The following is a 68575-nucleotide window of genomic DNA, read 5'->3' on the forward strand; positions in this document are numbered from 1 at the left end:
ACATGTGCTATCATGGTGCTATCTCTACCCAGCAGCCACCACGGTAGCGTCATGCTTGACATGTGCTATCATGGTGCTATCTCTACCCAGCAGCCACCACGGTAGCGTCATGCTTGACATGTGCTATCATGGTGCTATCTCTACCCAGCAGCCACCACGGTAGCGTCATGCTTGACATGTGCTATCATGGTGCTATCTCTACCCAGCAGCCACCACGGTAGCGTCATGCTTGACATGTGCTATCATGGTGCTATCTCTACCCAGCAGCCACCACGGTAGCGTCATGCTTGACATGTGCTATCATGGTGCTATCTCTACCCAGCAGCCACCACGGTAGCGTCATGCTTGACATGTGCTATCATGGTGCTATCTCTACCCAGCAGCCACCACGGTAGCGTCATGCTTGACATGTGCTATCATGGTGCTATCTCTACCCAGCAGCCACCACGGTAGCGTCATGCTTGACATGTGCTATCATGGTGCTATCTCTACCCAGCAGCCACCACGGTAGCGTCATGCTTGACATGTGCTATCATGGTGCTATCTCTACCCAGCAGCCACCACGGTAGCGTCATGCTTGACATGTGCTATCATGGTGCTATCTCCACCCAGCAGCCACCACGGTAGCGTCATGCTTGACATGTGCTATCATGGTGCTATCTCTACCCAGCAGCCACCACTGTAGCGTCATTCTGGACATGTATTATCATAGTGCTATCTCCACTCAGCAGCACCACTGTAGCGTCATTCTGGACATGTATTATCATAGTGCTATCTCCACTCAGCAGCACCACTGTAGCGTCATCCCGGACATGTGCTGTCTCCACCAAGGAGCACCACGGTTTCTGTCGCTTTATACATGAAATACAACCTTTAAAACCCTCATGAAGTCTACAGGCTTCAAACCTCACAGAGCAACGCACCCAGCTGCAGTGTTGTGTGTACACACCAGGGACGGTAATAATAATAATAATCTTTATTTCTACAAATATTACATGATACAACTTATACAAACCTAGGTGACATCAGTGGCATACTATATAGAAAGCCCCTGGTTATGCAGAGCATTTCGGGCAACTTAAGTTAATCTTGTCCCCCAGAATGCGACCCACACAAGTCGACTAACACCCAGGTACCTACTTGCTGCTAGGTGAACAGGGACAGCAGATTTAAGGAAATGCCCAATATTTTTACCAGTACCGGGGATTGAACCACGGACACTCAATGTGTGGGTTGAGTGCGCTACCAACAGAGCAATAGCTCACCTTCACTCGTAAAAGAATAAACCAGTGACCATTCTCATGGTTGAACCAGATGACACTGGAGAGACGACACAACAGCACATCATTATCATGCAAGCACGTTGCACAGTGGCTTCTTCAGTCCAATGCAGAAAAAGATGGAAAATGAGGAGTTTGAAGTAATCAGTCCCTCAGTCTGGCGTCGATATATTCAGTCCATCAGTCTTGTCAAGACTGATGGACTGAATACATCGACTCCAGGCTGAGGGACTGATTACCTCAAACTCTTCCTCACCTGACACCTTTTTCTACATTGACCTGAAGAGGCCACTGTGTGGCGAAACGTTTCCGGAATAAAGATACCCAAATGTTGTACAAGTATCTCAATTATCAACTTGTCGGTATTTGACTTTCAGTTCAACAGCCTACAAAGACCCCCAGTGGAAATAAGTCATTTCGTGTACCTGTACCTAAATAAACTTCCAGCCTAGTTTTGACTGGCTGTTTCCTGGGTCGCTCCTAGCCGACTGATCGCTTCATACATGATGAGAGTAAGACACATGTGCAACATCTGGGTATCTTTATTGTAGACGTTTCGCCATCCAGTGGCTTTATCAATACAAATTCCAGGACATAACTTGAAGACAGTAGAACTATGTACAGAAGATGAGGTAATCAGTCCCTCAACCTAGGAGTAGGTGCGAACAGCACCATAGTCGTGGAGATTCTGAAGCAGAAGAAAGAATCCTGGCGCTTATATAGTAAAGTCAGGTGAAGCAGACGAGGGCAAATTCACTGGAGGGCGGGATTCCCCAGTGGAAGTAGGTCCTTCCCAAAGAGATGGGTAGTTGTAGTAGTACTACTACTACAACTACCTCATCTTCTGTACATAGTTCTACTGTCTTCAAGTTATGTCCTGGAATTTGTATTGATAAAGCCACTGGATGGCGAAACGTCTACAATAAAGATACCCAGATGTTGCACATGTGTCTTACTCTCATCTTGTCGGTATTATATACCATTCGTACACGCTTCATACATGTCGACTCTATGATTTTTTTACAAGCTTTACCGGGCAGACCCGAGTGTAGGCGGTCATCATAGCGTGGTTTTTTTGCGCACGTCCTACAACTCCCGCCGCGTATCTAGGTTCCCATTCTCTATTTCTGACCAATCACAGACCTTCCCTGAGTCGCCCAGGCTGAGCGGTGATGGCGGCTGCTCGCTTCCCATTGGTCGAGACAGCAGAATGTAAACACTTCTACCTTGCCGGCGCCAAAACTCGTGTTTCTCGGTATAGTGCTCCTTATATACTGAAGCATTTCACCCAATACAATGTCGGTAAGTACTGATTTGTGTGTCTAGTGTGTAAATGAATAGTTTAGCCATATTTTGATATATATATGAAGGCGTTGTGAAGCATATTACGAGTGCACCATGCAAATGAAAAAAGTGCAACAAAATAGGACCAAGGACGGCCGTTCCTGCCCTTTTAGGTGCAGTTTTCAAGTTTCGGTATATAAATATTTCCATAAAATTTGGTAGTGTATATATGAATTCAGTAATGGTCTGGGTGTGTACAGAACGTTTTTATTGTCCTTCCAGATCAATAAGAAATTGTTCTACGGTGAGTCCTCCAAGGATAAGTCGAGATTTGTCTGTGTTTGGGATGACAGTGACTCAGATCAAGATCCAGATGACCTGGAAGTGGTGGAAACTGATGATGAATACTTGCCACAAGATGCAGAGGTGCCAACAGATGAGAAGGAAGCTATGCCACCATCCAAAAAGAAGAAATTGAACAAGAAGAAGATACTTGCTTACATGCAAGTATTGCAGCAACAAGAATAATCATGTCGCATCTTCATTTTCCTGTGCCACATGCAAAGTAAATCTATCCATCAAGAAGGATAGAAATTGTTTCATAAAGTTTCATTGCAGAAATTAGTGATGTAAAAGGATTGTTCTTTCTCAGGGAACTCAAGAATATTTCATTTGTAAGTTGTATCTCATTGCAATGTGTCATTGTTGATAAGTAGTTCCTACTTCTATTTTTTTACTGCTTATAAATTGTTCAGAAACAAGTTCCATTTATGTTTTTTATATTGTCTACTTTTATAATAAATTTAAAAAATATTTATTTCGTTTTTTTTCAACAATTGCAACCTTGCAACATTCTAAATTGTTATACCCCAAACGGGCAGGACCGCATATACTCGGTGTTCGAATATCTGCAATTGCCCGAGATGTTACTTTCACAACTCTGTTTGGATGGTCTCAGTGACCTTACATCGAGTGGCTCTATCTCCTCATACGAAATCACTTTCAAAATCTGCATTTTAGTCTGCCTTGCCCTCTGAAGGGTTAAGAAGCAGTGGTTTTTCGTTTCATTCAATCCAGAAAGATCGCACCCTAACTATAGCAATCATTACCACTCATAAAGTCCTAGATCTCAAACAACCAATCACAGAAGTCCTAGCACTCAACCAATCACATAGTCCTAGCACTCATCCAACCACAGAAGATCCTAGCACTCAAACAACCAATCACAGAAGACCCTAGCTTGCAAACAACCAATCACAGAAGATCCTAGCTTGCAAACAACCAATCACAAAGATCCTAGCTTGCAAACAACCAATCACAAAAGATCCTAGCTTGCAAACAACCAATCACAAAAGATCCTAGCACTCAAACCACGCACAAATGTCCGTGATCTCCAAATAGGAGACCTTGGTGTGACAAGTCCACTTCTCGCCAGAGTAGCTACAATTGTCACCTCCCGCACCGCCTATGTACCACCACACTACATTGTACCTTAACAAAAGCCTATTAGATTCATTACAGAACAATTATAGAGCTCACTACGCTCTTTTTATTCGCCATAATTGACCAGAATTGGTCCAATTTGGAGAAAACCAGCACGACACTACCTTGTACCTTAACTAAAACCTATTAAATTCATTACAGAGCTCAATACACTCATTTTCCCCTACCATTACTGACTACAATCGTCAAATAAGAAAAAAATGAATACAATCCTACAGTTAATAACGTTTCAGACGTGGTATGCATATGTATAATCACTATTTTGTTTAGTCAGGTGAGTTGCGTAATAGGTGTGTGTGTGTAGACAAGGTCGACAACTTCTGCAAATGCAGAATGCAAGGACAATGTTGATTATTTATGCCAACACCGTGCCAAATGCGGCCTACGCAGCAGTATTCCGCCAAGTTAGTCATCATCATCCCACCTTCTGCTGTAATTAGTCACAGAAGAAATGTTGCGAATGAAGCCACATACATAGTGAAGGCTCATATACAGTGAAAAATCATACACAGTGAAGTTATATACACAGTGAAGTTATATACACAGTGAAGCATCACACACAGTGAAACCATATACATGTACACAGTGAAGCATCATGCATAGTGAAGTCTCATACACTGAAGCAACATACACAGTGAATCCTCATATATAGTAAGCAACATATACAGTGCAGCATCACACACAATGAAGCCTCATACACAATGAAGTCATTCACAGTGAAGCATCATACACAGTTAAGCATCATACACAGTGAAGCATCATACATAGTGAAGCCTCATACATTGAAGCAACATACACAGCGAAGCCTCATATACAGTAAGCAACATATACAGTGCAGCATCACACACAGTGAAGCATCATACACAGTGAAGCATCACACACAGTGAAGCATCATACACAGTGAAGCATCATACACAGTGAAGCATCATACACAGTGAAGCATCATACACAGTGAAGCATCACACACAGTGAAGCATCATACACAGTGAAGCATCATACAAAGTGAAGCATCACACACAGTGAAGCATCATACACAGTGAAGCATCACACACAGTGAAGCATCATACACAGTGAAGCATCACGCACAGTGCAGCATCACACACAGTGAAGCATCACACACAGTGAAGCATCATACACAGTGAAGCATCATACAGTGAAGCATCACACACAGTGAAGCATAACACACAGTGAAGCATCACACACAGTGAAGCATCACACACAGTGAAGCATCATACAGTGAAGCATCACACACAGTGAAGCATCACACACAGTGAAGCATCATACACAGTGAAGCATCACACACAGTGAAGCATCACACACAGTGAAGCATCACACACAGTGAAGCATCACACACAGTGAAGCATCACACACAGTGAAGCATCATACACAGTGAAGCATCATACACAGTGAAGCATCATACACAGTGAAGCATCATACACAGTGAAGCATCACACACAGTGAAGCATCATACACAGTGAAGCATCATACACAGTGAAGCATCATACACAGTGAAGCATCACACACAGTGAAGCATCATACACAGTGAAGCATCACATACAGTGAAGCATCATACACAGTGAAGCATCACACACAGTGAAGCATCATACACAGTGAAGCATCACACACAGTGCAGCATCATACACAGTGAAGCATCACACACAGTGAAGCATCATACACAGTGAAGCATCACACACAGTGAAGCATCATACACAGTGAAGCATCATACACAGTGAAGCATCACACACAGTGAAGCATCATACACAGTGAACCATCATACACAGTGAAGCATCATACACAGTGAAGCATCATACACAGTGAAGCATCACACACAGTGAAGCATCATACACAGTGAAGCATCATACACAGTGAAGCATCATACACAGTGAAGCATCATACACAGTGAAGCATCATACACAGTGAAGCATCACACACAGTGAAGCATCATACACAGTGAAGCATCATACACAGTGAAGCATCATACACAGTGAAGCATCACACACAGTGAAGCATCATACACAGTGAAGCATCATACACAGTGAAGCATCATACACAGTGAAGCATCATACACAGTGAAGCATCATACACAGCGAAGCATCATACACAGTGAAGCATCATACACAGTGAAGCATCACACACAGTGAAGCATCATACACAGTGAAGCATCATACACAGTGAAGCATCATACACAGTGAAGCATCATACACAGTGAAGCATCATACACAGTGAAGCATCATACACAGTGAAGCATCACACACAGTGAAGCATCACACACAGTGAAGTCATACACAGTGAAGCATCACACACACAGTGAAGCATCATACACAGTGAAGCATCATACACAGTGAAGCATCATACACAGTGAAGCATCACACACAGTGAAGCATCACACACAGTGAAGTCATACACAGTGAAGCATCATACACAGTGAAGCATCACACACAGTGAAGTCATACACAGTGAAGCATCATACACAGTGAAGCATCACACACAGTGAAGTCATACACAGTGAAGCATCACACACACAGTGAAGCATCATACACAGTGAAGCATCATACACAGTGAAGCATCATACACAGTGAAGCATCATACACAGTGAAGCATCATACATAGTGAAGCATCATACACAGTGAAGCATCACACACAGTGAAGCATCACACACAGTGAAGTCATACACAGTGAAGCATCACACACACAGTGAAGCATCATACACAGTGAAGCATCATACACAGTGAAGCATCATACACAGTGAAGCATCACACACAGTGAAGCATCACACACAGTGAAGCATCATACACAGTGAAGCATCACACACAGTGAAGCATCATACACAGTGAAGCATCACACACAGTGAAGCATCATACACAGTGAAGCATCACACACAGTGAAGCATCATACACAGTGAAGCATCACACACAGTGAAGCATCATACACAGTGAAGCATCACACACAGTGAAGTCATACACAGTGAAGCATCATACACAGTGAAGCATCATACACAGTGAAGCATCACACACACAGTGAAGCATCATACACAGTGAAGCATCATACACAGTGAAGCATCATACACAGTGAAGCATCATACACAGTGAAGCATCACACACAGTGAAGTCATACACAGTGAAGCATCACACACACAGTGAAGCATCATACACAGTGAAGCATCATACACAGTGAAGCATCACACACAGTGAAGCATCACACACAGTGAAGCATCACACACAGTGAAGCATCACACACACAGTGAAGCATCATACACAGTGAAGCATCATACACAGTGAAGCATCACACACAGTGAAGCATCACACACAGTGAAGCATCACACACACAGTGAAGCATCACACACAGTGAAGCATCATACACAGTGAAGCATCACACACACAGTGAAGCATCACACACAGTGAAGCATCATACACAGTGAAGCATCACACACACAGTGAAGCAAAAAAATAAAAAAAAAACTCTCCAGTAGCCCCACTGAGGCAAGAACTTTGGATAACTATAAATATAGGTTTTACAGATACGGGAGTGGATGTAAGTTAGACTTATCCAACATGGGCTAATAGGCCTGCTATAGTGTTCATTCTTGTTGCTATTGTGTTGTTGTTTACAACTTCGTGTGAGGGAGGACAACCGGTGTGGTGAGTACACAGCCTCACTCATGTTAATCTCTGATGGTATCTTAAGCAGTGACGAAAATATATGTTTGGTATATACACAGAAATTCTATTTAATTCACAGTCCCCTCAAGGAAGGTTCCTTGATGTTGGTGAGGGGCTCTTGATTTAGGGAATTGGATCCGTGCTCCAGTTCCCCGAATTAAGCCTGAATGCCTTCCACATCCCCCCCCCCCCAGGCGCTGTATAATCCTCCGGGTTTAGCGCTTCCCCCTTGATTATAATAATAATAATTTAATTCACAGTTCGGGGAGGATTATCAGGCAATAAAATATTCCTGGCGCTGATGAGGCTTGATACGAGGCGCTGGATGCTTATGTTTACACACATTACATAGCCGAGAAAAACATAAAGTTAATCTATTGAAAAATATATTTGGAAAGATAGATAGTTGCCTTCATATCACGAGGTGTCTGTTTTTGTTTATTTTTTTTTAATATCGAAAAACCTGAAGCATGTGTTTTTTTCTCCCACATAACTACAGATAAATTATGTTTCTAGTTCCTCTGCAATTTGGTTTACAGATAAGATGGTTGACGACATGGAGATTAAGAGGTCAGAGGTCAGAGGTCAGAGGTCAGAGGTCAGAGGTCAGAGGTCAGAGGTGCCTCTATCCGTAAACTTCAGCGCAGGGTTAATGCTTTAAGTAAATTATACGAAGCCAGTAAATAATAACTGCGGAATAAATCACAAATCCAACAAAGACTATGATAGCAGCTCCTGACCCCCCTCCCCCCTTCCCCCCCGCCATACAAACCTGCTATCCCAAATAAGAACGTAACTACATCACTAAATCTTATATTCCAGAAATTCATTTTAAGTTGTACGAATGTATCTTTCAGCAGAACTAATGTGGACTAATTTTAAAATATAAAAATGATAAAATGTTCCTCATATTTAATATCACGAGACCTGGTGATGGACCGGGCCCCGGGGGCGTTGACCCTCGGAGCTCCCTCCAGGTATGCAAGGCATACATGCATATATATATATATATATATATATATATATATATATATATATATATATATATATATATATATATATATATATATATATATATATATATCTTCTTTCTTTCAACATACCAGCCGTATCCCACCGAAGCAGGGTGACCCAAAAGGAAAAACGAAAGTTTCTCCTTTCAAATTTAGTAATATATACAGGAGAAGGGGTTACTCGCCCCTTGCTCCCGGTATTTTAATCGCCTCTTACAACACGCATGGCTTACGGAGGAAGAATTCTGTTCCACTTCCCCATGGATATAAGAACAAGAACTAGAAAGAAAATAGAAGAAAACCCAGAGGTGTGTGTATATATATGCTTGTACATGTAAGTGTAGTGTGACCTAAGTGTAAGTAGAAGTAGCAAGATGTACCTGAAATCTTGCATGTTTATGAGACAGACAAAAGACACCAGCAATCCTACCATCATGTAAAACAATTACAGGTTTCCGTTTTACACTCACTTGGCAGGACGGTAGTACCTCCCTGGGCGGTTGCTGTCTACCAATATATATATATATATATATATATATATATATATATATATATATATATATATATATATATATATATATATATATATATATATATATATATATATATATATATATATATATATATATGTTGTGCCGAATAGGCAGAACTTGCCATCTTGGCTTAAATAGCAACGTTCATCTTGCCATATAAGACAAGTGAAAATTTGTGTATGCAATAATTTCACCCTTAACCTAACAAAAAAAAATATATTTCACTGTGTTTGTTTAGTATTAAATTATTGTAAACAAATCTAAAATATATTCAGTTGGGTTAGGCTAAAATAAATTGCGCTTGTTATAATAAGGTTAGGTAAGTTTTCTAATATTCTTTTGGTGCAAAATTAAAAATTTTTACATTAACATTAATGAAAAAAAATATATCTTTAAACGTATAAGAGAAAATTTCAGAAAGGACTAAATTTTAAATGAGTTCTTGCTAATTGACCAGTTTCACATATTCGGCACGACATATATATATATTCACCCACCTGGCAGTGTTTCTACCTTCATCTACACCTGATAACAACGACAATAATAATGATAATAATAATAAAATAATAATAATAATAATAATAATAATAATAATAATAATAATAATAATAATAATAATAATTCACAGTATATCACACACTGTATGTCTATAGTAATCATTTCAGACATTGGACAAAATGACAACCTACAATTTTTTTTAAATGGCTAATTTTTACCAGACGCCATATTGAGAGTAATTTAATCGGCTGATGACTCTTTAAGCGACGCACAGTGAAGGTGCTCGACTCATAACCCAAGGACCCGGGTTCAATCCTGGGCGGGGCGTGACGCGCGTGCAAGTCTACCCAGCACCTGCTGCCCCTGTACACCTAGCAGTAAGTAGGTACCTGGGCGTTAGGTTAATTGTGGGTGGCACTTGAGGAACCTAACAGAAATAAGCCACACTGGTTTTATACGTAGGTTTATCCTGGGTTATTGAACCTCCCGTTTTTTAAACCTCTGGGTTTATTAAACCTCCGGGTTAGTAAGGGGAATAAATTTTTCTGCTGACTGCTGGAGGTATTTGCTTGATTATATATCTAATCACTCCCGATAATGATAAGGAGAATGATTATACTAATGTCGATGGCAGAACTAATGATAATATTATTGGTTTTGATAATAATAATAATAATAATAATAATAATAATAATAATAATAATAATAATAATAATAATAATAATAGTTATTATTATTATTGTTATTATTATTATTATTATTATTATTATTATTATTATTATTATTATTATTATTATTATTATTATTATTATGACAACACGGAGGAGTAAAAATATATCCCAGATGCGCTGTATTTGAACGTGGAATTCAGAATAATTTATGCAAGTTTGAGACATAAAAACTGTGTTTTATATAATACAGTTCTAGGTACCTATTGGTATCTGCAGGTACTCTACTGGCATGAAATACATCCACTAGTTAGCTCCACTCATCTGTGACGCCACCCCCAGCTGCTGCACCTTACCTGTCTGATGTATGTCTTCATCCTAGCGCTTCTATTCCTCACAGAATAAAGCAGTGCAGACATAAAAAATGGTTAATTATGGTCATAATGACCATAATTTTTAAAGGAGTGGACCGGTAAGCCAGTGGAAGGTCTCTGTTAGAGGACCAAAAGCTCCAGCTGAGGGTCATCATTTGACTGAGACCCGCGTCAGGAAACACTTGTTCTGTTTCCTGATGAACCTTACCAACCAGCCACAGCAGACCTGAATCACCCAGGCGATCTGTGTCTGCCGACCAGGTTTCGGGTGATGTCTCCAATGGAGCCTAGTTTTTGGGAACTGAAAGGTCTTTAAACATTCGAGTTGTAACTGTTGGTGCCGCACCAGCATCTCTGCTGCTGCACCAGCATCTCTGCTGCTGCATCAGCATCTCTGCTGCTGCATCAGCATCTCTGCTGCTGCACCAGCATCTCTGTTGCTGCATCAGCATATCTGCTGCTGCATCAGCATCTCTGCTGCTGCACCAGCATCTCTGCTGCTGTATCAGCATCTCTGCTGCTGCACCAGCATCTCTGCTGCTGCATCAGCATCTCTGCTGCTGCATCAGCATCTCTGCTGCTGCACCAGCATCTCTGCTGCTGCATCAGCATCTCTGCTGCTGCACCAGCATCTCTGCTGCTGTATCAGCATCTCTGCTGCTGCATCAGCATCTCTGCTGCTTCCTGCTAGCTCCGTGTGAGTAGGAAAGGTAGTAGACGAGTTGGAGATGACTCACACCATCGTGCACATGGGCCTAAGCAGGGCCGGATTAAGGCATGGTCTTCAGGGGCCTCCGGCAGCTGGAGAGCCTCCAGAGATTTTCTCAAAAACTTACAATTTATTGATGTTGTGGAGAAATTGTTTCCGAGAAATTAATTGTGGTTAGCCTCGTAAAAATAAATTTAATATTTAATTTTGTTTCCTTTTGAAAATATCACTGGGGCCCTCACTGTACCTGTAGCCCAGGGACCTACAAAATCCTAATCCGGCTCTGGACTGAAGACGCCATTTGAATCCAAAAAGATGTTCTGTGCCTCTATTACAGGGCGTCTGTGACAACTTTGCTACACTACTGGAATCCAAGACTCACCGGGTTCACTAGAATCGAAGACTGACCCCACTGGAAATAAATCAACTTGTCTGACTTCTTTTAGGTTATCCTAGGTAATTTACACTTGTCACTGGGAACTCAAATTAAGTTTTAATAAACAGCTGCCAATGGATAAGCAGAAAGGTGGACGGGGCGCGAATCGCGGCCCGTAAAATGACAGTCAGATGTTCTACCGTCTGGACTATCCAGGCCTCCAACAAGAAAGATTCGGAGGTAATACTTATTACCTCCGAATCCTTCCTGTTAGACACCTGGGTAACAGAGACTAGAGCGTCGGACTCAATTTTTGGGCGGCGGTTCGCGTCCACCCTTCCGTTCTGTCCATATGTTACTACCTGGAGTCTACCTGGAGGGCATTCCGGGAATCAACGCCCCCGCGGCCCGGTCCACGACCAGGCCTCCCGGTGGATCAGGCCTGATCAACAAGGCTGTTACTGCTGGCCGCACGCAATCCAACGTACGAACCACAGCCCGGCTGATCCGGCACCGTCCTTAGGTATCTGTCCAGCTCCCTCTTGAAGACAACCAGGGGTCTTCCTGTAATGCCCCTTATTGCTGGTGGGAGGCTGTTGAGCAGTCTTGGGCCCCGGACACTTATTGCGTTTCCTCTTAGTATACCAGTGACGCCCCTACTTTTCACTGGGGGTATGTTGCATCGCCTGCCAAGTCTTTGGCTTTCGTATGGAGTGATTGCTGTGTGCACATTAGGGACCAGTCCCTCCAGAATCTTCCAAGTGTAGATTATGATACATCTCTCTCACCTGCACTCTACTATATATATAATAATTGTACTTATGTGTACATGTACGTAAATAAACTTATTAACCAAAGAAGAGTCACTGGGCCTTCGCCATTGGTCTGCTCCCACCATAGGGCTGCCACCAACATAGGTCTGCCCCCACCATAGGGCTGCCACCACCGTAGGTCTGCCCCCACCATAGGGCTGCCACCACCGTAGGTCTGCCCCACCATAGGGCTGCCCCCACCATAGGTCTGCCCCACTATAGGTCTGCCACCACCATAGGTTTGCCCCCACCATAGTGCTGTAACAGTACCTTACTTCAACCGAGAAATACTCACTAGGCTATTGCCCCGTCGAATATATTATCATGCTTCTACCTCTCTTCTACATAGTTTACTTGAACAAGCACAGGATACAACTGATATACACCTAGCTAACGTCATTAGCATATTATTATAAAAAACCTGGTTAGGCAGAGCATATCGGGCAACTTAGGTTAGGGGACTGACTAGGTGACTGATCACCTGTCAAGGCTAGGGGACTGACTACCTGTCAAGGCCACGGGTCTGTCCACCTGTCGAGGCTAGGGGTCTGTCCACCTGTCAAGGCTAGGGGAGTGACTACCTGTCAAGGCTAGGGGTTTGTCCACCTGTCAAGGCTAGGGGACTGACTACCTGTCAAGGCTAGGTGTCTGTCCACCTGCCGAGGCTAGGGGACTGACTGCCTGTCAAGGCTAGGGGTCTGTCCACCTGTCAAGGCTAGGGTACTGACCACCTGTCAAGGCTAGTGGTCTGTCCACCTGTCGAGGCTAGGGAACTGGGTACCTGTCAAGGCTAGGGGTCTGTCCACCTGTCAAGGCTAGGGGACTGACCACCTGTCAAGGCTAGGGGTCTGTCCCCCTGTCGAGGCTAGGGGACTGACTACCTGTCAAGGCTAGGGGTCTGTCCACCTGTCAAGGCTAGGGAACTGACTACCTGTCAAGGCTAGGGGTCCGTCCACCTGTCGAGGCTAGGGGACTGATTACCTGTCAAAGCTAGGGGTCTGTCTACCTGTCAAGGCTAGGGGTCTGTCCACCTGTCAAGGCTAGGGGACTGACTGCCTGTCAAGGCTAGGGGTCTGTTTACCTGTCAAGGCTAGGGGACTGACCACTTGTTGAGGCTAGGGGACTGACCACCTGTCGAGGCTAGGGGACTGACCACCTGTCGAGGCTAGGGACTGTCCACATGTCGAGGCTAGGGACTGTCCACCTGTCGAGGCTAGGGGACTGACCACCTGTCGAGACTAGGGGACTGTCCATCTGTCGAGGCTAGGGGACTGTCCACTTGTTGAGGCTAGGGGCTGGCCACCTATCGAGGCTAGGGGACTGTCCACCTATCGAGGCTAGGGGACTGTCCACCTATCGAGGCTAGGGACTGTCCACCTGTCGAGGCTAGGGGACTGACCACCTGTCGAGAATAGGGGACTGTCCATCTGTCGAGGCTAGGGGACTGTCCACCTGTCGAGGCTAGGGGACTGACCACCTGTCGAGAATAGGGGACTGTCCATCTGTCGAGGCTAGGGGACTGTCCACCTATCGAGGCTAGGGGACTGTCCACCTATCGAGGCTAGGGGACTGACCACATGTTGAGACTAGGGGACTGTCCACCTGTCGAGGCTAGGGGACTGTCCACATGTTGAGGCTAGGGGACTGATCACCTGTCGAGGCTAGGGGACTGACCACATGATGAGGCTAGGGGACTGTCCACCTATCGAGGCTAGGGAACTGACCACATGTTGAGGCTAGGGGACTATCCACCTATCGAGGCTAAGGGACTGTCCACCTGTCGATGCTAGGGGACTGATCACCTGTCGAGGCTAGGGGACTGACCACCTGTCGAGGCTAGGGGACTGATCACCTGTCGAGGCTAGGGGACTGACCACCTGTCGAGGCTAGGTGGCCCGGTGGTCTGGTGGCTAAAGCTCCCGCTTCACACACGGAGGGCCCGGGTTCGATTCCCGGCGGGTGGAAATTCCGACACGTTTCCTTACACCTATTGTCCTGTTCACCTAGCAGCAAATAGGTACCTGGGTGTTAGTCGACTGGTGTGGGTCGCATCCTGGGGGGACAAGATTAAGGACCCCAATGGAAATAAGTTAGACAGTCCTCGATGACGCACTGACTTTCTTGGGTTATCCTGGGTGGCTAACCCTCCGGGGTTAAAAATCCGAACGAAATCTTATCTTAGGGGACTGATCACCTGTCGAGGCTAGGGGACTGACCACCTGTCGAGGCTAGGGGACTGACCACATCGACCTCTTCACATCTTCCACCGTTGTCTGCTATAATGGATTAATAAAGAAAACTGGTTGACAAAACGTTCCCAAATTAAAAATACCCATAAGTTGCTTATGTCTCTTTCATCTTGTCGATTTTGTAAGCCAATAATGCAATAATAACTGATAAAGTCAGTGTGACTTATTTCCCTATACATGTATACACTACAGACGGTTTGTTATTTATATGTTTTTCTGCTATTTTATTGTTTCTTGTATTTTAATCGAATATACAATAGATTTAGAAAAAAAAGACCTGTCAATAGCTTTTTATTAATAGCAAATAGTAGAAATAAATTACAGTGTTTGACTTTATTAAATTATCCTAAATTAAATTCTAAATTTATTACTGTAGACAACTATTGTAAAAGTTGCAAGTTATATATGAGGCTTAAGTAAAAATGTTCATTATAATTTAGCCCCGCAGCTCTGTTCTATTGTAGAACATTGACTTCATATAATATACATGACAATAACAAAGAAACGAGAATTATATATATTTAAATATAAACATTTTTTGTATTTTTATTTATAGTGTATAATTTGCTAATGATATATAAGAAATGTTAGAAAAATAAATAATCAAGTCGAGGGAATAGAGCGGCAGGTAAACAGTAGACCGTCACTGATCAGGATGGCGCGGGGTACCAGTGCCGGATTTGATCGTCATATTACTATATTTTCTCCCGAGGGAAGACTTTACCAAGTTGGTGAGTTAACAAGTGACTGCTGTGTTATACATCTCATTGTTCCTTGACCTTAATGGGTCTATTTTTTTTGTAGTGGTTGAAGGTGTTCTTGGTTAAGTTCTTCAACCCCAGTTTCCAAGTTGGTGTTGGTTCGTGTTCCTGAATGTTGGTTTTAATAGTTTTTCTTCAGTTTTTCTGGCGTAATAGTTTCTTCTTCCCGATTCTTAAAGTTTCTAGTTTCTTATTGGAAATTTCTGCTCATATATTATGTGATCTCAATGAAGTTAATTTCAGTGTTATTAATTGCCCCCCTTCCCCGGGGAATTTCACCCCCTACTGTAGAAATTACTGTAATTACTGTAGAAATTTAAAAAATGATTGGTTAAGAAGAGTAAATTAAACCTGGATGAAGCTTGTGGTTCATAATGGAGGCCTTGTACCTCAGCGGTAGTGCTTTCTCACACCTGAAGGACCTGGGTTCAATCCCGAGATGAGTAAGTTTATTTAGGCACAGGTATACATATGTACAGTTATCATACATAGTGTAAATTACCTAGGATAACCCAAAAAGTCAGAGATTTATTTCCATTGGGGTCCTGGTAATATTTTATTTAAACCTTAAAAGTTAAGACAGTTAAAAGTGTTAAAATGTTGGGCATTTGATTCCCTAACACTTCTTCCACCTATTCTCCTTGTAGTAAGGTACCCGAGTGTTAGCATCCTTGGTAGAACAGAAGAACCCTAATGGAAATACATCACACTGAGTATCCCAAAGGGTTAGTAACCCCAGAAAACCCCAAAAAAACTAATCAGTGGGGTTTATTTCTGTTAGAGTATCATGATCATCTTCCACAGAATGTTACCCACAAATCAGCTGCCAGATAAATGGGCAACAAGTGTAAAGAAACATGCCACTCATCCTGGGTTAAAAAACTTTGGTTCTTTATTCCCTGGTCAAAGGTACTACCACTTGATCCAGGAGCCCAAGAAGGCCAAGCAATGTAACTTTCTTCTGTTGTTGTTCTGTTCTCTTTCACAGGATGTTACCCACAATAGCTAACTTGCATATATATATTTACTGTTCAAGAACAGGGGCAGCTGGTATAAGGAAATTTGCTTATATATTCCTGCTGCCTAGGGATTTATCAAAACTGAAGATTAACACCTACAAGTATGTGAGAAAAGTGTGTGTGAGAGTATTAATACATCTATTTAGGATATGTTTCTCCCAACAGGAGCCCCTTCAGTATTTGCATACTTGACTTTCTAACATACCCAGGGATTGATCATCAGTACTTTCAGTTTTGAGCTGAACAAACTACTATTGAGCTACAAATTGTCTGACCTAACTTTATTCGTCCAGAAAACAGGCACAGCACTTGGATTCGTTCATGGATGCTTTATAGTTGAATTCAGCTCTGTTACGTATACAGCATCAATAAGGTTACTCCTGCCAGTACCATAGAAATTGCAAGAGATGCCACCTTCATGGTTTTTATAGAAATGGTCACTCCAAATTTGTATTTAGGTCTGAGACTTGTGGGTGCAGTAGTCCCTGGAACAGTTACCAGATGAACCTTTATATACTGGTATATACTGCATAATTTATATTTTATTTGTGTAAGTCATTTTATCTGTTTTAACTATAGTGTGTGTAATACTGCTCTAGTTAAGCTAAATTTGCAGCTTTTTTGAAAATTGAACATTAAACTTCCTACAGTGACTGCATTAAGCTCATTATTACAGGCATACAATGAAATACAGTACTACAGACCTTGAGGACCTCAGTTGAAATAAACATACAAACAGGCATTGTTAGGTTCTCTTTAGTTAAGAACATTAGTCTGCTGTTTACCTGGAGAGAGTTCTGGGGGTCAGTGCCCCCGCGGCCCGGTCTGTGACCAGGCCGCCTGGTGGATCAGAGCCTGATCAACCAGGCTGTTACTGCTGGCTGCACACAAACCAACGTACGAGCCACAGCCTGGCTGGTCAGGTACCGACTTTAGGTGCTTGTCCAGTGCCAGCTTGAAGACTGCCAGGGGTCTATTACCAGGGGTAATCCCCCTTATGTATGCTGGGAGGCAGTTAAACAGTCTCGGGCCCCTGACACTTATTGTATGGTCTCTTAACGTGCTAGTGACACCCCTGCTTTTCATTGGGGGGGGATGTTACATCGTCTGCCAAGTCTTTTGCTTTCATAGTGGTTATACTGTTTGTATAAGGGGGAATTTGATATATGTACATAAATTATTTATATGAAACATTTTTATTGATTAATATTTAACCCTTTCAGGGTTTCAGCCGTACTAGTATGGCTTACGCACCAGAGTTTTTGACGTACTAGTACGCCTAAATTCTAACGCCCTCAAATCTAGTGAGAGAAAGCTGATAGGCCTACATTTGAAAGAATGGGTCTGTGGTCAGTATGCGCAGTATAAAAAAATCCTGCAGCACACAGTGCATAATGAGAAAAGAAAAACTTTGACCGTGTTTTTGGATTAACCCCTTCAGGGTCCAAGGCCCAAATCTGAAGTGGTGCCCCAGTGTCCAAGAATTTTCAAAAAAAAAATTTGTTATTTTTTCTTATGAAATGGTAGAGAATCTTTTTGTGAAGGTAATAAAACAAAAAGTAAGAAATCTGATGGAAAATTGACGAAATTATGCTCTTGCGAATTTTGATGTGTCAGCGATATTTACGAATCGGCGATTTTGCCGACTTTGACTCCAATTTTAGGCCAATTACATTATTCCAGTCAACCAAATTCTTAGCTATTTCACTAGTATTACTTCTATTCTATCGACTGAGCACAAGAAATAGCCAAGTCAACTGTGTCAACTACAAATTAAAGTGATTGGAAATTGTTAATTTGGCCAATTTAACACAAAGTTCAAAATATTCCAATTTCAAAATAGGGTCCAGAATAAACAATGTAGGTATTCCTGGAACTAAACTAACATTTCCTCTGTTCATTAGTTACGTTTTGAGGCTTTACAAATAAATTCCATTTTGATTTTTTATTCACATAATGAATTTTTATTCACACCAAAAAATTGAAGATTTACTGTTATGCAATACTGTAATAATTGTATAAATATTGCCACCATATTTGTGAATACATATTAGACCCACCAGTTGGCGTGTATTAGACATGTGAGGTCGTTTGTTTACTCTTGAATATCGGCAAAAATTTAACATTTCTGCTACTTTGAGCTCAGTTTCAAGCCATTTCCAGTGCTAAAACCAATCAAAATCATCTCTATTTCTGTAATATGTCTTCCATTCTATCAAATGAGACCAAGAAATCGCAAATACAACAATAAAAAACATACGAAAAAACACTGCAAAGTCGCTGTTTTAATCGAAAAATCATGATTTCAGTTTTTTTTCTCTCATTATACACAGTGTGCTGCAGGATCAGTTTTATGTGGTGCACACATACCACATAGATGTATTCTCTCATATCTAGGCCCAAATGTACCACTCACAGTTTATCAGAGTGAGCTGAGCTCATGACGTAGATCTATGGTTTGGACCCTGAACATAAAGCTGTAGATCTACGGGACGGACCCTGAAAGGGTTAAAACAGCGACTTTGCACTGTATTTTCGTATGGTATTTATTGTTGTATTCTAGCTTTCCTGGTCTTATTTTATAGAATGGAAGACATATTACAGAAATTGAGATGATTTTGACTGGTTTTACAATGAAAAGTACTGTACCTTGAAATTGAGCTCAAAGTAGCAGAAATGTTCGATTTTTACCAAAGTTCAAAAGTAAACAAATCATGCTAAGCGTCCAATACACGTCAACTGGCGAGTCTAATATTCTTTCACAAGTGAGCCAATATTATTTATACCATTTCTACACCAATGCAGTAGGCTGCATAACAGTAAATCTTCTATTTTTTGTGAGAATAAAAATTCAAAGTGGAAAGCAAAAGAATGTAAGAGGGGCATGGGGACGTGACTAATGAACAGAGGAAATGTTATTTTAGTGCTAGGAATGTCTTTCTTGTTTATTCTGGACCCTGTTTGGAAATTGGCATCTTTTGAAATTTGTGTGAAATTGGCAAAATTGCTAAATTCTGACCACTTTATTGGATAGTTGAAATCGGTAAATGGGTGGTTTCTTGTACTCATTCGATAGAAAAAATGGAGTTCTAGCGAAATAGTTATGATTTTTGTCGACTAGTACACTGGAATTGGCCAAAAATAGGGCTCAAAGTGGGCAAAATCGCAGATGTGTAAACATCGTCGAGAGCGCTAACTTCACGAGAGCATAATTCCGTAAGTTTTCCATCAAATTTTATACTTTTGGTGTTATTATGATCGGGAAAAGATTCTCTATAAGAAAAAATATTTTTTTTTTTTTAAAATTTGGGTGACCCTGAGAACATGTCTGGGAGAGGACCTGGGGACCCTGAAAGGGTTAAATAAATATCTAATGATATTTTTGCAAGAAATTATACCTTACCATACTATAATAGATCAATTTATATTTATCTGGTACAGGTATCAGTTGTTGATGAATGTGAAATAACTGTATAACTTCTTGTTTATACAATTACATTTCAGAGCAGATAACATTCAAGATTATATCACTAACTAAAATATGCCAAAATACTTTTTCTTAGAGGTTTGATTCTACTTGTGGATTAAAAATATGTTGATTTATGAAATGCACATTACTTTCAGAGTATGCATTTAAGGCAATCAACCAGGGAGGATTAACGTCGGTGTCTTGCAAGGGCGAAGACACAGCAGTATGCGTTACACAAAGGAAAGTCCCTGTAAGTACTCAAAGTTGATACTTTCAACCTTGAATATATTGAGTACCTAGTACTGTACTTGAATAAATAATTGTCATAGGAGTAAAATACAGCATTGTGTCAATAACAGTTTATATAAGGCTGAAAATGTGTGTCAATAACAGTTTATATAAGGCCAAAAATATTTGACTGGCCCTAATTCCCAACACATTAACAGACATTGAAAAATGTTGCCAGATATGTCATTTTTGTTTGTTTTCAGCTTCCTTATTTGTGGTTAAATATACATTTTTCTAAGGTAATAAGGTTGATATACCCTAACATAACTTATACACTGAGAGCTACTTGATTACCTTGTAAGTAGCCTTACAAACTGTTCCTTACCTCAGGGCCAACCTAATAGCTCCCTCTTATACGTACTTGGGAGCATTATAAAAAATATGCAAAAAAAAAAAAAAAAAATTTTCCCCTTTCCTTAGGACAAATTGCTGGATCCAAGCACAGTTACACATATGCACCAGCTCACCCAGAATGTTGGCTGCGTAATGACTGGCATGCAGTGTGAGTCTTTAATATTGTACTCGAAAGTTCTTGGCTGTTAATATATCCCTTTAAAACTCGTCAGTTTTTTGTTTTTTGAAATAATATACATGAAATTTTATTTATTTGTAATTTGTTTACATTGGGAGAGAGACTGAAAACTATATGGTTTTACTTGTTGCTGCTAAGTCATTTAGTATTGTCAAAGATAAAAATGGACCATGTTGAAGTGATTTTTTTTTTTTCAGCTGACAGCAGGTACCAGGTAATGGTTGCTCAAAGTGAAGCCAATAACTTTAAATACCGGTATGGATATGATATGCCCATTAATGTTTTGTGTCGGCGCATAGCAGACATCAACCAAGTGTACACACAGAATGCTGAAATGCGCCCCTTGGGATGCAGTAAGTTATAACTTGTTAATATTGTACTCTTGTGTTCTGATCTGATTTGTTTTTTATTTACCACTAGTGATGTGCTCTGGCTAAGTGCTCTGACTGTTTCAAGTCATCACCTCAGCTCCAGGTTCTTTGCCAGGTCAATCTGTGCTGCTGACCCATGGTTGTTTAAAAGTAGCCTCAGTAGTAAAATTAAACATTATTATTTCATAGTTATATAAAATTTTAAGAATGCAGTGATAAGTCTACTTATGTAATTTTTACATTTGTATGCTTTGATACCATACCGAGAGGAATCAAATTAAGTTGTAGAGATGACTAAATTGTGAAAAAAAAAAAAGTCACTATACAGAGTTAATGAGTGAGAAAGTTGGTAAGGAAAAAAGAATGTATGTATTGAGCCAAAATGTGTAGAAAACTCACTAAGTAAGTTTATTTAAGTACAGATACACATAAGTACAGTTACACAAATTTAGGTGATTACAGTTATCATACATAGTAATGTGTACATTACCTAGGACATCATTGACAGTGAGGTAACATACAGTATGAAAAAGCACATGTACTCGGCTATTGCAAGTTTACCTCTAAAGTTTAGGAACCTATGATTTCTAGAACAGTTTATTATTGTACACCATGTATGTGTCAATTTAATTATACTAGTGAATTTCAGGTATGATCTTGATTGGGTATGATGATGAGCTTGGTCCGTGTGTGTACAAGACTGATCCAGCAGGATATTACTGTGGTAATCGTGCATGCTCAGCTGGTGTCAAACAGACTGAAGCAAACAGTTTCTTGGAGAAAAAGTAAGCTTTATAGATTTATTTTGCTTGGTCTTAGCAGTAATTTTTCCTTTTAAGAGAGTTTAGTGCTTCACATGAAGTGCAGTTCTTTATTGTATCAAATTCATGGTTTACTTGATGTGTACTTTTATTAGAAAAGAATACACTTTAATTCTCTCTTGAAAGTGCTTTGAGTCTTTAGTTTATTAGTTAGATATATACTATCTATATAACACACTGACTGTTTCTCACTGAGGCAGGGTGATCTGAAAAATAAGAAACACTTTCATCATCTCTCACTGTATCTGTCAATATAGAAAGCAGTTGATGAATGTGTTCTTTTAAAATAGGGCCCTAATTATGTTTTCTCTGCCTATTATATTTATACTGCTTAGATAACAAAATAAATATCTTCAAATCCATTTCCTACAGATACCGGAAGAAGACAAATTACAACCACGATGAAACCATACAACTGGCTATCACTTGCCTTATGACAGTCCTCTCGGCAGACTTTAAACCTTCAGAGATTGAAGTAGGAGTTGTATCTAAGGATGAACCCAAGTTTAGGTGAGGATTTATGGCAAATAATTTTTTCATAGTTAAACAATTAACAATTTTAAAATAGTACATATGGAAATAGTACATATTCTTTTAAAATTAACAATTGATGGTAAGCTTTAGTGCTTTCTCTCCCATGAAGGCATATATAATGTTATTGTTTGAATAGTCACATATTCATCTATTACTACAATAAAATTTTATGTTCAAGTTTATACAGGTATTCATATTTAATTTTATTTCTAATGAAATTATTCCTCATATATTTGTTATATTTTTCATTTAAAGTATTATACAGTATTTATAAGAATAAGTGTGTTCATGGTATACTTTTTTTTTTTTTTTTTTTTTTTTTTACAGGACTTTGACAGAACAAGAAATTGACTTCCATCTTAGTGCCATTGCAGAGAGGGACTAGTAAGCTTTTTTTTTTTTTATCACACTCATTTAAGAAACAAGCCTCTGACTTGAAATTGTCAAATAATGAGCCTTTTCTTAATAAATAAAATTTCACGGCTTTATTACGTCTTTGAAGGACTGATATGTCACTTTAATTTGTATCTGAGCTTCACCTAATAAAATGTTTGATAGGGAAATAATGGTTTTACTTCACAAAATTCTGTCACCCTTGTTTATTTAATTTTCCTGGTACAGTATTGTACTGTATCTTCAGCCTTACTTAATCTAACCCATTTTTCTGATTGCAAGTACCAGTAGTCTGCATCTGTTTTTGTTGATAAAAACTTAGTGATCAGTAACCTGCTTTGAATGAAAAATAAGGAACACATTGGTAGACAGATCATTACACTAGGACACTTGTAAAAGTAGGCCTTAGACAAGGATGTGTGATGTCACCGTGGTTGTTTAATATATTTATAGATGGGGTTGTAAGAGAAGTAAATGCGAGGGTCTTGGCAAGAGGCGTGGAGTTAAAAGATAAAGAATCACACACAAAGTGGGAGTTGTCACAGCTGCTCTTTGCTGATGACACTGTGCTCTTGGGAGATTCTGAAGAGAAGTTGCAGAGATTGGTGGATGAATTTGGTAGGGTGTGCAAAAGAAGAAAATTAAAGGTGAATACAGGAAAGAGTAAGGTTATGAGGATAACAAAAAGATTAGGTGATGAAAGATTGGATATCAGATTGGAGGGAGAGAGTATGGAGGAGGTGAATGTATTTAGATATTTGGGAGTGGACGTGTCAGCAGATGGGTCTATGAAAGATGAGGTGAATCATAGAATTGATGAGGGGAAAAGAGTGAGTGGTGCACTTAGGAGTCTGTGGAGACAAAGAACTTTGTCCTTGGAGGCAAAGAGGGGAATGTATGAGAGTATAGTTTTACCAATGCTCTTATATGGGTGTGAAGCATGGGTGATGAATGTTGCAGCGAGGAGAAGGCTGGAGGCAGTGGAGATGTCATGTCTGAGAGCAATGTGTGGTGTGAATATAATGCAGAGAATTCGTAGTTTGGAAGTTAGGAGGAGGTGCGGGATTACCAAAACTGTTGTCCAGAGGGCTGAGGAAGGGTTGTTGAGGTGGTTCGGACATGTAGAGAGAATGGAGTGAAACAGAATGACTTCAAGAGTGTATCAGTCTGTAGTGGAAGGAAGGCGGGGTAGGGGTCGGCCTAGGAAAGGTTGGAGAGAGGGGGTAAAGGAGGTTTTGTGTGCGAGGGGCTTGGACTTCCAGCAGGCATGCGTGAGCGTGTTTGATAGGAGTGAATGGAGACAAATGGTTTTTAATACTTGACGTGCTGTTGGAGTGTGAGCAAAGTAACATTTATGAAGGGGTTCAGGGAAACCGGCAGGCCGGACTTGAGTCTTGGAGATGGGAAGTACAGTGCCTGCACTCTGAAGGAGGGGTGTTAATGTTGCAGTTTAAAAACTGTAGTGTAAAGCACCCTTCTGGCAAGACAGTGATGGAGTGAATGATGGTGAAAGTTTTTCTTTTTCGGGCCACCCTGCCTTGGTGGGAATCGGCCAGTGTGATAATAAAAAAAAAAAAACTTGAGTGCAGTATTAATAAAATTAACATAAATTTATAGAACTTGTCACTTTTATTTTCAACTGCTGTAATTGTAGGGGACTCTCATTCTTTTATTTTAATGAGGATAAGATAACAGATGAAATCTTTAATATTTAAGCAGCTTTCATGCCACTGAGAATATTATGAATAGATGCCATAATTGCTTATTACAAAGTATGAAAGTGTGTTTCTAGAGTCTTCAGGAGTTCCTTAGAGTCAACATGTCCAGGAAAAAGTGCGAGCGCCTTTTGAACTATAATGTAGCTTGTCTGCAGGTCTCCAACCTGAAATTAAAAATTCAAGTTCAAAAATGTTAAAATAATTGAATACTGTAGCAATGAATTATAGTGCTGCAGTTATCATAATACATTCGTCAAAATAAAATTTCTGAATGACATTCGATGCAGGTAAATTTCTACAGTCAAATAATTAGTGAAACTTGACACTGCTAAACAATCAAAATACTGAGTTAATCTAATAATAATATAGACTGGACAGTTATTATCTATTTGTGTATTCTTAAATTTAACCTCTTATACTATGAATTTATTTGCTTCAAGTAGAGAGAGGGGGTTGCAGTGATGCTAGCAAAGTGATCATTAGAACTTATCTCTTCCATGAATCAAACATCATTAACTCCCTAATCCCAGGTGCTGTATGGGATTAACTACTGTCTATAAATTAATATTTTTGTGACTGTTTTACATGCTAATAGCTGCTCTCTAACCACTGCTCATTTTAAAGCTTGGCCATACCTGTTATATATTATTCAAGAATGTGGCTTGCAATTAAACCCAGGTATCTATTGACATTTAATATATTTCTGAACTTTTATGAGAGGTGCCTTGATGCTGGTGAAAAACTTTTGATCCAAGAAATTGGAGCCATTGTTCCCTTTGGATCAAACCTAATTGTCCTTCATTTCCCAGGTGCTCTATGACCCCTATGGGCTTAGTGCTTCCTCATAAGTATAACAAAAATAAGTCACTTAACCCTTTCAGGGTTGACAGGCCCTCTCAGAGACTTGTTCTCAGGGTCGGCCAAATTTCAAAAAAAAAAAAAAAATTATTTTTCTTATGAAAAGATAGAGAATCTTTTCCCGATCATAATGACATCAAAAGTATGAAATTTGATGGAAAACTTATGGAATTATGCTCTCACGAAGTTAGCAGTCTCGACAATGTTTACACATCGGCGACTTTGCCCACTTTGAGCCCTATTTTTGGCCAATTCCAGTGTGCTTGTTGACAAAAATCATAACTATTTCGTTAGAACTCCATTTTTTCTATCGAATGAGTACAAGAAACCACCCATTTACTGATTTCAACTATCCAATACAGTGGTCAAAATTTAGCAATTTTGCCAATTTCACACAAATTTCAAAAGATGCCAATTTCCGAATAGGGTCCAGAATAAACAAGAAGGACATTCCTGGCACTAAAATAACATTTCCTCTGTTCATTAGTCATGTCCCCATGCCCCTCTTACATTCTTTTGCTTTCCACTTTGAATTTTTATTCTCGCAAAAAATAGATTCTGTTATGCAGACTACTGCATTGGTGTAGAAATGGTATAAATATTATCAGCGCACTTGTGAAAGAATATTAGACTCGCCAGTTGACGTGTATTGGACGCATAGCATGATTTGTTTACTTTTGAACTTTGGCAAAAATTGAACATTTCTGCTAATTTGAGCGTAATTTCAAGGTAGTTTTCTTTGTAAAACCAGTCAAAATCATCTCAATTTCTGCAATATGTTTTCCATTCTATAAAATGAGACCAGGAAAACTAGAATACAACAATAAATACCATACGAAAATACAGTGCAAAGTCGCTGTTTTAATCCAAAAACACGGTCAAAGTTTTTTTTTTTCTCATTACGCACTGTGTGCTGCAGGATTTTTTTTATACCACGCACACTGACCACATAGACCCATTCTTTCATATGTAGGCCTACTAGCTTTCTCTCACTAGATTTGAGGGCGCCAGAATTTAGGAGTACTAATACGTCAAAAACCCTGGGTCGTAAGCCGTACTAGTACAGCCGAAACCCTGAAAGGGTTAATTCTCATAATGCCTCACCTTATGAGCAAGTTTAGCATGGTTAAAATGTGGCTGGAACATGTGTGGGGCTAAACTGGCTGCTGTCATGAAGAAGGCACGAGCTGTATCTAGGTTTCCTCGGCGATACTCCAGCACTCCTAAGTTGTTGTAAGACTCCCCATGATCATTGTTAGCAACAAGAGCCAAACGATAGCACTGGTAAGCCAGGTTTATATCTCCAATACCCTGTATAGGAGAATATTAATTAAAAGTAGGCCTCTTTATAAAACACACATGGCTGTATGACCCCTTCTGGGTTACTGTCTAATTTGATTATATTATAAAACACACACAGCTTTTATTCTGGATATATCTTTTAGACTTTCATTACATTATAGTACAATATATGGCTACTTACCAAGGCTATATGCCCTAAGTTGTACCATACATCAGCTACACTGTGATCTGTTGCGAGGCTGAGTGCTCTTTCAAAACAAGTGAGCGTCATATCATATTGCTGGGCATAAAAACAACACAAACCCAAGTTGTTGAATATCTCACAGTTGTAAATGCCCATCTGCAGTAAGCGTCTGAAAGAAAATTTTTGCTTCTTGAATTTCTTTTAGAATAATGAGTATTTGCATTACAGTATAACATTAAAAGCCCTTGGGAGGAGTTTTAAAAATACAATAAAAATATAAACTTGAATATGTACAGCATTACAACACCTGTGCTACATAGCTCTCTATAGGGTTAGTATTTTTTGTGAATATATTAGATGAGCACTTTCCAAGAATAATAATAATTTTGAATACAGTAGAATTCCTGTATTCGTGTATTCAGTTTCCGTGGTTTACCATGGCCTGAAAATAACCCTTAATTTTGTTTAATAATGGCCCCAAAGTGCAAAAGTAGTGATGCTGGCAGGTCTTCACAGCTTAAGAGAAGCTGTAAAGTGCTTTCCATCAGTGAAAAAAATGCTAATTCTTAACTTATTGTGTATAATTTATCAATTAAACTTTTTGCTACTATCCATGGTAGGTCTTAGAGGTTTACATTCAGTCCTAACGACCAATTTATTTCCTAAAATACTATTTCCTACTACCAAATTACATTTATTTACCTTAAAGACAATTTTCTTTGTCAAACTACCAAATTATCTTAACTATACTAAGCTGCAGTATCTACTTTTACAAGCAACAATTCGTAAACATAAGGATGGTAAGTTATTCTTCAACAATTTTAGAAGTACAGCCTCTCTTCACTTAACGACGGAGTTCTGTTCCTAAGACCGTGTTGGTAAACGAATTTGTCGCTAAACGAGGAGCATACTATAATGGTAGTGGGTTTGTGTCAACCATCTTTGATATTGCTTTAGTATCACTTCTGCACCATTTATATGTACAGTGGACCCTCAGTTATCAGCCATAATCCGTTCCAGAAGCTTGGCCTAAAATCAAAATGGCCAAAAACCGAAATAATATTTCCCATAAGAATTAATGTAAATACAATTAATCCGTTCCAGACAAAAATATTCACAAAAAAAAAAATTTAACAGTTAAATCAGTATTACATACCTTTATTGAAGACTAATGCTGGCTTCTGGGATGCCTGTACACTCCTTGCATGCCTACTACACTCCCTGCATGCCTGCTACACTCCCTGCATGCCTGCTACACTCCCTGCATGCCTGTTACACTCCCTGCATGCCTGCTACACTTCTTGCATGCCTGTTACACACACTGCATACCTGCTACACTTCCTGCATACCTGCTACACTCCCTGCATGCCTGCTACATTTCCTGTGTGACTGCTACACTCCCTGCATGCCTGCTACACTTCACGCTTAAATTAAGATAAGATAAAATAAGATTTCGTTCAGATTTTTAACCCTGGAGGGTTAGCCACCTAGGATTAAAGAAAGTCAGTGCATCATCGAGGACTGTCTAACTTATTTCTGTTGGGGTCCTCAATCTTGTCCCCCAGGATGTGACCCACACCAGTCAATTTACACCCAGGTACCTATTTGCTGCTAGGTGAATAGGACAACAGGTGTAAGGAAACGTGTCGAAATGTTTCCACCCGCCGGCCCTCCGTGCGTGAAGCGGGAGCTTCAGCCACCAAAATTCCATGGTGTTTCTCACTTTCTTTACCACAGGAACTTTACTAGAAACTTTCTTTGGAGCCATGGTAAGTTATTTCGCAGTTGCTCTGCAAAAAAAAACACAAAAAAACAATGGAAAACAAGCGAAATGTTTGGATGTATGAGCAGAAGCTTCCTCATGCACCGAGACACACAGTCAAACTGATGTGCAAGCGGCCCCAGCCGGCGGATGGACGCATCCGAAATGGCTGATCACTGAAATAACAGCTGATCACCAGAGCAAAAAAAAACAGCCAATCACTGAATTGGTCGATAACAGGAACGGCCGATAACCGAGGGTCCATTGTATAACATTCTTAGTATATTTTTAAATGTTTATACAGTGGTGTACTGTATTTTTGTTTTTCAACACATTGGCCATCTCCCACCAAGGCAGGGTGTACTGTATGTTGTAATAAAAAGAATAGAGGAAATCAGCTCTAATATACATTATTTAGATGTGCATACTGGTCAGAGAGCCCGTCGTAAGTTCAACGAGTACGTTGCTAAGTGAGGAGAGGCTGCATTCTGATTAGACTACCTGTAAAAGCGTAGAGCCACCTCTGGCTGGTCAGTGTAGAAGTGATGGGTGCCAATACATGCTATTGCTTCAACGTGGGTTGCATCATGATGCAAGATATCCTTGTAAAACTTCACTGCTTTTGTCAGATCATGAAGACCCTCATAAATCCTATTAAACAAACACAAATGTACTGTACATACTTGAAATGATGTCTAGGTTGAAGCATATTTTGTCTACCTCTCTTTTACAGGTCCTCAACCCTTTATCCGAAATTCTGAAATTGGAAAAGTTCTGAAAACTTAAGGTTTTTCGTGGAATGTGGAGTGTCGGTCTTCTCGGTGCTGGGTCACGCCGCCACGTGGTGGCGTTGAGAATCATTCTGAACTTCAAAAAATTCTGAAATTTGAAACTATACTGGCCCCAAGGGTTTCGAATAAAGGGATGTGGACCTGTATTTTATTTTTTTGTCTTGGCACAACTCTTAACTGAAAACCAACCATAGGATTTCATTCAGAATATGTTCAAAATACATGCATGCAAATTTATATCATATACAACAAATTAAAACTAGAAATAGGGTTAGTGAATAAAAGTGAGGGGAAACCTGTACTGTATATATTTCTTCATATTTATATTACTCAACTAATTATACAAGAATCTGTTATTCTCTTTTGCCATATTACCTTGGGGTTTATATCATGTTAGTGCTCCCGTTAAATCTGACGTGCATTATTTCTTTTATATTTCTTGTGTGTACCAAAACTACCTGGAAATGTAAAATGTCGTAAGTGTTCTTTGGTTTTTAATCCCACATACCTTGCTATTGCAGTAAGCAAAGTAACTTCTCCAGGGTATTTGTCAAGTCCCTCCTTGTACACCTCTAGGGCACCGATTGGTTGATCTAAACGAATGTAAACACGGCCCAGGAGGAGATAAGTATTGATGTGATCTTGTTGCTTCAGTGCTGACTGTAAAATATGATTAAAGTACTGACCCTTACAATGCTCTGATCGCTTGTTAACAGCACAATGTAAACTGGGTAGTCATCAATTCACAGTTTCACCTTTCAAGAAATCTTGAATTACCAGAGTTTTTTTGTGATCATCATCTTTTGTGGCAAAGCTGAATGACCCATATGGGTTTACTGCCTTTTTTTGAGACTATAATAATAATAATAATAATAATAATAATTATTTGCCTGCTATGGGTGTCGCATGAAGATAAGCTGTGCATTACTCTGTCTATTAACACTGTGACAGCAAACAGTTAACTGCTATATTCTTCAACTGATGATAAGTACTATGTACTTTTCATTTTCACCCTGTGATCTGCCAAAACATCTTCAATTCGTAAGTCAATTGCAGTATTTCCCTATTAATATACTCTTCCAAATTATAGTACATATAAAGTTAATCTTAAAGGAAATAACACACCAAAAATTAATGATTTTTTTTTTTTTTACAATGAGTATACTTACAGTATTACTAAGAATTTTATGAGCTTATCCTCATGCTTAAACCTAACTAATACATTTAATCTTTACACAATATCTTTTACTTTTATTTTTCCAGAAAAGTTATGATGTTTATACTGTAATTAAGAAAACCTATAAAATGAATAAAGGAGAAAGTTTAAGAATAAAATAAAAGTGTTTTTTCATAGTGTAATGTGAAGGATTCCTGGTGTCAATGAATGACATGGGAAAATGAGTTTAAGAGGGCGCTGGTGACTGAGATGGGAAGAGGGATGTTTTATGTATTTTGAGGAATTTTCATACTGGATGAATCTGATGACAAAGCAAAGTGTACAGTGTATTGGTTTAGAAAGACAAGTGTGTTTGAATACCTCATTCATTATGTAATCTCTTTCACAGAAAATTATTTATATTAATATTTTTTAGATTTAAAGAATGAAAAGGCACAATACCCTGACTGGAAAAATATGCAAATAACCCACAAATAAGAGACTGAAACTTGTGATGACATTTCGGTCCGACTTGGACCGGATATATACAAGAGAAGGGTGAGGATGGGAGTAGTGTAACAAGATGGAGGAATAGTTAATGGGTCAAGTCAGATTGAAAAAATGTCCAGGTTATTTGTCTTTAGAGTTACTGACTGTACATGAAACTTTTCACTGTAAACTTTGAGAATTTTAGAGAACTTTGAAGCTTTTGAAAACATGATCTGAGAAAAGGTCAAGAAGGGTGTGTCTGTTCAAAGGAGGTTCCTTAGTGATGGGGAAGTGCTTTTTATTCAAGGAATTTGACTTTTTCTTCTCTTTCTTGTATCAAACCTGACAGCCTCCCTTTCCCTAGGTGCTGTATGAACCCTACATGGTTTAGTGAGTCTCCCCATAGAATCCCCTCAAGGAAGGTTCCTTGACACTGGTGAGGGGCTCATGATCTAGGGAATTGGATCTGTGCTCCAGTTCCCTGAATTAACCCTGAATACCTTCCACAACCCTCCTCCCCAGGCACTGTATAATCCTACAGGTTTAGCACTTCCCCCTGGATTATAATAATAATCCCCATATAATAACAATACAGTCTCTCCTCACTTATCGACATACTCGTTTCCCAATGCCTCAGATTTATGACAGGCTCTCTGACCAGTATTCATACCTAAATAATGTACAGTGGAACCTCAAAAATTGAACTTTCTTCGGTCCAGAAGTCTGTTCGAGTGCCTTTACCGAATGAATTTATTCCCATCAGGAATAATGTAAATTAGATTAGTCCATTTCAGACCCTTAAAAATACACTTATAAAAGCACTTACAAAAATACACTTACATAATTGGTTGTGTTGGGAGCAGTTCGATTTTTGAGGTTCCACTGTATATTAGAGCTGATTTCCTCTATTCTGTTTATTTCAATATACAGTACACTACTGTATAAACATTTGCTGTATAGTCCTTGTGGCTTAGCGCTTCTTTTTGATTATAATAATAATGTATAAACATTTAAAAATATACTAGAAATGTTATAAATGGTGCAAAGGTGACATTAAAACAATATCAAAGATGGCTGACACAAACCCACTACAGTACCATTATAGTATGCTCCTCACTTAGCGACGAATTTGTTTAACAACGTGGTCTTAGGAACGGAACTCTGTCGTTAATTAAGTGAGGAGAGGCTGTAATAATAAATACTGTAATAATAATGATGTACAGTAGTACGTTTCCTGCATCTACCATTGTTATAGTTTTGTCAGGGTACTTGTGATGGTTTTTCATAGCAACCCACTCATATGTATTTTCTAAAGGGAACAAGAAGTAAATGATGGTAAAATACTGTGTAAAAAATGACAAGCAATATTACTCTGATAATTTTTTGGATTGAGGATCTGTAATATTTATGCCCTTACCTTGAACTGCTTTTCAGCATCCCTAAACAATCCAAGTCTGTAGTAACATCGTCCAAGCTGCACTTTCCACCACCAATCTTTGAACTCCTGCGCTTGTGTGGCTTGTGCTGCCAGGTCTAATGCCTGGAAGGTGGTTGGTAAATGCCTAATATCTGTTTGCAGTAATGACAAATGCAGTAGTACAAATTTAGTAATATATCAACTAAATAGAATAGGTAAATATATTTATCTTGTGAGATTTCCTACAAAATATTGCAAAAACTATTTAAGTGACAGTACATTTAATCACCGTACACTGAAACAATGTCCAGCTTGTACAAAGGGAAATAAGCGGTATTGCATCTTTAGGCATTTTATAATTATTCTCATTCATCCAAACTAGCTTCATTCTTATTACTCTGCTCCTCTATTCTTTATGAACTTCTACCCAATTTTTACTTTTGTGACAACACTGTATAACCTTATCATTCAAAATGCTGCTACAAAATTTTAATGCACATTTATTTTGCAATGTAAAAAAAACCCATGTAGCTAAAGAACATTTTTTATTAATTTGACTTTTATACAAATCTTAAGATATCTTAGATGAAATAATATTTTGTAATGTAAACTTTGTATGTGCACTGTCTTCCCTGTTTTCTTATATTATTAATCTGTAAATATCTGTCTTTTAACATTATGCACTGCATACATAATTGCTACCAATTAACCTTTCAATATGTATGTAGAGTATGTATGTAGTATGTGTATACCTCATGAATTGCCAAGATTTCTATGTATAGTACAGTACAATATTTCCCAAATATGTAATAAATAAAAATGTTTAAGGAATTTATTTTATAAACTCTCCTACCTAATTTTTGCATATGTAGTATATGTAATGAAACACTGATTTAATTAATGAACTAATAGGTGGGAGAGGATTCAGCTGATGCCATTTGTCTGCTAAATCCGAATGAGATTTTTTCCTGATTGCAACAGTATCAGATAAGTCTGGATTTAACAGCCCCTCAAGGAAGGTTCCTTGATGCTGGTGAGGGGCTCTTGATCTAGGGAACTGGGTCTGTGCTCCAGTTCCCCGAATTAAGCCTGAATACCTTCCACATCCCCCCCCACAGGCGCTGTATAATTCTACAGGTTTAACGCTTCCCCCTTGATTATAATAATAATAATGGATTTAACAGAAATTTGTCTTTTAAAACCAAAATCAATTTACCCAGATCAAAATAATAACGAACAATTTAGGCAATACAATGGATTGTTAAATCCAAAATTAATTTACCAAGTGGATTGTAACAATAATTAACAATCTATGATTTAAACATTTTGTCCATAACATGGCTTTTGTCCATGAAATCTGAAATGAATTAAATCAAGGTTTTATTGTTTTTACATATACTGTACAGTACATGTACCGTACACAAATACAATACAGTGTCCAGGTTAACAAGAATTGCATTACATTAAAAATAAAAATTGAAGACTTGATTGCACTGATATAAACATTTTCTCTGACTTGCAACATATTAAAGTGTATCAGAGGAAATTTGTTTTAATGCTGAATGCAATAAAATGTAGCTGCAGTGCTATAAGAGTAAACAACAAATGTTACTTACATGCCTGACATCATTTTCATGAAAGTAAATATATTCAAACAAGGCTTTTGCAATATTCTGCTGAGTTGCGTACTTTGCAATATTTAAACGCGCTAAATTGATAAATGGTCCCTCTGTTGTTGACAGCATTGAGGCTGTACCCAGACGCACATGTCGACCTGTAATTATAACGGAAATGTTAAAGCTTCAGTGTATTAATTTTGCATATGACACATAAAACAGTCACAGTATGACAGGAAACAATCATTTTATTTGACTTGTGCATCATTTATCAATGAACTGCAGAACTTCTCTGCATCTTTAATATACATTAGTGTATCAGAAAATAATTCTATTAACTATAGTACAACATTTTACAGCCAATAACCATAGAAGTTGCTAGTTTTTTAGCATGTATGTGCCATGCAAAAGTTTAAGATCAATGCATGGTAATAATATTTAAAACAGAAATGAAGTTTAAATGTTTATTTCAACAGATATCATTACTGTAATTATACGTACAATATATGAGATTCACTTGTAAATAAAATCTAAGCTGTATCAATATACCAGATGTAGCTGACATAGGTCGTGCTGTCTGAGCAGTGCGAGGAGTGCGTAATGCCTGATCCATTGTACCAGGCCGTCCACCTTGTGAACCGGGTCGAACCACTCCACTCAGAGGTCTACCAGACTGTGTTGAAGGCCTACAAAATTAATAATTAATTATAAAGTTCTTCTGATTTCAAAATAGGCTTAAAATTTTTTTTATCCATAATATCAAAGCACTTGTAAATACCTGAAGGTTTGTGAGGGTCCATCAGCGGTGGAGGGAGGGGCAGTACGAAGTGATGTACCAGGTCGTGCAACAGAAGCTATAGTATTGTCATCCATTAAGACATCGGCTAAACCCTCCTCTTCACCATCACATTCATCGACCCACACTTGTTCAGTGAGCGCTCGTGTCTTCAGACTCCACACGGCCTGATATATTTCAGTAATGTAATTACATGAGCTTTATGTTTTTTGAAAGGTAAAATTAGTTACAAATCTGCCCACACAGAAATAACTTCTTACAAGAGTGAGAGATGCAGCAGATAATGCAAAGTATATCCAACAAAAGGAAACCGTGTAATAATTAAACTGAGTGATAAGTACTATGTTTATTTAGGTACAGGTATACATTAAGTGCAGTTATTATATACAGTACAGTAATATCTGTAAATTACTCAGGATAATCCAAAAAATTCAAAGTGACTTAACTCTATTGGGGTCCTTGTAATATCTTATTATTTAAACCTTAAAAGTTAAAACATGTTAAAACTTAAAATTATTTAAATCTTAAAAGTTAAAACATGTTAAAACTGTGAAAATTATTTAAACCTTAAAAGTTAAAACTGTGTGAAAATCAATTACAATAAAAGGAGATACTGTGTACTATCAAATCAAATCAAATCAAAGTTTATTCTCTAAGGATTACAATGCGGGGTTTACATATCTTGGTTATTGTGTGGTTTACATGTAATAAAATACTAATTACAGAGGGGGCCACTAGAACACCTAGCATGGCTAGGCATTTCGGGCAAACTTAGAATAATTCTTAACCCTAAATTATTATAAATTGTGGAGTAAGTTGACTAAATACTAAGTGACTAAATACTAGTTTGTGAGTTTAGCAATGTGAATGTTTTTGTTTTGGCACAATACATAGTTTCTATATTGGAGTATCACAGGCAAACTTATGACTAGTTAGGAATCATTATTATAAGATTTAAGATACGTATTTCTGTGCTATAGTCAAATGGGTGAGTGAGTGTAAGTGTGAACCACCAGGTGGTTTCTATGTAGTTATCAGGGAGATAAGATGTTTTCTAATGGTAGTTTTGAAGGTGATAAATGTGTCTGCAGTTCTAGAGTTTTCAGGTAGTGTGTTCCAGATTTTAGGGCCTTTGACATACGTACATTGAATTTTCGTAAAGGTTTAGTCGGACACGGGGAATGTCGTAGAGATGTTTGTGTCTGGTGTTACTAAGATATATGTAAGTATATTTAGGTACAGGTACTCATTAATACAGTTAAATAAATTATCATACATAGTAACATATCTATGGGGGAAGTTGAATGAATAGCTCTAGACCTTTTGTGTTGCAATTAATGCATCATCAGGAGCTTGCAATATTGCAGAAATGAGTGGGAAGTCCGGGTAAGCAAGTTTATTCGGGTACAGGTACACATAAAAAGTTACATAAATTATCACACATAACAGTATGTGTAGATTACCTGGGATAACCCAAGAAAGTCAAAATAACTAATTTCCATTGGGGTCTTTGTAATAATTTATTATTTAAACTCTGCCTTAACTTCCTGCTCATTTCTGCAACACTGCAAGCTCCCGATGAGTGATGATTGCAACACGAAAGGCCTAGAGCTCTCATTCAAATTCCCCCCACAAAAAAAAGTCCAGACAAAGTGACTTTCCACTGGGGTCCTTCCTCGTGGGTTTAGCGCTTGGTTTTGATATTAATAATCCATTATGGCCCTTAATTACCTGATCATAAGGATTCTTGGCCAGCAGTTCCGTACATGCTGTTATACACTTTTCAAATTTGCGTCTCTTAAAATAACTTAGAGCTAAAAATAAGGGATCCATTTTCCCCATAGTGGCAGTTGTGCCACCTGGAATGTTTGTTTTATACGGTTGTCATGGTAACCATGGCTGGCACCCTCTCTCCAGTGATGCTTCATGACCCTTGTGGTTTTAGCGCTTAATTATGATTTTAATAATAGTCTTCAGTAGCCGCTGAGGGGCTCTTCATCCCGGTTGTTGGAGCTGTTCTCTCCTTCCTCGGATCAAACGTGATTATTTATATCCCATCCCCAGGCATTGTATGATCTTATGAGTTTAGCGCCTCCCCCAAAATTGTATAATATATATATATATATATATATATATATATATATATATATATATATATATATATATATAATATATATATATATAATATATATATATATATATATATATATATTGTGGAAAATTTTTTAATTTTCCGAAACTATAGTGCCTAATAGGTGTTTAATGTGTCTATATGGGTCAAAAATGTATTTGAAAATAAGAGTAGAACCAAGAGTTCCCTTTGCGCATGCGCGGATGTGCGGGGGATTGGCGCGTATTGTTTTGAATGGTGGTGAGGAAGCTGAGAAAACATGGAACCACGAAATTGACGTTCACGGTGGCCTAAGGATTAATACAGGCCTCATTTCATAATAAGAAGTGTCGTAATTGTTCCTGGTGGAGAGTGAGGGAACGGGATTTACGGGACCACAGTAATAGAGTGGTAAAAGTGTGATAAGAGAAGGACCGGGTGACTGACGCGTCACAATGGACTGTGTCCTGGGGAAAATTACCCTTGGATTAATCATCACTCATCGGTCTCAGATCTTAATGGAGTGACCTCTAGTTTGTATAATAGTTATGAGACGTTAAATCGGCTTGTGAATTGTAATGTAATTAATGATAATAACGCTAAGTTAAGAGAATATGTGAAGTGAAATAAGTCGTTTGCTCCGAGTGAACACGCTAGACCTCGTTGTTAACGAGACGAGGAAAGGGAAACTCCTTGAGTCACGACGTCTAAAGCAGGACAAACCAGCGGATACCTCGTCCTGCTGGAATGAGAATCGTGTCGGTGTAGCAGGACATCGAAAATGAGATGGTGAATCAAGAAATGAGGAATATCAATCACCCACAGTTAAGTAACCCTTCTAGTTATAGCAACCTTAGACTGGCCAGTAGTGGTATGTTATAATTAGATAGGTTACGAGTGATCCAGCTACATCAAGTGACCACCAGAGAACATCTGGTAAGTAGTGGGATTATGTACAAATGTTTTCCTTGACGGATGTATCCATGTGTGTCCTACCCCCCCCCCCCCCTTTCATTCAGTTAAACTAATATAATCTATACAGTCCACAATTAATTAGTAGCACCGTACTTGTGGGTGCTACCCAATCCATACTGGTCTCGGATAGATATGGATAAGATTGTGAGGTCGAGGGGACCACTTGGTGCGACCAGGGGTGGTTAAGTTTTCTCACATGTCTACACGGGGTGACTACGGTAAACAATATGATTGTCTCCCAATGAGATTACTGGTATGTATATAATGTTGAGGTACATACAGGTAAGCAGCCTAGAAAATTTTCCATATATATATATATATATATACATACAGAGAGAGAGGTAGTAGTCGTAGCAGTAATGGTAGTAATAGTCGTAGTATTAATGGTAGTAGTAATAGTCGTAGTATTAATGGCAGTAGTAATAGTCGTAGTATTAATGGTAGTAGTAATAGTCGTAGTATTAATGGTAGTAGTAATAGTCGTAGTATTAATGGTAGTAGTAATAGTCGTAGTATTAATGGTAGTAGTAATAGTCGTAGTATTAATGGTAGTAGTAATAGTCGTAGTATTAATGGTAGTAGTAATAGTCGTAGTATTAATGGTAGTAGTAATAGTCGTAGTAGTAATGGTAGTAGTATTAGTCGTAGTAGTAATGATAGTAGTAATAGTCGTAGTAGTAATGATAGTAGTAATAGTCGTAGTAGTAATGGTAGTAGTAATAGTCGTAGTATTAATGGTAGTAGTAATAGTCGTAGTATTAATGGTAGTAGTAATAGTCGTAGTAGTAATGGTAGTAGTATTAGTCGTAGTAGTAATGGTAGTAGTAATAGTCGTAGTAGTAATAGTCGTAGTAGTAATGGTAGTAGTAATAGTCGTAGTAGTAATGGTAGTAGTAATAGTCGTAGTAGTAATGGTAGTAGTAATAGTCGTAGTAGTAATGGTAGTAGTAATAGTCGTAGTAGTAATGGTAGTAGTAATAGTCGTAGTAGTAATGGTAGTAGTAATAGTCGTAGTAGTAATGGTAGTAGTAATGGTAGTAGTAATAGTCGTAGTAGTAGTAAGAATAGTCACAATACCGTGACTAGAACAAAACACAAATAACTCGCACATAAGACAAACTAATGACGATTTTTCGGTCGGTCTTGGACCATTGACTAGCTAATTAATGATCCAAGTCGGACCGAAACATCATCACTAAGTTTCTTTCTCCTATATGTGTGTTATGGTTTGTTTGCAATCATGTCATTACGATTTCGTGAGTCAGTTACTAGTAGTATTACCAGAAGAAAATAAAATTTCACGGTTTTCTAGATCTTGTCGCTGTTGCTGCTGTCAGGTAGATGTGATAATATCTATATTACATTATTTAATGACATATTAATTGCAAGATTTTTTCATTATATATAAATCGTTTTCGTTATTAAAATTTCTTGCTTACTTAAAATTTCCTTATACGAATCATCCCTTATCATGAACAAGTTGGGTAGATTATATATTTATGATTATTTAATAGGTTAAACACTTATAATATGTTTAAAAATTATTTTATATACATAAATAATAAACAAACTTTCATTGCAATTAAAAATTACGAACTCAATGGTGACTCTTGACATTTATGCTTGCGTAAATTTCTTTTTTATATATCCAACTTTGTATCAGAAATAATTTGAATAATTATATCGTTGTTTATTTGTTTTAATCCGGTCTAGGCTTTAAATTGAGCACTAATAATACAGGATATATACATATATTTGGTAATTTCGTGGAGCAACGTTTGTGTCATCGTCAACATGGTGGAACAAGCAGAAGCTATGAGGTCCACTGTGGCTTCTATGTTGCGAGGGATTGAGAGGTAAGTCTTTATAAAACCATATACGTGTGCTTAACTAATAACAAAGGTAACTGTGGTTAAGTATTTGTGGATATTAATACAAAATAGTATGGCATTTTGTCGTGTTGAGTGAGTTGAAGTCCGGCCATACGACCTGGTCTTGATGTGACGGTAAATTAATATGCTAATAAAAGTCCCTTCATGAAGGTTACATTGATGCTAGTGAAGGGTTCTTGATTCACGGAATTGGAGATAGTTTACGCTTTCCCTTTCCTAGGCTCTATGACTAACGGGTTTAGCGCTTCCCATATAATGGTATACTAGTACGTAAGTGTACCTGGAAGTACTTTCTTACATATATACATTATCTTGCTTCTTTTGAGTTCACAAAAACTGTGGAGCTCCACATTTTAAGGGACTGGAGCTGGGAACTTGATATTGGTACAGGGCTCTTTATCTGAGGATTTCAAGCTACCCTCCCCTTCATTAAACCTAACAACCTCCCATTCCCAGAGTGTTGTATGACATTTATGGGTTTAGCACTTTCTCCTGAATCATATAATGCAGTGTCTTCAGTGATGGTGCAAGAATCGAGTTTGTATTTTTTTTTTTTAAGCACCAGTCTTACAGGCAAAGAGCTGTTATCATACCTCAGCTCACTTCAAAGCCTAGACCTGTCTAGGGTATACTGCCACCCCCCAGGATGCAACACACAACATTTGACTAACACCCAGATACCTACCTCCTGCTAGGTGACCAGGGGCATTAGGTGGATCTTGATGTGGTTGAGGGAACATGGAACCTTTACACTGTTTCTGTTGAGGATTCCAGCTGATTAGTGAAATATAACAATGTTTGATAGTTATATTTGAGATTATTCTTCTTAATGGCATTTAATTTTCCTCACAGGTATAACCCAGAGAACATCTCTACCTTGGAGAGGTACGTAGAGCTTCAGGCTCGGGAAAACACCTATGACCTAGAAGCCAATCTCGCGCTTCTCAAGCTGTATCAGTTCAACCCTGCCAAGTACCAGAGCACTGTAGCATGCAAAATCCTCATGAAAGCACTCACCAATCTACCACACACAGACTTTGTTCTCTGCAAGTGTCTGCTGGGACACGTTCAGGTGAGGGGACAAAGCAACGTACAGTCTGTATATCAGTTTTTCATAAAGAATATATAATAAACCCTGTATATAGTAGGCCTCCATATAACAAACTTCAGAAATTTGGAATAAAGTCTGCTACGTCATTGATTTGGAAACAACAGTTAATGTCTGTTAGTTACAGAATTGTTGGTTATTGTTAATTTATTGCTGTACTGTCTTGGCAAAATAATTTCTTCTCTATTCACCACAGTTGCCATTACCAGCAACTCACTTCACCCTGTTAATCCTGTATATCGAGGGTTTACTATATGTAATGATTGTGGTATGCATACTTTCCTATAATGCACCTTCTCCAAATTATTACTGTTGCTATGGTTAGTTTTTATTTAGAACAAATCTTAAAAAATGGTTAAATCTGTCAAGTATTTACAGACATTAAGATATGCAATATTAAAAGGCTTTAATGATTTCTGTTTGTGTAACGGTAATGATTTGAGGTGTGCACAAGACTCCCATTTTTTTAATTAATATACAGTGTTTAAAGACTATTAATACAGTAAATTCACATTAGAGTTTACTTCTTTATATTGTAATATAATGATTCCATATTTTGTTATTTTAAAGTTTAAGTGAATGACATTTAGAATAAATTGATTAATTCTCAAATACGTGTCATAAGCACTGGTTAATGGAAAATGTGAACCACGTGGACAGAAATGCATTTAAGAGAGAGCTGTATGTTTTGGCTCCATGGGGAAGTGGAACAGAATTCTTCCTCCGTAAGCTATGCGTGTCGTAAGAGGCAACTAAAATGCCGGGAGCAAGGGGCTAGTAACCCCTTCTCCTGTATAAATTACTAAATTTAAAAAGAGAAACTTTTGTTTTTCTTTTTGGGCCACCTTGCCTTGGTGGGATACAGCCGGTTTGTTGGAAAAAAAAAATGTTTTGGCTTTAGTCACAGGCTAGAGAGGGTCTCTGAGGTTGAATATATATCTATTTGCTGTTGATTAAATTCTAATCTTAATGTAAATAATAACCAGGAACAAATTCAGTACACTTCAGTATAGTGAAATTTCTCTTCTTGCCTCAGCCTACCATTGGGTTCATCAGAGGTGGCTGATTTGGATGGTTATATGGCTTGAAATTAAAAGACCTGTCTATTGACTTTTCAAAGTAATCATAAACAATTAATTTTACTGGTGTGAATTAAGAAAATATTTTTCATAGTTGTCTATAACAGGACTTGACAATTTTCAGATGGAGGATGCTTATATCAAACGCATCATGTACCTGCACGACCTCCTAGAAATGTGCCAGTTTGGCACCTATTGGGGTGTCCAAAAGCAGTATGAAGAGTTGGTATGTTGTATGCTTATTTGTATGTTATGAGAATTTATTATGCATTTATTTTATTTTATATAAAGTATTTATATCTTTCTTCATCAATATTTAACAGTTCAGAATATTCCCTCCATCTTCCCAATACCTCCAACTCCCTTCTTCTGTTTTTAACTGTTAAATCTACTTGTTGCTTAGGCTTTTTCACTTAATGAATTTCACTCCAAACGCTCTTATATGGGTGTGAAGCATGGGTGATGAATGTTGCAGCGAGGAGAAGGCTGGAGGCAGTGGAGATGTCATGTCTGAGAGCAGTGTGTGGTGTGAATATAATGCAGAGAATTCATAGTTTGGAAGTTAGGAGGAGGTGCAGGATTACCAAAACTGTTGTCCAGAGGGCTGAGGAAGGGTTGTTGAGGTGGTTCGGAAATGTGGAGAGAATGGAGCGAAACAGAATGACTTCAAGAGTGTATCAGTCTGTAGTGGAAGGAAGGCGGGGTAGGGGTTGGCCTAGGAAAGGTTGGAGGGAGGGGGTAAATGAGGTTTTGTGTGCGAGGGGCTTGGACTTCCAGCAGGCATGCGTGAGCGTGTTTGATAGGAGTGAATGGAGACAAATGGTTTTTAATACTTGATGTGCTGTTGGAGTGTGAGCAAAGTAACATTTATGAAGGGGTTCAGGGAAACCGGCAGGCCGGACTTGAGTCCTGGAGATGGGAAGTACAGTGCCTGCACTCTGAAGGAGGGGTGTTAATGTTGCAGTTTAAAAACTGTAGTGTTAAAGCACCCTTCTGGCAAGACAGTGATGGAGTGAATGATGGTGAAAGTTTTTCTTTTTCGGGCCACCCTGCCTTGGTGGGAATCGGCCAGTGTGATAATAATAATAATAATAACTTTTTTCTTAGTCTCAGCAAAATTTATTGACAGATGGGTGTGAATTTTGGAAAAATTATGGTGTTGTACAAGCAGTCTCATTATAAGTGTTTGCTTTTATAAGTACAACACAGAACAAATTCATGTAGTAGTATGGGAGGACTTTTGTTATCTCTCCCTAGCATATGTTTTTGAATAAGTGGTGATGCACATAAATTATTACAAGTGATTTTTTTTTTTTTAAGTTTGTGCAACCACACTCAAAATTTTAGAAACAAAATTGGATATTTTTAGGACAGTTTGATTTCAATGGATTTATGTATTTTTTGATGTCCAAATTCCATCAAAGTTTGCCACCAAGCCTTGATGTACAGTTATCTATAAAGTATGTACAACATTACTCAAGAAATCGTAATGACACGATTGCAAACAAACCATACCCCCGGCCGGGATTGAACCCGCGGTCATAGTCTCAAAACTGGCTAGCTGGTCTAGTGGCTAACGCGACGGGCTGGAGTTTTGAGACTCTATGACCGCGGGTTCAATCCCGGCCGGGGGTATGGTTTATGTACAATATTTTTTACAATAAAATTTGGCAAAAAATGTTCTTAATTTTTTTAAGACTGCTTTGCAAGTATTCAAAATAAATTTTTTTAATGCAGTCTACTTGTTAATTAGGGACTGCCTGTTCAAAGTTTTTACAAAATCTATACTTTTATGGTTTTAACCGAGTGGTTCTATTTTTGTTTGTGATACACTCATGATTTAAATGCTCCAGGTTCAATAGAAAGTTTCTCGATGAAGAATTAAGACACGTGCAACATTTGGGTATCTTTATCATAGACGTTTCACCAGCTTTATCAGTACAAATTCAAGGACATAATAAGAAGACAGTAGAGCTATATACAAAAGATGAGGTAATGAGTCCTTCAGCCTTGGAGTTGGTGAAGAGCACCATAATCATGAAGAGTCTGAAGCATGGGCATGAAAATTGGCACTTATATGCTGGTGTCAGTTGAGGGACGTGTAGTAGACGAAATCGTTGTCACTGGTGTATCAGTAGGTCATACTCAAGGGACGGGCCAGTAGTAGTTAAGAAGGTTGTGGAGATGTCTTCTGAACCAAGATCTAATCAGACATTTCAACATCATGGAATCTTGGTTCAGAGGACATCTCCATAATCTTTTTAACTACTACTAGCCCATCCCTCGGGTATGACCTACTTCCATTGGAGAATCCCGCCTGCCAATGACAATGTCTTCATCTTCATGTCTCTCGCCTGATGCCAGTATATATATACGTCAGTCTTCATGCTTGTGCCTCAGATTCTTCATGACTATGGTGCTCTTCAACTCCAAGGCTGAGGGGCTGATTGTATATTATGTCCTTGAATTTGTAGTGATAAAGCCACTGGATGGCAAAACGTCTGCAATAAAGATTCCCAGATGTTGCATGTCTTAATTCTTCATCTTGTCGGTATTGTATACTATACATGTACAAGCTGGCTGATGCTTGTGAAGGCTCTTGATGCAAGAAATTGGACCTGTTCTTCCCTTCCTTTGATTAAGCCTGATTGTCATTTTCCCAGGCTCTGTATGACCCCTGTGGTTGTAGCACTTCCCCATAAATATAATAATAATCCTTCAAACTTGTCCAACTGAGAGTAGCTATTCAGTGACTTACAGTACTGTAGCTGGAACAATACACAAATAACCCACATTTAGGAGAGGAAAAGTAATAACATTTTGGTCCAACTGGACCATTGACCATTTTCAGTGATAAATGATAAACTCTATTTCTACAAAGTATGAATTACAATTGATTTGGAAACGGTGATATCATTGACATAGTTTGCACGAAGCTATTGATTATGTAGAGTACTTTGGGCAGTCTTAACCCTTTCAGGGTCCGTCCCGTAGATCTACGGCTTCACGTTGAGTGTCCAAACTGTAGATCTACGGCAAAATTCTAGCGCCATCAAATTTAGCGCGAAAGCGCTCATAGGCCTACATGTGAGAGAACGGGTCTGCGTGGTGGGTGTGCGCCATAAAAAAAAAATCTACGCGCCCGCATAGCATTGTGGGAACACCGGCTCAGTTACCCTTGTTCACCATGCCTCGTCGCAAGTCAGCTCTCACTCCACGGAAAATTGGGACTCTCCTCTTCCTATCTGATAGTTCTGACACTGATGGAAGTGGAAATGAAGACAAATTCTATGGCTTTGATCAGTTAGTGACTGAAAGGAACGACCAGGATATCGATAATAGTGCAGAAAACCCTGACGATCCTCAACCTTCTACCTTTGGTGTGGGCACTCGTCAGCCACGGTCAGTTGTACCTCAACGCAAGAGAAAACTAATATTTTCGTGTGGCCAGGCCTCTGACTTCAGTAATGATGATGATAGTGACGTGGATTGTGATTTTATTGTGCTTGACGATCATTCGAGTAGTGATAGTGAAGAATCATATTCACCAGTGAAGCGTCAGTATGTACGCCACTGCATGCGCTCGGGTAGTGTACCCTATGCTGTGCCCAGGGGACGGAGTACATCCCGGAGTACATCCCGTGGCCCTACACCAGGTTTAGATAGTGATAGTGAGGATGATGTGGCTACACTTGGCATGGATAGACCACAGGCATCAGTAGATGGTGGTAGTGGTGATGGTAGTGGCACCGCCATGCATGACTCACCAGCCCAGGCTGGGACCCACGATGCTGACTCCTCAGTTCAAGGACAAAGTGGAGCGTCAGCCACCAGCCCACCACAACCACCCGCACAACCAGCCTATGATGTCCAGTATCCACCAGCAAACCGTATCTGGGATTGGCAGCAAAATACCAATTTTGTTCCCAAGCCCCACCACTTTGATGACTCTCAAAGTGGAATTCTACCTACTTGTCCCCTTGGAACCACGGCCAATGAACTGGAATTCTTTGAATTATTCTTTGACCAGCCATTGATGGAAACTATTGTCAGGGAAAGTAATAAGTATTTTGAGTACACCATGGCAAATACGATCATATCACCACAGTCAAGACTACACCGGTGGAAAGAGACGACTGTTGCAGAAATGTATTTTATTTTTGCAACAATAATGCTTATGCCTCATGTCTATAAGCATAATATAAAAGCACACTGGTCCACAGATCGGCTTATTTCTACCCAGGTCTTCAGTGAAATCATCCCAGTGAACAGGTTTATCTTACTGTTACATATGTTGCACTTCTCTGACAAAACCAGGCCTGACAGAAGTGACAGATTACAGTGGACCCCCGGTTAACGAACTTTTTTCATTCCAGTAGTATGTTCAGGTGCCATTACTGACCGAATTTTTTCCCTTAAGGAATATTGTGAAGTAGATTAGTCCATTTCAGACCCCCAAACATACACGTACAAACGCACTTACATAAATACACTTACATAATTGGTCGCATTTGGAGGTGATCGTTAAGCGGGGGTCCACTGTATACAAGATTAGAAATGTTTTTATGTATCTCAAACAAAAGTTCAGCATATACTTTTATCCATTCAAGAATCTCGTAATTGTTCAAAGGTAGACTGTCATTCAAGCAGTATATACTGAGCAAGAGGAAACGCTTTGGTATAAAACTGTTTGTACTCTGTGACTGTGACAGTGGCCTGGTGTTGGATATTGTTGTATACACGGGAAGTAAAACATCGAAAGATACCAAGATGTTATTGGGCATCTCAGGTGACGTAGTGAGAAACATGATGGCACCTTATCTTGGTAAGGGGCATACATTATATACCGATAACTGGAGATGGGAAGTACAGTGCCTGCACTCTGAAGGAGGGGTGTTAATGTTGCAGTTTAAAAACTGTAGTGTAAAGCACCCTTCTGGCAAGGCAGTGATGGAGTGAATGATGGTGAAAGTTTTTCTTTTTCGGGCCACCCTGCCTTGGTGGGAATAGGCCAGTGTGATAATAATAATAACTGGTACACAAGCCCATTACTCAGTGATTTGATGCGAGTGAACAAGGCAGATGTGTGTGGCACAACGCGTTCTAATTGTGAACATGTGCCCAGGCTCAGCGCAGGTGCTCGTGGTGATGACGTGCAGGTGTTTACTGCCAGTGACATCATGGCATGACAAACGAGATGTCACATTGTTGACAACCATTCACCGTAATGAAATGCAAGACAGTGGCAAAGTTGATTGACTAATGAACGTATTCGAAAACCAGTGACAGTGATTGATTATACACAAAACATGCGCTTGGTTGACAAATGTGACATGCAGATTGGTTTTGTTGATTGTGTTCGTAAGAGTTACAAGTGGTACATGAAACTTTTCTTCCATCTCATGGACATTTCAATGCTCAATGCATATAATATGTACCAAATAAAGACTGGCAACAGACCACCGTATGGTGAATTTTGTTTGTCTGTTGTCAGACAACTCATAATGAAGTACCAGGTAAGAACACCTGCTATACAACAAGGTCCTCGAATTCCTCAGGATATACCCAAGCATTTGAGGAGGGAAGGTGATCATTTCATAATACAGCTTCCTTCAACTCAGAAGAAATTTGCTCAGAAGAGATGCATCGTCTGTGCACAAACAAAACGACGGCAACAAAGACGCAAAGACACTCGGTTTATGTGTGAGGAATGTAAGGTGCCTCTGTGTATGGTGCCTTGTTTCAAGGAGTTCCACAAGCTCCAGCAGTTCTAAAACCATGTCCAGTGATTGTAAATATATGATAGAACATTAGTATTATACAAGATTTGTGCATGTTTATTGTAAAAACAACAGTGGTAAACAATAATATGATAATAACTTTAGTGCGGTTATTGTGTTCAATACAGTGAGTTTATATATATACGTACATTATATACAGTATTGGTCTCTCAGGCCCCAAATGTTAGTAGGAAAAGAAAAAAATTGGAAAAGAAAAGAAAAAACTACAAAAGCCGCTAAATAAAGTAATGCGCGTATGTGGAATTCGTTGATGTTGCCACCACCACATCATTTTGGACAAACTTCTTGGCACTGTATCTCGGTAAGTACTGATCAGATTTTTTTTTTTTTTGTCTTATTACCCTCAAAAATATGCTCTTCAATTCTGTAAGATTTTTTTTTTTTTTCAAAATTTCTTGGACACTGGAGCACCACTTCAGATTTTGGCCTTGGACCCTGAAAGGGTTAACTACTTATTACTACTGGAATATTTTCTAAGAAGTTTGTTGGAAGTTTTCGTACAAAAGTTGGCTATAACATTTGGGGAAGTTTTTACTAATACTGGTCAAATACAAATGCAAATACTAATCTAAATTTTAGTGTTATTGCACAGGGCATATAATAAGATGAAGGTCAAAAGAATGCATAGCATCTCAGGCAAAACTTAGCCTATTAGTTAAGTTTATTTTGAACAAGTGTCCCTCCATTTGCTTTTATTTAGAGAAGAAATTTGGGTAACATGCAAATATTTTAAATTACTCTAGAAAGATTTCTTGGAAAAATGTTAACATTTTAAAAATCTTTCAGATTTCTGGCATCAAGGACTTCAACGATAGTATACGCAAGTACATCTGTCATGTTATAACAATAACTTATCAGCATATAGAAAAGCCTGTTTTGGCACAGCTTCTTGGCAACATTGATGGTAAGTTGTTGCATGTGTTAGGTAAATGAAATGCTATAATTGATATTAAATTAGACGAGTCACAAGGCAGTGAAAATGTGGTAGAATTATAAGCAGTTAAATGAAAGGTAGACGTGAAAGTGCACTTTTAGTGCTCACCGATATATTCTGTATGCGAGTTTATCCAAACGTTATAATGCAGCTCTCTATACCTCCTCCTTACCCCACATCTTCCATAACACTACCTAGTTTCACCTTGATGTGAACCAGTACTTCTTTTAATTAAGAGATTGTAATAGGTATCATTTTCTTTGGGGTGGGTGAAATTGTGGTATTTGAGGACATTATTTCCTTACCCTTTTGTCTTGTATGTCCTACATATTGGTACTGTGACTCTTGTAGACCATCAGACTTGTGCTCCTTCATGTTTTAATACTAGACTTTGAGTGGACAGTGCTAAATGGTCTTTTAAATAGTCACCTCCCCATTAATCTTAACTTCTCATTACTGCATGCATCCTTATTACTGCTCTAGGTGGCAGTTTGAATGTCTGACTTGGGCTTTTGCACATTACACTTCCCTCATAACATACTCCCTCTGTTGATGAGTTACCACACTTGATGCATCTCTTCTCATGCTGAAATCACTATCCCAAAAACTTTGAGTAAACATTTTATTAAGCATGTACTGTGTTCACAAGATTGTGCTCAGCTCATTGAAGTCAAACATGCATGGGGCTGGTATCACTATAATTGCAAGAGCACATGCCCAGTGTGTCATAAGAAGTCAAGCATGCTTGTAGGCATGATTGTCTCAGCTTTGCTTCTTTTCCTACTGTTGTAATCTGACTGAGTGCACTTAGTTTGTTGCCTCTTCAGGAAGCATATAGTCTTTTGCTGGGCCCTTGGTCATTTTTGTGTTCAATCACCTTGTCCCCTCAAGGAAGGTTCCTTGATGTTGGTGAGGGGCTCTTGATTTAGAGAATTGGATCTGTGCTCCAGTTCCCCGAATTAAGCCTGAATGCCTTCCACATATCCCCCCCCCCCCAGGCGCTGTATAATCCTCCGGGTTTAGCGCTTCCCCCTTGATTATAATAATAATAATAATAATAATAATAATCAATCACCTTGAGGTACTATATGACCAGCACATGTTAAACATGTTTTGTAGGTATTATAAGAATTAGTAATACAGCCTGCATAATTTCAAATGAAGGTTGTATTTTGCTTTTTGAGAATAATTTTGATACATAAATTTTTATCCCATAGTATCAGCAAGGATGCTTAGTTTCTATGAGGATAAAATAGGGCAACATGGTAATTAAGCAGGCACAAATCTATTAAAGATAGTGGTCTCATTTATCATGCATGTCCTATTCTTTCAGAGTTGGCCCTGCAGCATTGGATGAACAAGTATGGGTGGAAGGAGACTGAGGAATCTTATGTGTTTATTGCCAACCAGGAGGAAACTGTCAAGACCAAGAACATTACTGAAAAGATTGAGTTTGATTCTGTGGCAGGAATAATGGCTGCCTGCAGATAAGGTGACAAGAATTTTTTTTTAATGTAATGCAAAGGCAAATAAAATTTTGTTTGGTGCTTTTAGTTTCATACCAGTTAATCACACTGATTAAAAATATGAGGGTAACTGAAGAATTTGTGCAATACCCATCTTGAAGGAATTAGTATTGAGTTTTGAGTGATAAGTTTTGCTCATATGGCCCCTCAAGGAAGGTTCCTTGAGGGGCCATATATGGACCATATCTTGATCTAGGGAATTGGATCTGTGCTCCAGTTCCCCGAAACCCAAAAACCTTCCACATCCTCCCCACAGGCGCTGTATAATCCTACGGGTTTAGTGCTTCCCCCTTGATTATAATATGCGTATATGGGAGATTCATTTTAATTAGGTAAAAGAGCTAAACCCATATGGGTTCTAATGCTTGAGAAATACGAGGTATTCAGGTTTGATCCAAGGAGGGGGATGCCAGGTTCAATTCCTTGGATCAAAAGCCCCCTCACTAAAAGCCTCTATTGAGGGGCCCATGAAAATAACCATATATATGTAGATATTCAGTTTACCTACAGTATTAGATTTAAACTGTTTAGTATTGAATTTTTTCATTCAGTGAACAGCACACTTTAATTTGCATTCTTTTGTTGACTTGTAGAAATAATCAATACTTAAGATTTAAGTATTGATTATTTCTACAAGTCAACAAAAGAATGCAAATTTAAAGGGCTGTTCACTGAATGAGAAAAATTCATAACCATACAGTTTAAATCTAATTTTCATTTCAATTTACCTACAGTATATGTATATCTACTTTTCATGGGCTCCTCAAGGGAGTCCTTTATGCTGGTCAGGGGCTCTTGCACCAAGGAATTTAATCTGCCCTTCCCATGGCATAAATCAGAATGGGCAAAGTTCATTAAATCTGAAAATTCCCAGTAATTGTTAAAATCAAGGAAAAATGTTACATTCAATGGGAATTGACTTTTAATTAACATCCCCCTCCCCCATTTGTCCATTAAATTGAGGGTTTACTGAACTATCAAAAATGATGTTAATAAAAGTTCTTTATCTTTTCTGCAAAGTTTTCTTCTATCAGTCAGTCATACAAAATCAGGAAAATATTCATATTATGGTAAATGGTGAAATAACTACAGAATATCATCCACCCCAAAAGAAAAGTCTAATATCTATCTGGCTATTAGTAGTTCTAATCAGCAAATCCAAAAGTAGGGATAATTCATTTTCTTTGTTTGAACAATTTTTAAACTGACCTGACCTTCCCTTCCCTCATCAATGTAACAATAATAAACTGACCTAAATTTGGGCCAAAAACTCAGAAGGGAAAAAATATTCAGAAGTTATGATAATCAGTATTATGGAGACTGCTGAGAGTAAGCCATTAACCGACTATTATTGTTTACTGGTAAGTTTCATGAAATATTTAAAATGTTTATAGCGCATTAGAAAAAACTGTACGTAACTACGTATACCAATTCTAACATTGCATGTGTAGTGGGCCCATATTTGTCAAAAAATATATTTTAATACATTTGGTACAGATTAGTTAAAACATGTTTTTTACATTTCTGGGAATTTAAGATTTTTTTTCCACTTGTTTTTGGAAACAAATTACAGTAGATGATCTGTCCAAGAAGATACAAAGATAGACACTTCAAACTAAAGATAATTTTACAATGAGATATTCTACACCCGAAACTCCAACTTGATGAAAATGATGTTTGATCTAAGGGTTTAAACAATGTCTAATGAATATGACAACAAATAATGGCATGACAATGAAAAGTAAGTACTGAATATAAAACAAAGGTGCCTTAGTCAAAACCTTCCTTCTTTTCTCGTATAGCCTCTCTGAATCGTTCCTCTAGCAGTGAGAGTTCGGAGATCAGGTCTGTGATGGCATTCATGAAGGCATCATGTGGCGTATAACTGGCATCTATGGTCTAAAAGAGAGAGAGAGAGATTAAATATTTTTTTTTGTAAAGTTACTTGTATACATATAGCTTAGTATATTATTAATCCAATTACCTAGTTATAGGTAATACATATTTTAAGAAAAAGAGGATAAATAAGTATACAAGATATGATGTAGGGCGAAATGACAGTAGTTTGTTGGATTATGTATTGGTAGATAAAAGACTGTTGAGTAGACTTCAGGATGTACATGTTTATAGAGGGGCCACAGATATATCAGATCACTTTCTAGTTGTAGCTACACTGAGAGTAAAAGGTAGATGGGATACAAGGAGAATAGAAGCATCAGGGAAGAGAGAGAGAGGTGAAGGTTTATAAACTAAAAGAGGAGGCAGTTAGGGAAAGATATAAACAGCTATTGGAGGATAGATGGGCTAATGAGAGTATAGGCAATGGGGTCGAAGAGGTATGGGGTAGGTTTAAAAATGTAGTGTTAGAGTGTTCAGCAGAAGTTTGTGGTTACAGGAAAGTGGGTGTGGGAGGGAAGAGGAGCGATTGGTGGAATGATGATGTAAAGAGAGTAGTAAGGGAGAAAAAGTTAGCATATGAGAAGTTTTTACAAAGTAGAAGTGATGCAAGGAGGGAAGAGTATATGGAGAAAAAGAGAGAGGTTAAGAGAGTGGTGAAGCAATGTAAAAAGAGAGCAAATGAGAGAGTGGGTGAGATGTTATCAACAAATTTTGTTGAAAATAAGAAAAAGTTTTGGAGTGAGATTAACAAGTTAAGGAAGCCTAGAGAACAAATGGATTTGTCAGTTAAAAATAGGAGAGGAGAGTTATTAAATGGAGAGTTAGAGGTATTGGGAAGATGGAGGGAGTATTTTGAGGAATTGTTAAATGTTGATGAAGATAGGGAAGCTGTGATTTCGTGTATAGGGCAAGGAGGAATAACATCTTGTAGGAGTGAGGAAGAGCCAGTTGTGAGTGTGGGGGAAGTTCGTGAGGCAGTAGGTAAAATGAAAGGGGGTAAGGCAGCCGGGATTGATGGGATAAAGATAGAAATGTTAAAAGCAGGTGGGGATATAGTTTTGGAGTGGTTGGTGCAATTATTTAATAAATGTATGGAAGAGGGTAAGGTACCTAGGGATTGGCAGAGAGCATGCATAGTTCCTTTGTATAAAGGCAAAGGGGACAAAAGAGAGTGCAAAAATTATAGGGGGATAAGTCTGTTGAGTATACCTGGTAACGTGTATGGTAGAGTTATTATTGAAAGAATTAAAAGTAAGACGGAGAATAGGATAGCAGATGAACAAGGAGGCTTTAGGAAAGGTAGGGGGGTGTGTGGACCAGGTGTTTACAGTGAAACACATAAGTGAACAGTATTTAGATAAGGCTAAAGAGGTCTTTGTGGCATTTATGGATTTGGAAAAGGCGTATGACAGGGTGGATAGGGGGGCAATGCTGCAGATGTTGCAGGTGTATGGTGTAGGAGGTAGGTTACTGAAAGCAGTGAAGAGTTTTTACAAGGATAGTGAGGCTCAAGTTAGAGTACATAGGAAAGAGGGAAATTATTTCCCAGTAAAAGTAGGCCTTAGACAAGGATGTGTGATGTCACCGTGGTTGTTTAATATATTTATAGATGGGGTTGTAAGAGAAGTAAATGCGAGGGTCTTGACAAGAGGCGTGGAGTTAAAAGATAAAGAATCACACAAAGTGGGAGTTGTCACAGTTGCTCTTTGCTGATGACACTGTGCTCTTGGGAGATTCTGAAGAGAAGTTGCAGAGATTGGTGGATGAATTTGGTAGGGTGTGCAAAAGAAGAAAATTAAAAGTGAATACAGGAAAGAGTAAGGTTATGAGGATAACAAAAATATTAGGTGATGAAAGATTGGATATCAGATTGGAGGGAGAGAGTATGGAGGAGGTGAATGTATTCAGATATTTGGGAGTGGATGTGTCAGCGGATGGGTCTATGAAGGATGAGGTGAATCATAGAATTGATGAGGGGAAAAGGGTGAGTGGTGCACTTAGGAGTCTGTGGAGACAAAGAACTTTGTCCTTGGAGGCAAAGAGGGGAATGTATGAGAGAATAGTTTTACCAACACTCTTATATGGGTGTGAAGCATGGGAGATGAATGTTGCAGCGAGGAGAAGGTTGGAGGCAGTGGAGATGTCATGTCTGAGGGCAATGTGTGGTGTGAATATAATGCAGAGAATTCGTAGTTTGGAAGTTAGGAGGAGGTGCGGGATTACCAAAACTGTTGTCCAGAGGGCTGAGGAAGGGTTGTTGAGGTGGTTCGGACATGTAGAGAGAATGGAGCGAAACAGAATGACTTCGAGAGTGCATCAGTCTGTAGTGGAAGGAAGGCGGGGTAGGGGTCGGCCTAGGAAAGGTTGGAGGGAGGGGGTAAAGGAGGTTTTGTGTGCGAGGGGCTTGGACTTCCAGCAGGCGTGCGTGAGCGTGTTTGATAGGAGTGAATGGAGACGAATGGTTTTTAATACTTGACGTGCTGTTGGAGTGTGAGCAAAGTAACATTTATGAAGGGGTTCAGGGAAACCGGCAGGCCGAACTTGAGTCCTGGAGATGGGAAGTACAGTGCCTGCACTCTGAAGGAGGGGTGTTAATGTTGCAGTTTAAAAACTGTAGTGTAAAGCATCCTTCTGGCAAGACAGTGATGGAGTGAATGATGGTGAAAGTTTTTCTTTTTCGGGCCACCCTGCCTTGGTGGGAATCGGCCAGTGTGATAATAAAAAAAAAAAATCTTCAATAATACACCAGTCATCTCTTCAATAACACACCAGTCATCTCTTCAATAACACACCAGTCATCTCTTCAATAACACACCAGTCATCTCTTCAATAACACACCAGTCATCTCTCACTGAGGTATGCTGCCCAAAGAAACAAGAAACATTCAATGCCATTCATTCAATTGCTGCCTGGCCAGAAGCATAATGACATCACAGTTCAGAAGGCCCTCCGAACTGCAACATCCTTACCCTTCTATCAAAGTGCTGGCACTGAACTTTCCACATCCAGGACTCGGTTATTTTTAAATGCCAATATCTGAGACTATGGCTAAACCGACATCTGCTGACATTTTGCAAACATCATTATACAATGTTCAGATACACCATTCATATCTTAAATCAAGAGAACAGCTCAAAAATGATAACGAAATTTTGACAATTTCAGGATATTATTCAGATTTAACCACCTGAGCTGTTAGCTCACTTTGTAAGTCAATATTTTCCATGACTAATTTTTTTTTGAAACACAGGCTGTCTCCTACTGAGGCAGGGTGGCCTGAAAAAGAAAAGTTTCTTTTTAAATTTAGTAATTTATATAGGAGAAGGGGTTACCAGCCCCTTGCTCCTGGTATTTTAGTTGCCTCTTACAACACACTTGGCTTACAGAGGAAGGAGTCTTTTCCATTTCACCATGAGTAACTATAGAGAGGAAATTGATAGGCTCACCTGCAGGTCATATCTGACCCCTATTTATGATCTCAACTTAAAGCACAAACCTGGTTCTTGCAATGCACCCTTAACCCCTTGACTGTCGCAACCCCCAATCCTGAGGTGTCTCCTAGTGTCGCAAAATTAAAAAAAAAAAAAAAAAAAAAAATTCTTATGAAATGATAGAGAATCTTTTCCCAATTGTAATGACACCAAAAAAACGAAATTTGATGGAAAACTGATGGAATTACGCTCTCGAGAAGTTAGCGGCCTCGGCGATATTTACAAATCGGAGATTTCGCCTAATTTGAGCCCTATTTTCGGCTAATTCCATTGTTCCAGTCGACCAAACTCATAGATATTTCTTTAGAACAACATTTTTTCTATCGACTGAGTACAAGAAACTGCCCATTTACCAATTTCAACTACCCAATAACATGTTCAGAATTTTGCAATTTGGCCAATTTCATGAAAATTAAAAAATATGACAATTTCAAAATAAGGTCCAGAATGAACAATGCAGACATTCCTGGCTCTAAAATAACATATTCTTTGTTCATCAGTCATGTCTCCAGGCCCCTCTGATATTACTCTTGCTTTCTATTTTGAAATTTTTATTCAAACAAAAAATAAAAGATTTACTGTTATGCAGACTACTGCACTACTGTAATAATTGTACAAATAACGTCAACCCATTCATGACTGCATATTAGAATGGCTAGTTGGACATTTATTGGACAATGACATCATCTGTTTACTTTTAAACATCGACAAAAATCAAACATTTCCCCTAATTTGAGCTCCATTTCCAGGTTCTTTTTACAGTAAAACCAATCAAAATCACCTCTATGTCTATAATATGTTTTCCATTCTATCAAATGAGACCAAGAAAACGAGAATACAGCCATAAATACTATACGAAAATAGACCACAAAGTCAGCATTTTAATTAAAAAAAAAATGGTCGTAGTTTTTTTTTTCTCATTATGCACTGTGCTCCAGGATTTTTTTTATATGGTGCACACTGACCACACAGACCCATTCTCTCACATGTGGGCCTACCACCTTAATCCTGCTTGATTTGAAGCCGCTAGAATTTACGAGTATATATACGTCAAACACGGTACCTCGTATAACGTATATATACGACCAAAACAGTCAAAGGGTTAATAACTTGACTTATAAGTGTTTATTTAGGATTCATGCATAATTTTACAACTATTTTATGTAGAATTAAACCCAAGATAACCCAGTATTCAAACAATGTGGCTCAATTCCAATGGGGTCCTTGTTTAATATGGTTAATTTATTTTTACTTGGGCATATAAGAACATAAGAAAGAAGGAACACTGCAACAGGCATACTGGCCATGCAAGACAGGTCCAATTCACTCACTGGCTTAAGCCAATGCCTTAAGGTAGTCAGGTCAGGTCCCATTCACTAAGGAAGGAGTACAGCGACTGACCTACTAGCACAAGCTGGTCAGGTCCAACTCACACCACTCCACACTCACTCATGTATTTATTTAACCTATTTTTAAAACTACACAACATCTTAGCTTCTATGACGGTATGCGGGAGTTTGTTCCACTCATCCACAACTCTATTACCAAACCAGTGCTTTCCTATATCCTTCCTGAATCTGAATTTTTCCAACTTAAATCCATTGCTGTGTGTCCTATCTAGGCTAGATACTTTTAGCACACTAATTTACATCTCCTTTATTAATTCCTGTTTTCCATTTATAACAGGAATTAATAAAGGGGATGTAATGTGTAATGCTATCTTATCCTCTATCCTTAGTGATGCTAGTAAATCAGAAGGAATACATAAGGTGAAGAGCAAATTATGAATATATTAAAAATACAAGTAATCACTATCCTGCAGATGTAGTTCAATGCAGATAAGTGTTAAGTCCTAATCCCTGGGAATGTAAATAACCCTGCACTTACAAACTAAGTCATATAGAACTTTACCATACAGAATGTGAAAAGGACTTGGAAATCTGAAAGCAAAACAACAGTGCATAATAAGGCTATGATATGCTTGGATTTATATCAAGCTGTGTAAGTAACCGAGTCCACAGTCCAGAAGCCTGACATATCATTAGTAAAGCCTCAGATTATGCAGCCTAGTTTTAGTTGGTGTACTACAGGATGGATATAAATGCAATGGAAAACATACAGAGAAAGATGACAAAATTAATATACTGTGCAAAAAATCTTGAATACAAAGACAGAGTCAGGGCCCGGAACCTATCTCTTGAAAGACATAGAATGAAGGAAGACATGATCAAAGTATACTTTTGGCAGATGGACATAAATCAAGGATACAAATAGGCTATTAAGTATATCTACCAAGAAAGAAGCTAAAATAATGGATTCAAACTGTGTAAGTTCAAATTCAGAAAGGACGAACGAAATATGTACTGGTTCAGCAATAGAATTGGCAAGAGGAACAATCTGCAAAGTAGGGTTGTTGAAACTAAGCTCCTAGGTATCTTCAAAAATAGGTTAGACAAATACACGAATGAGAAGGATTTAATACAAGTGGGACCTCCCAAATACAGATGAGAAAAACTGCTGCAGTTTTCCTCCATTCTTGTGTTATGGACATTGTTATTTTGGGAAATACAGTGGAACCTCAAAAATCGAACTGCTCCCAACACGACCAATTATGTAAGTGCATTTTTGTAAGTGCTTTTATAAGTGTATTTTTGAGGGTCTGAAATGGACTAATCTAATTTACATTATTCCTGATGGGAATAAATTCACTCGGTAAAGGCACTCGAACAGCCTTCTGGACCGAAGAAAGTTTGATATTTGAGGTTCCACTGTATTAGCAAAAACAGTACATTAATTTTGACAAGTGTAGCACATCAGGGTTAATGTTTAATATTGAATTATGACAGTTAGCCAATCATAGTAAATGCAAAGAAGGATACCCTATTTCCATATCTAACAATGATGGAGTAAGGTTAGGTTAGGCTTCATTAGGTTACATTTCTTACCATTTACACAAAAGCTACCTCCATGACAAAGCTAACATAGTATTGGACATTTTCTGTAACAAATCACTGCTCAACCCATACAAGGCCCATATCTCCATATTTACAAATTCCTCATCAGCTAGTCAACGAGAAAGACAACAAACTATACCTGAATACGAAGGAGAACTTTGTGTTCGAGGGGATGAGGGTTCTTGTAACCAGCAAACATGACATTTGGGTCTTTGAGAAGTTGCATGCGGATCATGTTGCCCAGAGTGTGATCTTCCTTGTTGATAGTGTAGATGGCTGCATTAGGTACCTAAATAGAAAGCAGAGAATTAATATGCAATAATATTAGGTATAGTAGCTTGGGACAGCACAAAGTGACTCACAATAAAACACTGTACTGTAGATTTAGCATAATTTGAAAGCTGCTCAACATTGTCTGCATAACCAGAAGCTTTCCATTAAATCTGCAAGTCATAGTCTCACAATTGTTTACTGTAATATTTACTGGAAATAAAAATTTTTACAAAGATTTTTTTCTAGCACAGATCCTTATACCACAATTACAGTTTACATTATATTGAAGGAAGGGGAGGAGAGGCTGGCTAATGGGGTTTAAAGCCTATCGACTGAACAAGGATCATTAAGCATCACCTGCATCAAAGAACCCCCTTTGAAGAGGAAACTAATAATACTGCAACCATTTAGAAGCATCTACAAGTTTTCCTTTCAATACTTTACCTTCGTATCAACCTCCTTGATAATTTTCTTTTCTCCGTCAAACAGCAGAAATGATTCGAATGTGGGCGGCGCGTTCATGTTTAGTGTGGTTGTTCTTGTTCTTTAAGAACGTGTTATAGTGAACGCAGAGTCTACTGTGGTAGAAGAACACTGGTATAAAAGGAGGAGCAACAGAAGCTAGTGACACACTGGAGCAGTAATGGCTGCCACACTGTTTACATCAGCTGGTCCTCAGACAAGTGAGGTGCGCCATGCCTGCCTCAACTCGTATTACTTTTTTGTATAATAGTCACGGAGAAGCACTGAACCCGTAAGGGTTATGAGGGCGCCTGAGAAATGGGCGGTAGATGCATTTGATCCAAGGGACAGCTGCCTCTTTTCCGTAGATCAAGAGCACTTCGCCAAATAATAATAATAATAATAGTAATAATAATAATAATAATAATAATAATAATAATTATTATTATTATTATTATTATTATTATTATTATTATTATTATTATTATTATTATTATCATCGACAAACACTAACACAGTATAATGTGCAGATGATACTAGAATCAGTATGAGAGTGGCATTCATGGGGGTGTATAATAAACCTACTAAACTAACCTATGTATGATAATTGTAGTAGTGTCCCAGTGTCTAAATGAACTTACGTACTTACCACAGAAGACACAACAATCCTCCAGGATGATAGAAACAGTCTTCCAGTGGACTTCTGACAACATTATGTTTAATGAGGACAAGTTTCAGTTAGTCATGGAAAGAATGGGAAAATAAAGACAGGAACGGAGTATATAACAAACTCATATCACTCAACATAGCGTAAGACTAATGTGAGAAACCTGGGAGTAAACATGCCAATTCGAGAAGCACAAAATTGTCACTGTCATAACCGTAAGGAAAATGATAGGCTGGATAACTAGAATCTTCAAAACAAGAGATGTCAAGCTAGTAAATAATACTCTTCAAATCACTTGTTCTCTCCAGGCTGGAATACTACTGTACTCTGACAGCTCTATTCAACACAAACAAAACTGCAGACGTAGAGAATGTGCAGAGAACCTTCACTACTCGCATAAATTCAGTCGAGCACCTAATTAATAGGGACGTTTGAAATCCCTTGATCTGTACTCCTTGGAACGTAGGCGAGAAAGTTACATTATATGTACATCTGGAAAATTTTAGAGCGATTGATCCCAAATCTGCGAGAGCAAATCATTCCCTATACAGCAAGAGGCTTTGACAAACTGTACCAAAGACTCCCAGTGAAGAGAAGGTGTGTAATTAGTATACTAAGGAAAAACTTAGCAAGTGTGAAGGGGCCAAGACTTTTCAATACCTTCCCTACATGTATAAGGGAGATTACCAACAAACTACTAGGTATCCTGAAGAGAGAACAAAACATGTTCCTGATTAACTGGGCAGTTGTGCATACATTAAACTTCGCGTGGCTTGCACTAACAGCCTGGTTGAATCAAGTCATCCACTGGGAAGCCTGGTCAGTTGAAAAGACTAGCCAATTATTTGTTTGGTTCCTTCTTGCATCCCCAAGGATGCAAATTTTCCAAAATAAATGAACATTAAGAGATGTTAAAAAGTGCCTCAGCCTTAGGGTATCTATGAAGTGGAACGATGTGCATAAAATGTGGAGGTCTATATGCCAGGAACAGTGTAGTGTAGAGGCTAGGCCAGGAGCCGAGACTCGATCCCAGTAGCCAGAAATAGATAGGTACAAACACAGTAGCCGTCCCCTCAGCTCATGTGAGAAACCCACAGCACGACGCTCATCTCCACAACACTCGCGTCCTACAAGTAGCTATTATAATGAACGCCTCACAACTCACGAAGTTAGGTTAATAGCTCCTGCTCTCATCTTTTTATGAGCGGGAGTGGGCTCATCAACTCCCAGGGAGCAGGTGACCTTCTCCTCCTCCTACTCAACTCTTTTTCTCTTCTTTACCGTTGATGCTGGAACACGACCCCTGCAACAGGAGCAGATCGTACACGGTTAGCCATTGGAACCCTCGATCCATGCCGGAGCACATGTGATCACTGGAGCTCTTTACAGTGTCACACGAAGGACACGGTTCTTACCACCCACCTCTTCGCTCACTTCAGTCAGGTGCAGCGGTCAAGTATTTATTCATTACCAGCCAGTAGGTGGCTTGACCGGCGCATGACGCTGACGAGTGAGGTAAAGAACCCGAGTTAAGATTTCGTTCGGATTTTTAACCCCGGAGGGTTAGCCACCCAGGATAACCCAAGAAAGTCAGTGCGTCATCGAGGACTGTCTAACTTATTTCCATTGGGGTCCTCAATCTTATCCCCCAGGATGCGACCCACACCAGTCGACTAACACCCAGGTACCTATTTGCTGCTAGGTGAACAGGACAACAGGTGTAAGGAAGCGTGTCGAAATGTCTCCACCCGCCGGGAATCGAACCCAGGCCCTCCGTGTGTTAAGCGGGAGCTTTAGCCACCAGGCCACCGGGCTACAGAACGGGTATTTCTTTTGACGACGTTTCGCTCAGTATCGATCTCCATCAAGACTAATAAACCTCAGCCATATACTACGTGTCTTATAACCAGTCACCAAGCAACAACCAGCTGAGCTATTGTATGTACGAAGTGACCACCAGATGAACCAGGCCAAAGCTGAGACTGCAGACACCGCTGTCATCTGATTTCCTCTCAGTTCCCCAGGCGCTCTATCACACCTTCGCTCTTAAACCCTTTTTTTCATGAATATAATCCTAAAATGATCATATTCCCCACACCTTCCTCGGCGGACTCACTTTCCCTTCGTGACCTATGTTGTTGTTAGTTGTGTGACCTCAAGTGAACCCCACACCCCTTTCTTAACATTACCCCTTCAAAGACTCGGATTTTATGGCTCCTTACATGACCTTAACCCCTTCCCCCTTTCCCCTTTTCGGCCCCTCCATCCTCCCCTCTCCCCCTCCCTCCATTCTCCTGCCAAGAATTAGCCAGACATCTTCAAGAGGCTAATACAGTCTTGGCATCGTCTCAGCTTTTAATGCTTGTTTCGTGAGGTTCAAGTACAGTACCATATATTTTGTCTTAAACAATCATATTTTTATTTTCTATTGTTTTATTTATATATCTTCAGAGTTACTGTTGCTCGATGTCACGATAACTATCGCATGATAACTTTTACACAGTAACTATCGCATGATGACTATCGCACACCAGAAGGACGCAAGCAGGAGGCAATCGTCCGTGTTATTACCTCTATAAACGTACCCTGGAATACATTAAGATAACTGATTATTCTATTATACCCGAGCATATAAGTGGTTTACCAATTTATCAAGATGTAATCACAAGGAGAATGTATATAAGTATATCCTTCACAGGTTGAGTTTTGCTGTGTGCTCGACACTGCAGAATTCTCAAGAGGGAATTCTCACTGTATATAGGTGTGACGGTGGGTCTTCCATCCCATGCATGTGTGATGGTGGGTCCTCCATCTCATACATGTGTGACGGTGGGTCGTCCATCACGTACAGGTATGACGGTGGGTCGTCCATCACGTACAGATGTGACGGTGAATTGTCCATCACGTACAGGTGTGACGGTGGGTCGTCCATCACAAAATAAGCAAAGACAATCAAGTTTGATCCAAGAAGAGAGAGGGTAGCTCAGATTCCCCGACGAGAACTGCGTGACTAACAGATATAGAAAATCTCTCGTGTCTCACCAGTGCATTAACCTCAAACATTATACAGATGATGCGTACCGCTATCTAAACAATGAGAGAGAGAGAGAGAGAGAGAGAGAGAGAGAGAGAGAGAGAGAGAGAGAGAGAGAGAGAGAGAGAGAGAGAGAGAGAGAGAGAGAGAGAGAGAGAGAGAGAGAGAGAGAGAGAGAGAGAAAGGGAAGAAGGGAGAGGAGCAGGAAGAGTATACACTATAAAGTAAAAAGGGAGGCGACTGGTATAGGGAAGCAGGTGTAGTGGGGGGCAGGGAGTAGGGATTAGTGGATAAGGGAGGGGGAAGCAAGGTGAGGGAGAAGGGAGAGGGAGGGTAAGGGTTATTGGGGAACGAAGACTCATTGCCTAAGAAGGTAACTTTCCCTTCTTGGAGAGTGTCAAGGGAAGCCTGCTACTTGCCCCACCTCCCTTCCTAAATGATGCTCTTCACTACCTGATCACAGCAGCAGTAGCAGTAGCAGCATCAATAACAGGGTGCCTCGGTGCCATGGTGCTCCGGTGTCACGGTGCCCCGTAGCCTGGTGACTAAAGTTCTCACTTCACATGGCGAGGGTCCGGGTTCGATTCCCGGCGAGGGTAGAAGCATTAGGCGTGTTTCCTTACACCGGTTGTCTATGTTCAGCCATCAGCAATAATGGGTACCTGGGTGTTAGTCGACTGGTGTGGGTCGCATCCTGGGACAAAACTGACCTAATTTGCCCGCAATTTATTTATTTATTTATTTATTTATTAATTTGAATATGATACAGAGAAGTACAAGGAATACAATTTTTAAAGTGCAGCATGCCAAAGCCCCTTGTATGTAGAGCATTATGGGCAGCTTAAAATTAACTTAAGATTAACTAAGCAATGATATATTCAGTGGTAAACATTATTGTAAACAGATAACAATTTAGTACAAATGAGTATTACAAAGACAGGTCATATGGTCATTACTGTGTTGCTGTGTAATCAGTAGAATGGAGTATTATGTTAGGTAATGAAGTTAAATAGTAACAAAGTTTGATTGGGTCACAGATTGACATTTATGAGATACAATAATGAGATACATATATGAGATACAATTTATGAGATACAATTATTCAGTATTTATTTAGTTGTGGGTGAGTAAGTGATTTTTGAGAAGAGACTTGAATTTATAAACAGACAGTGTTTCTTTTATATTCACAGGTAATGAATTCCAGGTTTTAGGGCCTTTTATGTGCATTGAGTTTTTGCATAGCGTGAGATGGACACGAGGAACATCAAAGAGTGATCTGTGTCTTGTGTTATGGTCATGTGTTCTGTTGAGGTTGGTAAGGAGATGTTTGAGGGGAGGGTTTATGTCAGAGTTAAGTGTTCTATGTATGTAGTAGGTGCAGTAATAAGTATGGATGTTTTGTATTGTGAGTAGGTTTAGAGTTTTGAATATTGGTGGAGTGTGCTGTCTGTAGTGGGAATTTGTTATCATTCTGACTGCAGCCTTTTGTTGGGTGATTAGTGGTCTGAGATGGTTTATTGTTGTTGAGCCCCATGCACAAATTCCATAGGTGAGATACCTGGAGTTTACCTGGAGAGAGTTCCGGGGGTCAACGCCCCCGCGGCCCGGTCTGTGACCAGGCCTCCTGGTGGATCAGAGCCTGATCAACCAGGCTGTTGCTGCTGGCTGCACGCAAACCAACGTACGAGCCACAGCCCGGCTGGTCAGGAACCGACTTTAGGTGCTTGTCCAGTGCCAGCTTGAAGACTGCCAGGATGGCTGACTGTGGAACATAGTACCGTATCTTCGATAGTATGCCTACGGTCTTGGATTTTTTTTTGGAAATTTGTTGTATATGTTTGAAATTTGAGTCTATTATCAAGGTGGATTCCTAGGAATTTTCACTCTGTGAGTTTTGTGGTAGGTGATCCGTTTATCATTATGTTAAGAGACACATCAGCATAACAAGCGGCTTTCTATATAGTAGTATGTCATTGATGTCAGCTAGGACTGTATACCTTGTACATGTACTTGTAGTAAATAAAGATATTATTATTATTATTATTATTATTATTATTATTATTATTATTATTATTATTATTATTATTATTATTATTATTATTATTATTATTATTATTATTATTATTATTATTATTATTATTATTATTATTATTATTATTATTATTATAGTAACAGTAGTAGTTTCTCTGTGTCTGTATCTCTCTGATCGTTAGGGAGTACTGGAGGCTTGATCCTTCGTCCGCTAATCGCGGCACGGTCTCTGACCAGTCAGGCTATTGGTAGTTTCCCCCCCTCGCCCCATAAAACAGAGACGTCATTTGTGGATCCGCTAGACTGTTGTTACATACTCCGGAGGCGAGGTAAAGACAAAATTTAGTTCAGGATGAAGGAAGAAAGGAGAGACTGACAAGTGAACATCATAAACTCTCCGTCGCTCAAAGAATAAAGTCACAACACCGTGGCTGAAACAAATCGCCAAATAAAAACCTGGACTTGAAGAGGAACCGCATGATGGCAATTAGGTTCGTCCTGGATGATTGTCAAGTCACAACTTGACCTGACAATGGTCCAGGACGGATCGAAATGACGTCGTGAGGTTGCTCTTCTGAGTTTTTTTCGGCAAACTCTCCGTCACTCGCCTTCTTCTGCATATCTAAAACCTTTTTTTAACGAGATTTGATTCTTCTCCACTCACGCCTCGAGGTATAAGAAATTCCTTAAGACCGCCTCAGTTCCCTCAACCTTCCCTCTAGTGTCCCGTGTTGAGGTATCAAAATTATTAGCTGTTTTAGAGTAGCGCAAAGTTTAGACTGTTATTAGTTTATTTGTCAGGGGAAAATACCCCTGACAAGGGTCACTATAGTGAGACGACCTTCTCAATTTTGCTGCTACTAAGGCGCGGGGGAAGGGGGAAGGGGGAAAGGGGGAAGGGGGGAGGGGGTGGCAAGACTGTGTACCTCAGCACAAAGAAAGATGGTGAAGATGGCACCATGGTGGACCATGGTAGCAGCGAGCACTGGTTTACCTATTTATTTATTTATTTATTTATTTATTTATTTATTTATTTCCAATTTGTGCACACATACAGAGGTACAAAAAAATACAGATAAGAGCAGTATGCCAAAGCCACTTATACTATGCATAGCATTACGGGCTGGCTTAAAATTAACTTAAGATTAACTAAGCAATGATTATTATTATTATTATAATCAAAAAGAAGCGCTAAGCCACAAGGACTATACAGCGCTGCTACTAAGCAATGATGAAATCAGTGATAAAACATTAATGTAAACAGATAACTATAAAGCACAAGTGAGTATTACAAAGACAGGTCACTCACTCATGACTCCTCCTCCTACTTATCTTCCTCGCCCTTCTGCTTATTCCTTTATTTCTTTTCCTTCCCCCTAGCTTAATCGTACAGATAGGCAGCTAGATTCTAAGTCATGGTGAGAGATGGCTTATTAGCATAACCTATCTCTTTCAATTTTTTTTTGTTTTACAATTTCGACACAGTCTTGTGTAAGGCTCAGAGCCTCTTTTAACGAGTATTCGTGTTTTTTTTTTTTGCATTGGGGGATGAGACTCTTCTGCATGAAGTCCTTCTAGTTTATTGCATTACTTTCACTGTTAGTCCGTGATGGTGGTGGTAGTGGGTGGTAGTGGTCAATTGAGGTGATGGTGGTGGTTGTGGTAATGGAAGGGGGGAAGGGGAATGTAATTAGTTGTGGTGGTGGTGGTAGTGGTGGTGGTATTGGTGATGTGCATGTTAGAAGGGACAAGGATCGATTATCATTCTTGGTTGTTTTTGCAGTTGCAGTGGGAGGCTGCAGATGGCGGGGAAATAATGCTGGTGTCGAAAGAGACTGGCGGAGGTGGTAAAGAGTATGTTAGTGTTGACGGTGGGTGATGGAGAGTGAGGCAGGTCGAGGACCGTGAAGGAGGAGAATCACAGGTGGAGGAGCGTGGTTCTTGTAGTCTCAGCATAACAGATAACACAGGATGTATATATCACCAGCCAGCTCCTCAACAGAGCTGGTCTTCTAGCGAAAAGCTCAGCATTTGTGAAAAGGCTCTTCCTCTGACGATAAGTTTAGGGCCTTTCACGATACTAATCTACTGGTGATGAGCTTATTGCTGGGCGTGAAGGTGGTCTCGTAGTCTGGCGGTAACTTAAAGGCAACACGCTTCCGTTGGTTGGTGTCTAGAGGAATTAATGTCGTTTGAACGAAAGACGCGATTTGCGGCTGAGAGCACCTTGATCACTTCAGCAGGAGAGGTGTTGCTCAGACCAGAGAGCTTCCCTGTCGCTCTGAGCCCAGGCCCTAAAGTCTCAAGTGACCCCACTCAAGTCTTTAAGGCCTGGGGTCCTGAGAAGAGCTTCGCAGTCCTTGCAAACTAGAAAGAAGACACCACCGGCGTAAAACCACTATTTACTGCCCAATCCAAAGAGCCTATGGTGTAACTGAGTCCACATTTATGACGACTCCTTCAAGGAGTCATCATGTGACTAAGACTCTCGTCATGACGTTCCTTCCTGACAAGGAAAATAACAACAACATACGACTTACTGTCCATATCATGTTATGAGATGAAGAGAAAAAATATTTTAGAGAGAGAGAGAGAGAGAGAGAGAGAGAGAGAGAGAGAGAGAGAGAGAGAGAGAGAGAGAGAGGATTTACTTGGCAATAAAATCACAAAAGGAAGCTGGAACTTCAAGGACTGCTACCATCGTGATAACAGAAGAAGAGACAATCGTACTCTGATAAAATAAGATGGAATAACTTGCTAGCAGGAATGAAGGAGAGAAGGAGGGAGGGAAGGAGGGACGGGGGAGGGAGGGAAGGAGGAAGGGGGGAGGGAGGGAAGAAGGGAGGGGGGAGGGATGGACGCTGACACACTTGTTGCAGAGCAAGAAGCAGTATAATAATAATAATAATAATAATAATAATAATAATAATAATAATAATAATAATAATAATAATAATAATAATAATAATATTATTATTATTATTATTATTATTATTATTATTATTATTATTATTATTATTATTATTATAAGAACTTGAAATAGAGTGAAAAGTAGGGACAGAAAGTTGGTGTTCAGACCATATAACAGAGGTAAAACTACGAGT

General features: G+C 39.1%; 4 protein-coding genes across 5 annotated transcripts; 2 read left to right on the forward strand and 2 right to left on the reverse strand.

Annotated features, from left to right (window-relative positions):
• Window positions 1-15548: 15548 nt before the first annotated feature.
• On the forward strand, window positions 15549-23319 carry LOC128693258 (proteasome subunit alpha type-6). Its single transcript, XM_053782822.1, has 7 exons — window positions 15549-15689; window positions 20363-20457; window positions 20916-20997; window positions 21225-21380; window positions 22048-22183; window positions 22592-22729; window positions 23081-23319. Exons 1-7 carry the CDS (start codon window positions 15614-15616, stop codon window positions 23136-23138), a joined length of 741 nt encoding a protein of 246 aa, XP_053638797.1. The 5' UTR covers window positions 15549-15613; the 3' UTR covers window positions 23139-23319.
• A 1424-nt stretch (window positions 23320-24743) lies between these two features.
• On the reverse strand, window positions 24744-41052 carry BBS8 (tetratricopeptide repeat protein 8). Of its 2 annotated transcripts, none has more exons than XM_053782824.2 (10): window positions 40898-41052; window positions 35218-35402; window positions 34989-35125; window positions 34440-34597; window positions 32824-32946; window positions 30270-30421; window positions 29472-29621; window positions 27206-27377; window positions 26827-27033; window positions 24744-25028 (listed from the first exon to the last, which is right to left on the reverse strand). In XM_053782824.2, exons 2-10 carry the CDS (start codon window positions 35310-35312, stop codon window positions 24912-24914), a joined length of 1311 nt encoding a protein of 436 aa, XP_053638799.1. In that variant the 5' UTR covers window positions 35313-35402; window positions 40898-41052; the 3' UTR covers window positions 24744-24911. The 2 variants fall into 2 exon arrangements, with proteins under 2 accessions (XP_053638799.1, XP_053638798.1); XM_053782823.2 differs by lacking the exon at window positions 40898-41052 and adding an exon at window positions 36967-37289.
• eIF3k (eukaryotic translation initiation factor 3 subunit k) lies at window positions 40031-50680 on the forward strand. The gene is made up of 5 exons (XM_053782825.1): window positions 40031-40176; window positions 41065-41284; window positions 42524-42625; window positions 48987-49104; window positions 50468-50680. Exons 1-5 carry the CDS (start codon window positions 40115-40117, stop codon window positions 50623-50625), a joined length of 660 nt encoding a protein of 219 aa, XP_053638800.1. The 5' UTR covers window positions 40031-40114; the 3' UTR covers window positions 50626-50680.
• Window positions 50681-51659: 979 nt separating this feature from the next.
• Window positions 51660-59966, reverse strand: Polr2J (DNA-directed RNA polymerase II subunit RPB11). The gene is made up of 3 exons (XM_053782826.2): window positions 59722-59966; window positions 59144-59293; window positions 51660-52559 (listed from the first exon to the last, which is right to left on the reverse strand). The coding sequence occupies exons 1-3, from the start codon at window positions 59797-59799 to the stop codon at window positions 52431-52433; spliced, it is 357 nt and encodes a 118-aa protein (XP_053638801.1). The 5' UTR covers window positions 59800-59966; the 3' UTR covers window positions 51660-52430.
• Window positions 59967-68575: the final 8609 nt, after the last annotated feature.

Source organism: Cherax quadricarinatus, chromosome 28 (assembly GCF_038502225.1).
Source record: "Cherax quadricarinatus isolate ZL_2023a chromosome 28, ASM3850222v1, whole genome shotgun sequence".
Classification (NCBI taxonomy): Eukaryota; Metazoa; Arthropoda; class Malacostraca; order Decapoda; family Parastacidae; genus Cherax; species Cherax quadricarinatus.

Bases quoted from the DNA above. Each gene is read 5' to 3' on its own strand.
- BBS8 (XM_053782823.2), bottom strand. From the start codon at position 37,077: ATGGGGAAAATGGATCCCTTATTTTTAGCTCTAAGTTATTTTAAGAGA. The intron at 35,403-36,966 runs GTAATTAAGGGC...GAAATATATCAG, and splicing joins CCAAGAATCCTTATGATCAG to GCCGTGTGGAGTCTGAAGAC. The intron at 35,126-35,217 runs GTATTTACAAGT...TTAATTTTGTAG, and splicing joins GGACCCTCACAAACCTTCAG to GCCTTCAACACAGTCTGGTA.
- LOC128693258 (XM_053782822.1), top strand. From the start codon at position 15,614: ATGGCGCGGGGTACCAGTGCCGGATTTGATCGTCATATTACTATATTT. The intron at 21,381-22,047 runs GTAAGTTATAAC...AGTGAATTTCAG, and splicing joins AATGCGCCCCTTGGGATGCA to GTATGATCTTGATTGGGTAT. The intron at 22,184-22,591 runs GTAAGCTTTATA...CATTTCCTACAG, and splicing joins AACAGTTTCTTGGAGAAAAA to ATACCGGAAGAAGACAAATT.
- Polr2J (XM_053782826.2), bottom strand. From the start codon at position 59,799: ATGAACGCGCCGCCCACATTCGAATCATTTCTGCTGTTTGACGGAGAA. The intron at 59,294-59,721 runs GTAAAGTATTGA...CTTTCTATTTAG, and splicing joins TCAAGGAGGTTGATACGAAG to GTACCTAATGCAGCCATCTA. The intron at 52,560-59,143 runs GTATAGTTTGTT...TCTCTCTTTTAG, and splicing joins AAGTTCTCCTTCGTATTCAG to ACCATAGATGCCAGTTATAC.
- eIF3k (XM_053782825.1), top strand. From the start codon at position 40,115: ATGGTGGAACAAGCAGAAGCTATGAGGTCCACTGTGGCTTCTATGTTG. The intron at 40,177-41,064 runs GTAAGTCTTTAT...TTTTCCTCACAG, and splicing joins ATGTTGCGAGGGATTGAGAG to GTATAACCCAGAGAACATCT. The intron at 49,105-50,467 runs GTAAGTTGTTGC...CTATTCTTTCAG, and splicing joins GCTTCTTGGCAACATTGATG to AGTTGGCCCTGCAGCATTGG.